Source organism: Theropithecus gelada, chromosome X (genome assembly GCF_003255815.1).
Source record: "Theropithecus gelada isolate Dixy chromosome X, Tgel_1.0, whole genome shotgun sequence".
In the NCBI taxonomy this organism is placed as follows: domain Eukaryota; kingdom Metazoa; phylum Chordata; class Mammalia; order Primates; family Cercopithecidae; genus Theropithecus; species Theropithecus gelada.
Window position 1 is genome coordinate 129,717,915 of NC_037689.1, and position 72,089 is coordinate 129,790,003.

The 72,089-nt window shown below is 39.0% G+C and overlaps 1 protein-coding gene across 3 annotated transcripts; it reads right to left on the reverse strand.

Annotated features, from left to right (window-relative positions):
- Positions 1 to 10,004: 10,004 nt before the first annotated feature.
- RAP2C (RAP2C, member of RAS oncogene family) lies at positions 10,005 to 26,364 on the reverse strand. Of its 3 annotated transcripts, XR_003117650.1 has the most exons (6): positions 26,301 to 26,364; positions 25,146 to 25,255; positions 24,849 to 24,945; positions 23,939 to 24,748; positions 21,059 to 21,371; positions 10,005 to 12,541 (listed from the first exon to the last, which is right to left on the reverse strand). XR_003117650.1 is itself a non-coding variant. In XM_025373487.1 (4 exons), the coding sequence occupies exons 2-3, from the start codon at positions 24,209 to 24,211 to the stop codon at positions 21,093 to 21,095; spliced, it is 552 nt and encodes a 183-aa protein (XP_025229272.1). In that variant the 5' UTR covers positions 24,212 to 24,748; positions 25,146 to 25,986; the 3' UTR covers positions 10,005 to 12,541; positions 21,059 to 21,092. The 3 variants fall into 3 exon arrangements, 2 of the variants coding, with proteins under 2 accessions (XP_025229272.1, XP_025229271.1); XM_025373487.1 differs by lacking the exons at positions 24,849 to 24,945; positions 26,301 to 26,364 and having other exon boundaries at positions 25,146 to 25,986; XM_025373486.1 differs by lacking the exons at positions 25,146 to 25,255; positions 26,301 to 26,364 and having other exon boundaries at positions 24,849 to 25,038.
- Positions 26,365 to 72,089: the final 45,725 nt, after the last annotated feature.

Sequence of the window (72,089 nt, forward strand, 5' to 3'; positions counted from 1 at the left end):
AACATTTAAAAGATTCCAGATACATATCACTAAAGTGTCCTCTATTTAAGGTTAAGCTAATTTACACTCAATGTACAGTCTTAGCATTAGTGTATTAGTACTCTTTTTACCCCATGTCTGTTAATAATGAGGATTATCTTTTTATAAATATCTTTATTAATTTCACTTATAACAATATGTATGTTTTAGTTTCAAATAGTATGGCTGTCTAGGAATTTGGACATATTTCTGCAGGCAGAAAATAGCTAAAACTGCTGGATAAAGTATATGCATATTATGCTATGTACAGTGTATATATACATACATAGATAGTGTATATATGATATGTGTGGAGAAAGAGAGAGAGAATCTTGTTAAAAGTGTCAAAAAGCTAATGAGATGGAAATTACCAGGCACGGATCTAAATGAAGGCAGCAACCCAAAGAAATAAGCCAAGACCTGAAATTTTTCCCTAAGGACATTTGCCAAAACAGCCTAATTTGAGCTTTGCTCTTTTGTGTCTATGTGATTTATCCAGAGATGGGGACAGAACATAAAGCTCAGGGCTCTACCAAGATGGGGAAACTAATTAGGAGTCCCTACCACCATAAATCTAGTGTCCTAAAGGGTTATGTTCTTAGTGTAAAGGTGAACCAGAAATAAATACATATCCTCAGGAAAATGTAAGGAAAGTTTCTTTGTTGCCTATCACAGCTAGTTGGTGGGAAAAGGCGAATAACCATTCCTGGTAAATTATAACCACAATTTAGTTCTTGTGTGGGTTTACTGCCCCAAATTTACATTACAAGTGAGAACATGTGGTATTTGGTTTTCTGTTCCTGCATTAATTCATTTAGGGTAATGGCCTCCAACTGTATTCATGTTGTTGCAAAGGACTTGATTTCCTTTTTTACGGCTGCATAGTATTTCATGTATGTACCACATCTATGAAAATATCTTTGAATCTTGAGGATAAAATACAATTTTCAAACAGAGACTTTGCCACCAGCAGACATACAATATAATAAATGATAAAGGATGTATACTACAGGCAGAAAATGATTTTTGATAGAACATCTGAATACCAAGAAAGGTTGATAAGCAAAGAAAATGACAAATATGCAGGGATAAGGAAACATTAACTATATAAAACAATAGTATCTTGTGGAGTTTTTTAAAAATAAGAGAAGTTAAGTACACAATAATGAAATAATATTTCGCTGTTGTATTATTTGCATATTTTTGTTACCAGCAAGCTTGAACAATTTTTGTATGTAGCCATATATATCTTTTCTATGAAATATTTTCTTTGTCTAATTTTCTCTTGAGTTTTAAAGTTTTTCTTCTCAATTTGTATGAGTTTTAAAAGATAGATTAAAGCTATCAATCCCTCATTTATCATATTTGTTACAATATTCTTCCAAGTTTTAAAAATCTAGTACAATCTAAAAATCTTTTGTTATGTCATCCATTGCTTTTAAACTAAAAAGGTTTTCATTATTAGCAGATCTGATGAACAGTCTTTTTGTTTTTTTTTTCTATTGTTTCTGTTCAGTTCTTCACATTCCCTTTTTTAGATCCTTCTGGATTCTATACTGATACATATTGTGAGATGAAGCTCTAAAGAAGCCATGTTTGCTTATTTTTGCTTGCAAGCATAATTTCACAAATACCCTGACTCTGTGATAATGTGCATCTCTCTGGAAAGATGCTTTGAAGACAAAACAGGATAGAGCACATGGTCCCCCACTTCTCTTGCCTGAGACCTATATTCCTTAAAAGATGAATGACCCTAGTCCTTGCCTTTTCAGCACAGAAGATAACATCTGACTGGGTTAGTGATTATGCCTCTGTATTGACAACCATGTGTATTCTTTATTTATTTATTTTTTTCAGACGGTGTTTAGCTCTGTCACCCAGGCTGCAGTGCAGTGGTGTGATCTCGGCTCACTGCAACCTCTGCCTCCTGGGTCCAAACCATTCTTCTGCCTCAGCCTCCCAAGTAGCTGGGACTACCGGTGCACACCACCACACCCGGCTAATTATCTGTATTTTTAGTAGAGATGGGGTTTCACCATGTTGGCCAGGCTGGTCTTGAACTCCTGACATCAAATGATCCACCTGCCTTGGCCTCCCAAAGTGCTGGGATTACAGGCATGAGCCACCGTGCCCGGCCCCAGATGTACTCTTATACCCAAACAGTCATATGATTGGAATGTAACTTCTGAGCAAGTTTAACCCCTACAACCTGTATATAAGCAATAGGCTGAAATACAGTATTTAGGCCTTGGTCTATAGTCCTCCAGAAGACTAAATAAGACTAACTTCATTAATAGGCTTGACTTTTTTCTTTAGTCAACAACAGTTATCTAATTATGCAAGCACTATTTGTAGTATAATTTCATACTTCCCCACATATGTTAATACCTTCTTATAATGTATTACATTATATGAACAAGAAATCTTTGGGGGGATGATCCTTCTGTTTCACTGATTTATCTGTTCATTCTTACAGTTGTGTCAACCTGTTTTAATTACTATAGCTTTGTAGTATATTTTCACGAATGCTAAGGCTAAGGCTTTGTGCTTCCCATTACTCTTAGTTTTCCAAATAATTTGAAAATCAAGATGAACAGTAAATTGGTTTTCAGAAGTATGTTGATTGATTTGATCTTGAGGCCATCTAATTAAATGTTAATAGATCATCAAGGAGATAAAATACAAGGTAATTAATATGCCTTCACAGAGTGTGACAGAACCAGAATAAAACATTATATCTAATTTACCTGTCTTAGGATACCCAGAAGAACATGAGACTTGGGGCAGACAAAAATGGCCTTTCCTTCCTTATGCTAACTTTTAGGATCATAATAAACTCTAAAAGAAACAAATGTGCTATTGTGAAGCTAGTACAGTGTACATGATCCTGATCTTAGGTGGAGGAAGGCCCTGAGGTAGCTAAGTGCAGAACTACCCATGTGGAGAGGTGCTGTTTCTTGAGTCAAAGAAGGTCTTTTAGGTGTAGCCTTGTCTTCTTTATGGTATATTTCTATAATGTCCATCATGCGGTTTCCTAACGAGACACATTTAGAGAACAAGGCACAATAGGATGAAATCCTATGCTAGACAGTGTAGATGCATACTATAGGATGACTATCCTCTACAAGGTGGGTGATCTCTACACTCAATTTTATAACACTGCTATATATTATTTTCTAACAGCAAATAAATAAATATATCAGAGTCAGAATTATTTGCCAAAGGCAATGCATATATTAGTTTCTAAAGCCTCCATGGAAACCTTAATAGGAGGCTGAAGCCCTTAAGTTTGTTTACATCAATGAAAGATACTTAAGCACATCCAAATAAAATATGGAAAAATACTCACTCACTCAGTAACAGACTAAGAAGCATCTTGATTTGTTGAAAGGAAGGGAAAGGGAAAGCGGGACTGGAATTTACCCATAAATGTGCAAGGTTTGCAGTAATAAGAGATCCTGATATTAGCTTCACTTGACTTTGGCTACAGCCCCACTTGAGGCTGATGGAAGAAAAAAAATCTTTATCATCCTATTCCAAACCCCATCTTCAGGCACAGAGCCAGAGGCAGAGAGGACTAGAAATTTGGCGTGGCTGACTTTTCCACACTGGGTGTGGATTTGGTGTTGATGTAAATTGGGAGGCTGACATCCACCCTTCTTAAATAGAAACGGTGTTTGGGTCTGCTTTAAGAGTGCCACTCCATGAATGGGCAGAAGACAGAGGCTTGTCCTTGAGATAATTAGGGAAAGTACCCACCGCACCTCCCCACCTGTCACATGCAGTTCGCCATGCTCCAAGCTGAAATTACACACCCCTTTCACCCATTAACTTCCTTTTGCAGTACGAAAGGTCTACCGATAGTATTATCATCTACCCAGCTGAGTTCAGTTCAAAAATCTTTATTGATCATCTATTTTGTGCTGGATACTGAGATAACTAGTAAATTACACATTAACCTTTCTCTTTTAGAGCTTACAATCTAGAAAAGGAGACAGACAAGCAATTTCAGTGTATGAGTAGAATAGGAGATAGGCAAAGAAGAGGAAGGAAGTTTCATATGGAGGAAAGACACTAAGCAAAATCTTGAGAGTGTATGCAAGAAGCTATGAACTCATGTGATAGTCAAAGGGAAAGTGTGAGGATAGAAGCAGTGGAAAACAGAGACGAACAAGTAGTCAGGGGCCAGGTCATTCTAAGAAGTCTGGACCAAGCCTGATAGTGATAATGAGACACTGGGGAGCTTTTGACTGGGGAGAGTCAGGATTATATTGACATTTGTAAAAGATCACTGTGGCTGTTTCATAAAGAAAATACTAGACTGGATCAAGAGTTAAAGCAAAAATACTTATTTAGAATCTAGATTATTTAGGCCTGTCCAGTTACCCAAGCTAGAAATTGCTTACTTTATACTTCCCCCTTTTCATCATAGCCAATAATCACATCAAGTTCTCCCAGTTCTACTGCCAAAATTCATTTAATCACTCAGTGTTTATTGAACTCTTCTATGCATCCAATGCCATGATAGGTGAAAAATAATTCATTTTTCTCCTGAGAGGCTGATTGCCTTGTGGGAGTGGAAAACATGTAAACAGGTAATTTTGAAATAATATAATAAGTATTTACTGGGTGCTCTCCAAGCTGGAAGTGTAGAGAAAGATGGTGGGGGGGTGAGAGATAGAGATAGAGAGAGAGAGAGAGAGAGAGAGAGATTCTCTGTGAGGAGAATGAGAGAGAAAAATAAGGGATCCATGGAGATGAAGTATGAGTTATAAAGATGAGTAAGAATTCCCTAAGGGGAGGAAGTTGGGAAGAGGGTATTGCATGTGATGGGAATAGCTCATGCAGAGGCATGGAAACATGATTGAGTAGGGCTTGGTTTAGGAACCAGCAAGAAGTTTGGAGTCGCTGAAACTGGAGCTTAGGTTATGAGAGTTAGCATAAAAGGTGAGGTTGGAGAGATAGGCCAAGTTGGAATGTGAAAGCCCTCATGTGATGAGGTGAATCCTGGAGAGTCATGAGAGATTTTTAAGCTTAAGAATGTGATTGATCAGATTTCAGACTTGACTCCATATCTTAGGCCACTATAATTTATTACCATCTCTTCATTCTCCCTAATTGTGCCCTATGAAAGCTCTTGCTCTTTCTTATTTATATGATTGCAGTGGTCTCCTTACAGATCTCCCTGCCCCAGGTAAACCCCTCCAAACTATCCTTCACTTTTGTGTCTTTCTAAAACCCCAATCTGCTCCTACCACTCTGCTGCAGCAGGCCAGTGACTCCCCATCGTTGCCAGGAGAAATCCTCAAAGGCTCAATATGGCATGCAAGACCCTCACGTTCCAGCCTGTGCTGCTTTGTACCCTCATCTCCCATCTCTCTTTCTCACTCTTATTCTAGTCAGTCCCTCTTGACATCCCTGCTAACTCCAGGTCTTCCAAACCTGCCAGGCACACTCAGGACTCCACGCCTTTCCTGAGTCTCCGCTCTCAAAATCTATCTGGAGATGTTCTTACTGCAAATTGCTCCTTAATCTTCAAGAATCAGCCCACAAGGCAAGTTCCTCTGACCTTGCCTTGACTCCTACAGGAAAAATAAATCCCTTTCCTTCTCTGAGCTCCCTGGCATATGGCACATGCTGATATTAGCGCATACATCACATTGTCTCATAATTGTTGCTTAAAAGTTTGTGTCTTAGGCAAGAATATAAGTTCTACCAGAGGATGAGGCCATATCACATTCCTCCTATAAACTCAGCTCATAGCACCGTGCCTGGCACATACTTAGAAGCTTGGCAAATGTTAAAGACATTGATCTTCTTGTCCCATTTTTGTCTGGAATCTAGAATCTTCCTCACTAAGCAACTACTTCCTGTCCAAGGGAAGTCACTCTTTTTTGGGCTAGGTTTCCATCGCTAGGTCACTGCAATTATTCTCTTTAATCTGTCGGACAGCAAAAGGCCTGTAGCTGAGACATTTTTTGAGTTAGAGAGCACGGGCCTCATTCTCCATACCATAGCTTCCAGAGGGACTCAAGCACCCAACACAGTCTCAGCTTGCAACCAGGCAACATGATAAAGCCTGTGTTTGTCTTTTAAATGTCCACCCCTTCCATTCACCTCTGTATATTTTGGGGCCCAAGCAAAGGACCAAGAACATTCTCAGAGCTATCGTGGGGCATGGCATAACGTCTATACTTCAGCTGAGATTTTTCTAAGGATAGCCACACATATGTCCCAAAGAGGGATTACAAAAAAACAGGGGAAACTATGTCTGCTAGTATCCGGGCTTCCTATGGCTCCCTCTTAAATGGAGGAACAACAAACCCCCAAACTGGGGTTAGTTGAAAGGTCAGAATCCTCAGAAATCCTTCTATTTCTCAATTGTGGATTTAACATCCACCCACTTTCAAACTCCAAGTAAAGTTCAGCAAGGGCTCTAAGCCACCCCCCACACCATTCCCTCAACTTTTAACGCTTACAGCAGCTGGTAGGAACTTCAAACTACTAAGCCCAGGGCACTCCCTGGAGCTTACAGCATGAGTAAGAATGTATCTACTGCCTCAGGAGCCAATTCCTGGAGGGCTTTCTGGGGCACCCAGGAGTCTCTGGTTACTTGGCAGACTGCACAGGCTACTCATATTGAAGCACACATGTAGGGCTAACATTTTGGGGGGTAACCTTAGGTCGGTTTAAGGGCAGCCTGAAAATGTCTCTAATTATTGCTGTCAAAAGAGTTGAAGACTGACTTTGGGAGGCCAAGGCAGGCGGATCACCTGTGGTCAGGAGTTCGAGACCAGCCTGGCCAACAGTGAGACCTTGTTCCTACTAAAAATACAAAAATTAGCCGAGTGTGGTGGCAGGTGACTGTAATCCCAGCTACTTGGGAGGCTGAGGCAGGGGAATCGCTTGAACCCGTGAGGCGGAGGGTCCAGTGAGCCGAGATCACGCCACTGAACTCCAGCCTGAGCGACAGAGCAAGACTCTGTCAAAAAAAAAAAAAAAAAAAAGTTGGAAACTGAGTCTTGGGGCCTGTGGGAAGCAGAGTAAGAAAATTTTACTTCCAATAGCTTTAGTGCTCATAAAACTATCCATGATTCATATAGAAAAAATGGAAGGGACAGGGTAGGAGTTTAGTTACATGAGCGTACACATTAGTTTGTGGGTACAATGAGGGAATGGGACAGAGACAAAGGAAAAGCAGAGGAATTGACTGCAGGGAAATAGGTGGGGGATCACCCGAAATTTTGGAAGGTTTGAAGAACAGGTATTATTGCCTCACTAAGGGGACATACTTAAGATGTTTTAGGAATCCACTATAAACATTTCTCTGATTTGCCTAAGAATGAAGTAGAAACAGGTCTGGGTAAAAGCTTCAGGATCTACTGGAGAGGAAACCCAGGCATGGATAGCAAATACCCTTTCTTTGATTGTATTCTTGTCCCTATAGTCTTAGGGAATTTAGTTTTAGACTCAAGGCCCTCTAGTCCATATTCACAGTGTGACTGTATGGACCATCTCTCTATAGTATACATTTTCCCTGGAAGTGAGTTTAGAAACAACTATTATAAACAAAAACAGGAAGCAAAACAAACAAGCAAATAACAATTTAGCACTGCAGAGGATGGGGGAGAGAAAATGCACTTCCCACACTACCTAAATGTTATAAATTTAAAAAGACCAACAGAAAATGGCAAGGTTAGGATTTTCTAAACAGCAAACACCAACTGCTTTACTCATTCTGTTACTATAACTTCATTAAATATTTATTGAACACTATAAAGTACCACAGATAAGCACTAAGGATGAAGAGGTGACTTAAGCAAAGTCCTTACCTTCAAGGAATTCACAGTCTATGGGAGAACACTCATAAATTATAACACCATACCAGGACCATTGAGCTTGGGAGTGGGATGACCTCACCCATTGAGACCAATGCTTTTAAGCACAGGGATATGGCTCTGTGCTGACAAAAGATGAGTTGAAGATCAGCTGCACTTCTGGTTCTCCATTCAAACTGTAAGTTTAGGTAGAAAAGGGGTGCAGCTGAGCTTTGCGATTAATTCAGAATACAGCTGCTAAATCTAACTACAGTCCTTTTGGCACTGCTTACCAGGTTGGATTCTGCCTGGTGGTCAAAGGCTGCCAAATCCTAGATTTAAGACATTGCCTTTCCAAAGAAAAATAGCTATAACGAAAATAGCTTATGACTTACATAAATTTTAGTAATATAACACACACATTACCTTTAAAAAGGATGCTAGTATTTTGTTACATATGGACCATCACACTGACTTAAAATAGTTATTTCCTGCTGTCTTTTATCTTGTTTCCATAAGCTTTATAATTTTAATAGTACCCATCTGACTCTACCTAATGATACATTTTTTTGAAAACTTCTCCAAAAGAAACTTTCTCAACATTTTAATCATTTGACCTTACCTTTATGAACTTAAGGCACAACTTTCCTGAGCCTTGGTTTCATCAACTATAAAATGGGAACAATAAACTCCAAAACACCAGCTAGCGGTAAAGTTCAAATGAGATTAACATGTGTACAAGCTGAAGTTTAACTGAAAAATGGTCTCTACTTTAAATCTAAATGAGAAATCTTATAGCCTTGAAGCTTGACCGCAAGATGCTATAACCTGGAAAAGTGTTAAGACTAGGTGAATCTTTTCCCAGGATAAGAATGGCACGAAGAGGACAATGGGGAGGAGATAAAGGTAGTCGGCTCTGACAGAGTCCCTTACTGATATTCAATGCTGATTTGGCTCATCAGGCTAGTTTTCCTTAGCTCTTACCTTCCTCCATCCTCTCACCCTGTTACTCACTTGGTTAAACACGTTGACCTTGCTGGATGAAGGGATACCACTCCTTTAGTGGAAAAAAGGTGGAAGGCCCTGAAATCCTGAGTGCCTTCATTTTAGAAAAAAATTATGTATTGACTGCAAGGACAGCATCTAAGGCAGCACATACGGAATGTCTGGAGCCCAACTGAAAGCCAATAATTGATGATGATAAACAATAAGATATTTTCTATATGATACAGGTACATAAAACTACCCATTCATTTACAAATATTTTAAAAATGAGTCCACGTACATTCGGATAGACAGAACTGCCCAACTTCAAAGAAAAGATTGATAATGATTTTTAAAAATTAAGGTTACAAAATCTATTTAACAATTTAAAAAATATTGAATTGGACAGCGAATTAAAGTGATTGTCAAAATGTTTCACTGGATAAAACAAAATAATTGTGTTAGATTTCCTTAACATTTTCAAATTTAATTATATTGCTTAATATTGTCTGAAATCTGGGCTGGATATGGTGGCTCGCCCCTGTAATCCAAGCACTTTGGGAGGCCAAGGCAGGAGGATTGTTTAAGCCCAGGAGTTTGAGGCCAGCCTGGGCAACATAGTGAGATGCCCCCATCTCTACAAAAAAATGGAAAAATTAGCTGGGCATGGTGGCAAGCATCTGTAGTCCCAGTTTCTCAAGAGGCTGGGGCAGGTGGATCACTTGATCCTAGAAGTTCGAGGTTGAAGTGAGCTATGATTGTGCCACTGCACTCCAGCCTGAGTGACAGAGCAAGACTGCCTCCAAAAAAATGTATTGTCTGAAATATTTTATACATGGACAATTCCCAGTGAACAAATTTGTTGTTTGGCCACTTTCTGCATGTAGTTCAGGTTATATACATCATTCATTTTTAGCCATTGTCTATAATTTCTGACTTATTTACAAATTATCCAAATTGATTACATATTATATTTTAGGGCATATCATTCTCAGTTTTCCCCAAAAATATGCCAGAATGGTAATTAAGGAAACAGGCAAATGAATGTTTAACTTTGTTTAAACATGTACTGCAATACACATGATCATTTTGATAAAAAGCAATGACTTTCAGTTTTGAGAAAGATTTATAAGTTAGCAAATCCAGAACATGAAGCAATACACCAAAAAATTAAAGAAACCAACCTCAGTAATACAGATGTCTATTTTATTAAAAAAGTTACAAACAGGTGGACTGCAGGGTCGTCTTACAAAATGACAAGAATGAAATCTATTGGAAAAATTTTACTGTTACAAATCTTTATAGGTAATTGTTCAATGTTTGTACTTGTTATTTGAGATTTTACCTTTCACTGATAAAGTTACAGTACATTAGATCCATGATAATAGGTTACATTATTTTATTTGCAGAGCCCTACTGCAGTGATTTGAACAACTCCTAAACAGATGCCGTAGTAAAGACAAGACGTATATTGCATTTAATATTAATTTATTATCCTAATAAGCAACATGCAATCTATTGAGGAAGCTAAAATAACTTTTGGTCCCTTTTCTTAAAATGTGCTGGAGAAACCACCTTTAAAATCACTTTCCCCTGATTCCTGTGATTCTAAGTGAATTCAAGTCAAATTTGCTGCTGAGGTCAATGACAATGAACACTGTAATTGAGAAAGAGAGAGAGAGAGAAACAAGAACACAATCTATAGGAAAGAAACACTACAAAAAAATCAAAATCTCTAGAAAATTTAAATCATGATGAATTATTTGATTCCTTTAGAATTTCACAAAGCCACAAAGCTAATAACAATGATCCATGATCACTTAACCTACTTTTAAATGAGTGTTTGGTTTTAAGTTTGGTATTAAAGTGCAAACTTAAATTAAGTATTCATCTCAAGCAGTTCATAAATAAGGAACAATGTTTCAATTGCCTCTATCTTTACAATCTCACCATAAAATTCAAAATTTAAGAATAAGAGTTCACTTTGAGGGAATTTGCTCAGGAATCAAATGCAACACGATTTAAAAAAAGGAAATCAAAGTTTAATCAATTTCTACTCAATAATTAATGGTCATGCTGACCAATAAATCACATGAATGTAGATACCACTTTATTTGAACATCACACACAATATAAATTTAAAATTGCCACACCCTTTCATAAACCATCACTGCATATATTAGAGCTTTCCTTGACAAAGTTATTGAGCTATCATTATAGATCAAAAGTATAGTTTTGGTTTTGTTTTGTTTTATTTTATTTAGAAGCATGTTCAAATGACTAAAGCTGGGCTCCTAAAATCGAGAACTTTGGTGCAGTAGATGAGCTGCAGTTACTAACTTCTGCAAATGAAAAGCACACAACTAAAACCAAATAAAAACCCAACAATAAAATACTGTCAAACTTATACAATTTAAAAATCATTGCTAGAAAAAGCCCTCATTGTCACGATGTTAAAACTGAACCAAAATATTACTCTTCATAAGTTTCCTTTCTGATTCTATACCTGCGTTACTGTTAAAATGTTCAAGTATTCAGACAAAATGTGCTGATTAGGTAAACAACATGGAAGGCAATGGCTATTAGAAAGCACATTTGCAAAAATAAAAAATAGCCCAGAGACTTGGCGCTATTCTCCCTCCTGTTACACAGATTTTGTCTCTACTACGAACATGCTTCTTGAGAAATAACTAAAAAGCAATTGTGATAGTGCAAGAAAACTTTAACAAATATTGCTTTAAACTATTATTCAGAAAGACAACTATTAAGAACTAGAAAGTGTATATGATTTTATTTGAATTCAATTTTACATGTGCAGAAGTCTACTAGATGTCAATTACAAGCCTGATAGGCAAAGATGAGCTATCTCTGTTTAGGTATACAATTAATTTACCATGGATACAATATCCCTTTTCAAAGGCATTGCTAAATAGGTCATAACTAAATTTAGAACTTCACAGAAAGGAAAATGTTACTGCCGCAATTCAATGCTGTAAATGAGATTAACACATGTGAAAACCTAATGGAATTGAATGCTTAACTCTTCAACTAAATGCTCTACAGTCAATTTCAAATATCAATTGTAACTTTCAGAACATGTTAATTACAAAAAAAAAAGAAACAAACAAAACAAAACACACACATCACAAACTGCACTTGAAGAAAAGGGATATTCCATCCATACAGGTAAAATGTGATCTTTAGTTTCTTTTTACAACACTGCCACACGTAAACAAAGTCTCAAAGTATTAACCAATAATTTTAAAGGAGAAAGATTTTACAAATAGGATGAAGCACTGGTACGAGGTAATATACAGAAGTAACCATTTGTTTAAGGCTCAATTTTTTCTCCATTATAACTTTCTTTTAAAAGGCATTGAGTAGGTAATACTGAGTTTGAGTATTTAATAAATACAAGTCGAGAAACTGATTAAAGAAATCAATTAAAATATTAAAAATTAACCCTTGCATATTAGCCATCAATAAGAACTTAGAAAGCTATAAAAGGACTGATTGATAAAGAATAGATTTTAAACGTATGGTAAACGTGCTAAGCATTCCTGTTTAAGGTCGATGGATCTTGAAGGCCAAAGACCTTACACACTTAAATAGATGTATGGCAACATGCTGTAATAGAGACAGGTTTACCAAGGCTCAGTTCTGCAACCCAGGTTGTAAAGTTCTCCAAAGCAGCATCTGTGCAAATTTCCTCTGAGTTTTATCTGCAATTAAGATAAACATGTCATAAAAATGTAGAAATATATAGTTTAAAAAGAGAACACTGACAACAGATCTATATACACAGAGAAGTGGTAACAACAACAAAAAAAAAACACAGAAGTGATGCACTGGCTATAATGTACTTTGTGTGTGCATGTGTGTAGCTATCCTAGCTTATTTTTATAATATTATTATGCCTTGTACTTGTATTATACTTATGCAATATTAAAAATGTCCTTACTGGTTTAAATGATCTTACAGTATAAAAGTTGTTGCAAATGCTGCTTCTACTTTGAACTTGATCGCTTCACATTTTAACTGGAAATGGTATTGTTATCAAATGCATGTTAATTATGAGTTAATTGGCAGTATGTTAGACTTTTCCCAAATCTAGTTTTTTTAGAGATTAAAATGAGAAAATGTCATTCAGGCCGGGCACAGTGGTTCATGTCTGTAATTCCAGTACTCTGGGAGGCCAAGGTGGGAGGACTGCAGAAAGAAAAGAAAAGAAAGAGAAAAAAGGAAGGAAGGAAGGAAGGAAGGAAAGAAGGAAGGAAGGAAGGAAGGAAGGAAGGAAGGAAGGAAGGAAGGAAGGAAGGAAGGAAGGAAGGAAGGAAGGAAGGAAGGAAGGAAGGAAGGAAGGAAAGAAGGGAGGGAGGGAGGGAGGAAGGGAATACAATTCAATCGAGGTCTAGATATTGAGCACCTACTAGGTGCCTAGGTTAGGTCAGATGCTAGGTGATAGCAGCAGTTCACATCTTCCACTGGGTCTTCCGTTTTTGGGGGACATCCTCCCAACCACAGGATCTTCTTTTATGACTGGAATTCCTCATTCCCTGCTCTTACAGCTCACAGATTTCTGCCCTTCCAGCTAATACTAGGGGAAAAAAAAAATCTATCGTTCAGACAGACAGAGCGTCCTTCAATTGTGCTGAATCACCAAATAGCTTCTAGGGGAGTAGAGTTATGTTTGTTTTCGAACGCATGAGATAAAAAATGTTATCATAAAGCCAGAAACAAAAGTAGAACAGCAACTATGAAAGAATGCCAAGGGAAACCAGTTTATAATCATTTAAGGGCTCTACCAATGTTTATAAATGCATAATTTTAATTTCATTTGACAGCTACACTTGTATTAGTGTTCAAAGTGCCTGACATAGTGCTTTATTAGCAGCTATATCATAAAAATGATTATTATTAAAGGACATCACTCTGCTCATTATTGAAATTCTGCTACTACCTAAACACATTAGGAAAAAACAGAACAAAAATCTTCCTCTTTAGAAACTATTATAGAAACATTTTTCCAATTAAAAGACATTTTGCATTAAATTGTTAATTAGGACACCAGTTATTTAAGCTTGGGCATGTCCGGTTTCCTCATCATTGAAAAACGGATAAAAATACTTTCTTCACAGGGTTGCTGTAAATTTGTTTTCCTTTTCCAACTATGTTATAAATTTCTAGAAGACCAGGATTGTACTTTTGATATCTAGACTAAGGACCTTTATATTTTTTAGCCTAGCTGGAATTTCTATACCTACTTGAACACAACAGTATTTCATTACATATGCAGTATTCATAATGAATAAAAAGTATTCATTATGAATACTTTTTTGTAATTTAGACAAGACTTCCTTCAATTAGTTTGAATTAATGAATTTGCTATAAATTTTCATTTCCCTTTTTAAATCAAACAATTATAAAGATGTTGGGATTTTCAAAAATGATTATTTCTCTTAAATATTGAAGACCTGTTCAAGCATTCTCTAAAATCAAATTGAGAAAGTAGTTATTTCTAGCCAAAATATTAATAATCAAATCATTTTACTAACCATAATCTATATTGAATAAAACGTGATATATTAATCACCTCCCACCCTCTAAAAACCTGGGTAACATTTGGTCTATCCACATACACAGGATGACAATACTCCTGTGAAATCAAGAAATATAGATAAATCCTGAGTTAGGCTCAATAATATTAATATTAGGCATACCTTTAAGCAAACAAAGTATTAATACTAGCTACTTTTCAAGAGAGTAATAAATTATAATTATCTGCAGTAAAAAATCCTGAAGTAAAATGCTTGCATTAAACAAAAACAACAGTCTCTTTCAGATTAGAATTTCAAGTGCAAATGTTCTTGCTTCACAGTGACAGCAAAATTTTCAATATACTAACACTCTCACGTATGTAAAAATAAATCGCTGAAGCTTTAAAGGCAGCTGGTCAAATCAGTACTTTTTAACTTGCAGGATATCACATCCAAGCACGTTGCAAAGGTATAACTTGCGGCTTTCAAGACAGAACCCAAGTTATCCTCGACCTCGCTCTCAAGTTTCCAGCAAGACACGCAACAAATCTTAACTCTGGAAGCTTCTATTCAAACTCTTACTTGTTTGGTTCTACTTTTTTAGCTTTTTACTAATGCAATATTATAGGAAAGTACAAAACAAAACAAAAAACACACACTAATCCAAATCTTTTGCTCAGGAAATTATGAAATAAATAGGGTCTGTCAAGTGGGGTAAATTGGTATATGAGAGTACCAAACATAGAACAAAAAGGAATAAAGATCATTATTTATGTCAGCCTGAAGAAAAAAAGGGGATTTTTGATTCAAAACTAGCACATCATTTCACATGGCAGCAGAATGCCTGGTATGTTAACAAAGGCTCCTGAAAGGCTTAGCAGTTTATGAACGTCTTTTTAGCTTAACTGGACTTAACTTATCTAAATACAATGGTATTTACTAGCACTGTCTCTCTCTCTCTCTCTCACACACACAAATATTAGCGTGTAATCATAATCACTTTTAATTTTTTTCTAGTTTTAGGCATATGATATTCTTGGGATTTAACCAAAATACTTTTTTTGAAAACGAATTTCCTTTCATGTTTAATTATCATTTTATATACAAGTTAAAAGATGTATTAGCAAAACATCAGGCTGGAATTATAATTTTCATAAATCATTATTTTAATAATAATGTTAATCATCAAAAGTGCTATTTTAATAAATCATTAAATTATTTTAATAATAATTTTAATCTCAGAGACAGGATCTTGCTCTGTCATCCAGGTTGGAGTGCAGTAGTGCAATCATAGCTTACTGAAACCTGGAATTCCTGGGCTCAAGAGATCCTCCTACCCCAGCCTCTTGAACAGCTAGGACTACAGGCACACACCACCACACCCAGCTAATTTTTTTATTTTATTTTTTGTAGAGTCGGGGGTCTCATTGCATAGCCCAGGCTGGTCTTGAACTCCTGGCCTCAAGTGATTCTTCCACCTTGGCCTCCCAAAGTGCTGGGATGAGAGGTATGAGCCACTGCATCTGGCCTTAGGCTGGAATTCCTCTGATACAGGTTATGTTTTTGTTAAATATCTTTTGTTTTGTTTCTCTATCCTAATGTGCATAGTACTCATGAAGCTTACTGGAGTTGGAGTGGGAGGACTAGGTCTTTAAACGTGTTCACTGTCACCCATTAAACACAGAGAGCAAAGGCGGAACCTATGGCATAGAATCCTTGAATGGAGATGGAATCACACATGAAGGAAAGCAAGCTCACAAAATGTTTATGGTGAACCCAGGGTAGAAGGGATGGGATTAGCTATTTTTATGTACTAGATCTAAAATCTCTGAATGTTTAAATTAATATGATGAGTTCAATTCTGAGATCTCAAATATTATAACCAAGTGCAGTGATAATAAACAGCAGTGTGAGCCCAATGATCCAATTCCAGTTGCTAGCTTTGAATTAGACCAGGTAAGTTAGTACACCCCTCAATTCTAAATTGCTTTTTCTGAAGTTGATATTCCTAAGATTGGCTAATCAAAAGAACTTGGGAGTATGTTTTTGATTGGATACGTTTTTCTAACAGCTGACAGGACTTAAGTTTTTCTTACTGATACTATCTTCTGAATTGTAGAATTCTGCTGAGAAGTAATCCCACGGGGACAATCTTTTCTGTAGTATGGCTAGAACACTTCCTTGGTGGCAATTCTCCAACTCCATGATGCAATTTTTGTTACTTCTACCGATGGTTCATTCTAAGCCAGAGAGGTAATGGAGTAAAACTCAATGGCTCATATGCATTTTATTCTGCAATAAAAGCCTAATCTTGAGGTTAAAAGGAAGCAAGTAAAGAGGGAACAGATATACAAAGAGTCATTCTAATCACCACACACCTCCAGATCTACAGCAGGTCTAACTAGGCACCTGTCCACTCTCAAGTCTCAAACCATGAACCAACCCTACGAATTCAGTGAAGGTCTGGGAGAATTAGGGGTAGCAGAAAGGGCAAGGTGGCTTTGTTTTTCCCTTTTACCCAAGGTTCGCTGAGGGCCTTTATGGTACATACCACCCCCAAAGCATGCTTCTTCCTCCATTCAACTCCTCTGCTCCACTTTGACTCACCATGTGAACTGGATGACAGATGAGCATTTTAAATAAGCCATTTTCCCCATTCAAAGTGATATGCAAATAGAGCAGTGGGAAAAAAAGAAGTATCTAACAAAACTATAACTTCTACAACAGAATTCCACCCCAGTGTTTTACAGATATTATTAATATTTACCTTGTATAGGAAATTATAAGTACATGATGTGATTTGAGGATTTTTCTCCTCACATTTGCTAAAGCCCCAGCATACCATAAAAAATTAAAAACTAAAATTAAAAGCTAAAAAAATTAAAAACCATTCTGATTCTACTTTTTTTATTTTAAAAAAACATGAAAATGTTAATCAATTCCACTGTATTTAGGAATAGTAAGTCTAACTAGACTAAAATGATGTTCAAATATGGTTTAGCGTTTCAGTAGCCTTTGTTAGCATCTCAGGCATTCTGCTGCCATGTAAAATGATGTGCTAGTCTTGAACCGAGAACCCCCTTTTTCTTCAGGCTGAAATACATAATGAACTGGGGCTAACATAAATAGTGATCTTTGTCCTTTCAGTTTGCTTCCCTGTGTTTGGTACTCTTATGCACCATTTACTCTAGTTGGGAGGACCTGTTCCATAGTATACTGAGAAAAATGGTATAAAATCTTACAGGAGACCTTCAAGCCACAGTGAATAACACCCTTTGCCCCCATTTTCTTTCTTTATCACTTTCATCAATACTGGACTGACATAAAGGAATCCTTGAAAAATCATCTTTAAAACATTCTATTTGCCAAAAGGATATATCAAGCTGTCACATTTAAGAGACATCTTTACTGCACTTCCCCCCTTCCTATTAGGGAATCAACAGAATATTTTAGGATATGATTATGCTCCTTCTTGGCATTCTTTCTGTTTGAAAGTCAACACTGACACCCCCCACCCCCACCACCAATCCCCTCAAGTCCTACCCATCTTCAAAGCCTGATTCAAATGCTATTGCTCCCAATATCGCTAACTCAGTGGCTCTTAACTAAGGGCAATTTTTGTCCCAAGGGGGCATCTGGCAATTTCTGGAGATATTCTTGTCATAATGGGGGATTAGGAAGATGCTATTCTCATCTAGTGGGTAAAAGCTAGGGATGCTGCTAAACATCTGACAATGCACGGGACAGCTCCAAACAGCAAAGATCCCAGAATGTTAAGAAACTCTGTTCTAATTGGTTGTGATCTCCCGTTTCCCTGAACTCCCACAGGACAGTGATTTACTTCTTTTATAGTATTACGAGATTATTAACAAAACATTGATCTTTCTCCACAAAAAGATACCAAAACAGTGAACTGCCAATAATTTATACTAGCACAGAAGAGCTATGACATAGTGAATGAAACCAGAACAGGGAGACAATGCTGACCTGAGTTTCCATTATACTGCTGCCATACAGCAAAAGAAGTCCCTTCAAAGCACTTGATCGTACGCTCCTCAGATCAGTAAAGAAATCAGGATGATGGCAGTGTATAAGGAATCTGGTTATGCTTCCAAACTTACACTAAAATTACTAATGGGAGGGTAAAAGGTGAGGAAACAATCCTGGGAGCCATGCAGATAAACAGGTGTTAGGGAAGAGACTGGTGACCCAAATTGAAAGGTGTTAAGACATAAATGTGAGGAATTATCAGAAGTAATTCTTAGAGCATTAATAAATTTTCCCTCTCAGTTAAAAAACAACCAATTAACAACAGTAACAGTGTTTCTGATTTACATCCTATTATTTCTAACTTGGACAAGGTACTCTTCTAAATATTAGGGACAAACATTTCTCAAATCACCTTTACCTGTCAAAATTTGATATTCAATTTAGATCTGGGTCTAACAGATTTCAAAGCTCCATGACTCAAGCTATAGTATTCAAAATCCACCATCTATTTTCTTTTCTTTTCAGGTAAATGGTGAACAAGGACAACCACAAATTTTACTAGCCTCAGATTAGAGATTCCCATACATGGGAATCAGTTCAATTTTATTTGATGTCAGAAAAAAAAAAACAACAACCTTGCATATAGTGCACTTTGTTCTAAAAGATCTTGGTCAGGGAGTTCCCCTTAGTATTTTTAGAAATTCAGCTTATTGGATATTTTATTTAAAGGCTAACATTTCATTTATATATTCTGCTTACAAAAACAAGCAAAAACCTACACACTATAAAAAACCCACTACTATAAAAATGAATAATTATAGGTATTAATAATAATTTCCATTTTAGTATGTTAATTAACCAAAATATATAGTTGGCTTGAGATACTAAAAAAAAATCTATGTACTCATTCCTGTAGGTAACCAAATAGGTTAAATATAATTCAGATCACAAAAAGTTACCAAATGAAATAAACTCAGAAATGATTCAGAAGAAAAGAGGTTCAAAAATAGTTTTAGAAATTATTCACCTGCCAATTTGGCTGAGACAGCTGGCTCTTGACATGTGTGAGACCAATTTTATTCAGTTAACCTCCTATAGCTGTCTACACTAATGATGGAAGGAAAACTGAGAACATTTCGTGGGAGTTGATTAATTTTTAAAAAGATGATAAAACTAACACAAAATGTGTATGGACACTTACATCATCTGCCCAGTAAGTGTCAGATAGAAAAATAGAGCAAAACAGTAAAGATGCAATCACCACACAGAACTTGTTCAAATGTGAAGCTGGCTTACAATTTAAGGAGAGCGATTACAGCAGCAAGAATATGGGACTTGATCCATAAGCCTCTCTCCTCCTCAAAAGACTATAATGCAAGTGCGATGCTATCAACCAAACATCAGCTGGACTATGGTCTGAAAAGTGACTTTATAAAATAATAGATGTAGCTAGACATAAGAAAATAAATGAGTTTTCACCATATTCTGGTATGCGAAAGGCTGATGAGTAAAAGCATTTTAAATAAAGCATTGTTGTCATCCTTCATTTTTAAAGATGACATTATCTGACAGGAGACCTTGTCTGAAAAGATAAATTAGGGACCGTTAGTCTTTTCTCCAGGGAGCATACACAAAGCCAGACCCTTGATTAGGAATCATTGCTCCAATCTGAAATGCCTGTTGCCATTTGCAACACTGCCTCCTAGACTCGAGGTCAGCCTTGGCTCAGGAAGATCAATTTCATTCCTGATACTGCCAGACTAGTCTGGCATTTGCTGCGGTTTCTCAGTCATTCACAATATTGGCTGTTCTATCTTATCATCTAAGTGTTACTGTCTAAGTGAGACTATTTGCTCAATTACAATCTAGACTAAAAGATCATGACATGAATAATCTTGTTTTAAATGCTTCGTAGGTTTTACATAACCTTACTTTTAAAAAAAGTATGAGTTTAAAAAAAAACTCATTCATTTAAAAAACTTGTAAGTTATTTAACTCAGTGAAAGGCCTGAAGGTTTGTTACTGTTCCTATTAATCTCATAATTTATTAAACTGAATAAATTTTTTTTAATGCATGAAACCGTTCCTTCTAACACATCACAGATAATTCAACCAGATTATCATTTGGACTGTATATTTATAATGAAGTCAGGGTACACTGTGGCACTACAATTTGTTATTATCAGAGGTCACGTAAGTCCCTCAAGTGTTAGGTACAAATGAATTTGATTAAATAATTGTACTGTTAATCAAGCACTTGGTGATTAGTAAACTAGTGATTTTAATTGCAGCAATTTGCTTGCTCAGGACATAAAAACATAAAAGTATAGAAAATACCACAAAACTTCTGAAATTATTACTGAGTGCTCTCCTGTGCATTTTGGATGCTAAATCAGAAGAACAGGGAAAAAGTGTGTTATGGTTTAACTCAACCCAAAGAAATGTTACCAATAAAGCAGAGAAGGAAGAACAATAACTCACTTAAAATCTTGGTGATGGGAATATAAGCAATTTTTTACCTACGCTTTGCTTATCTGCATTTAAAAAAATTTTCTTCATTGAATGTTGACTATTTTGTGTGATGGAAAATGTTATTTTAAAAATAAAGAAATTTAAGACAGTGCCATGTGTATTAACACCAACCAGCTTTTTGTTATACTTGATCAAAAAACAAAACACTACCTGATTCACACAGTTCCATCAAAAACTAACCTGCTCGGTATGGCCATGATTGAGGTTATCTTTTTTACTGGACGACGCAAGTTGTACAACACTGATCTTGCTTCTCGGGCAGGGATGAATAGTTCATTTGCCTGACGATCTCAGCAAAAAGTTCATCCACCATTGATTTACTTTTTGCCGATGTCTCCATGAAAGGACAGCCCCATTCTTGAGCCAGAGCTCTGCCTTCTGAAGACATAACCTCTCTTTCTGGTTCCAGATCCACTTTATTTCCTACTAGGATTAGTGGGACTTTTTCATATCTCTTCACTCTGACAATTTGATCTCTCATTGGCTTGATATCCTATTCAAGCAATCACAAAGAGAAAGAAAAACATTATGGTGTTTGTACAACCATAACAGAAATATTACAGTATTACAAAAAGTCATACCTCAGTGAGTATACAAAGCTGAATCCAAAATGAAATCACACCTAAACAGAGAAAACGTCACCATTTTGTCCACAGGAGTAAGAACTAGATAATTTTCACAGACCCTACCTGCTGGGTTTGTCAGGAATATAAAACATGGGTTGCACACTAACCTTGACTCATATAATCACTTTTACCCACCCCCAGTCTATACTGATTTAAAAAGCAAGTTTCCAAATGATTAATCCATTCGTACATAAGGATGTTTGGCCATCTCCCTAAACCTGCCTGCTTGTCATCACTCCTTGTAACACCTGTTATCCTAGCACAGGATTGCAGCATCTATGCATTCCTAGCCATGTAGCAAGAGGGCTTGAGTGAAAGTGTTTTAAGTGGGAACAAAAACCACTCTGTAATGCCTAGAAGAAAAGCGTTACAACCAGATGGATACACTTAAATGTTTTATTTTAAACTGAATGGTATGCATTTATTCCAGTAAAATCAAACACCTTAAAATACACTTAAATTCACTAGAAACTACTGTAACAGTTAGTAACTCCTGGGAAGGACAGTGCAAGGGGAGTCTGGGTGGGAAGAAGACAGTTTTGGGTTTTGTTTTTTTTTTTTTTCTTTCTTTCTTTCTTTTGCCTGTGTTTGTTTTTACTGCTTGATTGTTCTCCCATGCGTATTACTTTTTCCAAGTAGTGACAACGAATTACAAAACATAAGAGCGTTAGCAATCCTCCAGTAGCATCAATTTTGGGAGGTGGGAGTAAGTATTGATTTAAGACAATATTATAGATTTAATTATAAAAATCACCATTTTTTGTAATATTTCATAATTTTAAAAGTTTGCCTTAAATAGAAAATGTATGTTTAATTGGAAGTCACAGTAAGCACAGAATATTCACATGTGGGTCTACGGGAAAGCAAGGGACTGTGAAAATCTATAAAAATATAGTTATTTGATATTTACATCCATTTGGTTTGATCATGTATCAACTCAGTCTTCTAGGTTACGCTTATTTCCCGTTGTCTTTATGGAAACATAAATTCAGCTGAAAATCCAAACTTATGGCATTTGGGCTCAAAGGAGTTTACATCTCCACTGAAATAATGGCACAGTTTTTCACTCCCAATTCATGTCTACAACAGAAATGGATATAACAGAAATCTTATGAAACACCCTTCAAAAGACTCTCAGCCTCCAGAGAGTAAGCTGATAGAATAACAAATCTCCTGAGGATCCTTTAGGGAAAAAAATGCCTGTCAGACAGCACCTTCAGTACTTTGGTACTTTCTGGGGGAAAATGCTTTTATGATACTATTGTTTGGGAATTTACACCCACATAAAGTGAATTTAGTTTGGTCTCAATAGCTTTGATTTATTTCCCCAGAATTTATCATCTTAAAAAAAAAATCTCTGAAGTTGTTCTATCAGGTTACTGGGAAAGTTCACTATAGTACTTTAATTTAAAATACTAAAGAAAGTGGAATTAGCACATTGTATTGGATAAAGCACTTAAGGTCTCTTAAGTAAGCTACATTAAGCGCATACCTTTAAATGCAGAAAAAATATATCCATTTCCTAAATCAATGGAGGTCAATATAATGGGTCAATATGAGGTTATTTATTTTCAAGGAATAAATAGAAACATACATCGCATCTCCTAAAATAACGTTAAACCTTCAGTCTGTTTCCCAGTGAAGGACAAGACAGATTTTCTAAGAGATTGGACCACATCCAGTTTGGCCACCCAGCCGGAGTAAGAAATCTGCACTTGTTCAGTGTTCCCAGACCCACGTATTTTCTGTAAATACAGGCAGTTACCAGAAACAATTTGGATCAACTACAGAAAAGGAGTCATCCCTGATTTTTGTTGGTTATTAATTCTAGGTACTAGTCTTTTCTATTAGTAACTTTCCTTCCTACTACACGCCCCAAGTAATTAAGTAAAATGCCTAGAAGGCAGGTCTTGAGTTCTTCATTTTGCAACACTAAGATTTATGAATCTAGTTGAGAAACTTGAGAGAGAAGGGGAGGGCGGCGGGAGGGGGTGTTGCGGGGTGGGAGGGGAAGGTGTGGGTGGGACAGACAGGACTTATCTGTGCAACAGATAATCGGCTCCAAATAATTTTTTCCAAGTGCTCTATTTACCCGAGATTATTCGTTAGATGTTTTGTTGAGTGAGTTAATCAATACTTGTTGAATTGAGCAAGCAACTTCAGAAGGTTATATTCCAGGCGAAATATACACAGACATTTTTTTCACTCTTCTTTCACTTAAAAATAGCTTTAAAATATTTGTTGACGCTTGTTACTTGACTACGCTCTATAGAAACAACCCGATAGTCTTCCATGCCTGGAGTAACCTCAAAAATGCGTCATGCCTAACTTTCAAAAGCAAAACACGTCATTAATGCACGTTTCAAGCAACCCAGAAGTCGATGTCGGATTACCACACCCCCTTCTAACAAATTACGAGACTTGGTTTGGTTACCTGAAAAGACTGTTGATTAACCAGGCTATAAACCAGGATGAAACCCTGGCCGTTTTTGATGTAGAGATCTCTCATGGAGGCAAACTGCTCAGTTCCTGCGGTGTCCAGAATTTCCAGCACGGAGGGGGAAGAGTCCACTTCGATCTCTTTGCGGTAGAAATCTTCAATGGTGGGGTCATATTTCTCAATGAAAGTCCCAGTGACAAACTGCACAGTAAGGGCAGATTTGCCAACCCCTCCGCTCCCTAACACCACTACCTTGTATTCCCTCATGAGTCTCACCTTCACCAACTCCTACCAGAGGGGGGGAAAGATCACCCCGCTAGCTGTGGCGCGGCTAGACTAGGCGGAAGGTGGGCGGAAATCTGCGAACTGGGGAGGAGAGTGCAGAGGAGCAGAGGGCCCAACCGGGGAAGAAGAGGAAGTTACAGGAGGGGGAGGGGAAAGAGCGTAGAGTCAGGGAGGGTGGGGAAGGGATGGTAATGCCCTTCCTATAGGAACTGCGGCCCGAGCAGGGGGCGTGGGGAGGAGGGCGAGTCTGGGAAAAGCCCGGCTAGGGTGGCGAGGAGGCGCGTGCCCCCGGGAAGGAAAGGGTGGGGGCCGCGACGAGGGGACCCCGCGGCGAGGCGGACGTCAGAGTAGCCCGCAGCCCGGGGCTGCCCGCAACCCTCCCCCGCCCTTCACACAAAGGGGCCCGGGGACCCCGCTTCCAGCTCGCGCAGCCCAGCCGGCCCAGGCCTGCGGGCTCCGTTCCAGTTACTGCTGCCCGGGCGGGTTTCTGGGCCCCGGCTCCCGCGGGGGTCGTCCGGCCTGTGAAGGGGAGAAGGATGCACATTACCCGGCTGACCCCCGCCCCGAACCTGCGGCGCCGGCCGCCGGCTCCCACCCGGATCAGGCTACCGCCGCTTACCCCGCCGTCCGCACCCGCCCGGCCGCCGGGGAGGCTCTGTCAGGCCAAGGCCATGGCCACCCGCTGGCTCCTCTGTCTCTCCGCTGCCCCAGCGCTGCTGCTCGCGGCGGGGAAAGGGGCGGGGGCCGTCCGGCGGCGGCTGCAGGGACTCCAGGCGAACCCACCTCTTTTTTTTCTCACCCCCCCCCCCCCCCCCCCCCCCCAGCACACACCCGGAAGGGTTTCCCTGACACACTGGCTGAGGTGCCCCAGTTCCCCGAGACTGGACGGGATCACTTCCGGTGGGGAAAGTCCCACCTCTTCGGGGCGAGCCGGGTGGCTCTGGGGCCGCGCCCTGCTGAGCCAGCGCGCCGGCCAGGGACGGTTTCGGGTCGGGACTCCGGCCTCGGGAACAGGCCTCTGGGAACCTGCGGCGTCGGTCCTTACTCGCCCGCGGCTGCCGCGGATGCCGCGGACCATCCCACCCCCAAACCCGTAGAAGCGCCTCCGCCCCGCAGCCTCCAGCCGCCCGGCTCTAGGACTTGAGCCGCTCCCTGGCCGGTGCGGGACTGCGGGCTAATAATCTAGCGACCGGGAGAACGCCAAACATCCCTGGACTAGAAGTTACAGGGGTAATCAAACAGCCCAGAAAGTTTATTCTCCTTGCTGGTATTCCTTCCACTTGCTATTTTGCTGAGAGATGCATGCAAACTACCCTTAGACTTCGGACGCAGTGCGTTTTACTTAGCCGTGCCTGACAAACACACACAGTACTTTTACCGTGTGGTAGACCCGCCTTGACTTTAACAGCGAATACTAAAGTCACTTAAAAAAAAATCACAAGACTCGAAAACAGCAGCATTAGAAGTAGACTTTATGGTACTCTGCTCAGCTATGTTCTCATTTGATTCCAACCACTACACGGCAGAAAAGGTAACCAATATTCAGGAAAGATTTGATTGGAAACGGTTTAGACCTAAAGAGTAATTTATTTTAATCGTTGATTATCTGTATGTATAACAATTTGCTTGGCTGGCTCTTACATGCTGAAGTTTTGTTTTAAAGGCCATCCTTTGTAGTCTTTGAAATTCAAAAGCAAGTAGTAACTCTGGTGTTAGATTCTAAGTTTCTATTTTTAGATAAAATTGTTACTTCCGACTATATTTCCCTTTGCTAGCTTTCTATTTGTAAACTTTGTGTCGAAGCCACAGATCCCCAGGGCCAGGAGTCTAGGCTGTATTTTAGGTATGTCACTTTCTTTTCAGTTCAAGCATGTACCCAGAAACCTGCGAGACTCGGTGGCCAGCCTAGCAAAAATGACTCCAAATTCCCTTACTTGCAAGCCCTAAATGGTCAAACTCTATAAAAAGAGATTTATTACTCAGCCTAAATTGTTAAACATTAGAACACAGACGAATCACAGTAGTGTGAGGTCCCACTGTCCCTCCCTGAGTATTCCCCAATGTCACTTACAGTCTTCAAAGGAGAGTTTAGTTCAGTTTCTCCTTGACCTCAGGCCGGTGCTATCTCTCCAGCGAAGTTCCCAGCTCTGGCTCCAGCTGGCCTGGGCCCTGTCTCATATCAGAGGCACTGCCCTCTGCTGGAAGAAGTTTGGTCTGTGAGTTATGAGTTTCCCCACAGGTCACTGCTCCTTTCACACGTGCTGTTGCCTGATTTGGAGCTCTGCTGCTCATCTCCCTGTCTAGCTGTCTCCAGACTGTCTGGTGGGATTCACAGCCCTCCACCAGCGTGCTTGTAACTGAGTCTGGAAATTCCTTTTCTGATCCAGCCAGTGTTGAGCAATCGTGGCAAGTCTTTGCTCTATTACTAAACTGTCAAAACAAGGAGTTCTTTTTCAGGTCATCCCACCTGTTGGCAATCCTAATATCTCTGAATGTGTTGGTCATGCTTAGGAGAGAGCTCTTTGTTTCTCCACGCAGTGAAACATACTCCTCCCCTCAGTACAGCGTCCTGTGGGGTCACTCTCGTCAACTACAGTGGACAAATATCACACTCAGTCTAAAGATCCTTCTAAACTTTCTTAGGAAGGGTATTTATTACAGCATTGATTAGGAAATCAAACAATTGGGAGAAGCTTAAATGTCCTTCAGCAGGTGATTTTTAAAAGTTTATAGCTCTCTATATCTATTATCTATCATCTATCTATCTATCTACCAACCTACCTACCTGCAGGATATTATGCAGCTACTTTAAAAGAGAAAAGTAGATTTGTAAGTGCTTGTATAAAAAGATGGCCAAGGTATACTGTAGGGCTGAAAAAGCAAGATACTGAACAAATGTCTAGTTGCTACTGTTTATGTAAAACGCGGGTGTGTAATAATTACATAGCCATTCAAATCTGAAACAAAGTAATTATGGGTGAGGGCTATTATGAAATAGCTTTTATTTCTCCATATTATTTTAATTTATAAACAATAATCAGGGGAAAAAGGAAGTAAATATAACTTTATAATATTTTTAAAGGAGGAACAAAAGAAAGTTGTTGATCTAAAAATCCTGACTGTCTAGAGGTCAGTGGACAGGTCTGCCCAATTTAAACAAATTCCCTACCCCTGCCTGCCCTACCCAAACATCTCTATACTTAGAAAAGTATTTTCACATACATTATCTCATTAGACTCCAGTTGTTTTCAGTGTACTCTCATTAAGCAATGAGGGTATAAAGAGCAACTAGAAGAGTGTGGCCTGGCAGTTGAGACCTAGGGCTCTGAAATGAGACAGAAGTACATTAAAATTGCCCCTCCCCCACATTCTAGCTCTGTGTCTCCAAGCGAGTGATTTCACTTGTCTGAGCCTCTAACTCCTCACCTGTAAAAAGGAGATAAGAAGTTAATGTGAAAATGGGGCTTAGCATAGTCCCTTGCACATTATAAAGCCTCAATAAATGCTATTTGGTTTTTATTTAAAAGATTTAATGAAGTGTTAATTTTTTAAAAATAGCAAACATGGGGGGAACAAAATTTTAAAAGCTCAAATATCTGCAAGTGGCACGAAAATAATAATTCAGTTACTCTTCACAAAGGTATTTATTGTTAGAAGCTTCTTATGTTTTTGTTGGAGGGAACATTATTCATATGTCAGTATATCAATCTACCTTCTATATATATATTTAAAAATTACTGCACTACAAAAGTAATCACACTATACACACTATTCTGTAACTTGCTTTTTAAAATTTAATTTATTTTTTTTTAAGACAGTGTCTCCCTCTGTTACCCAAGCTGGAGGGCAGTAGCATGATCATAGCTCACTGCAGCCTCGACCTCCTGTACTCAAGTGATCCTCCCACCTCAGCCTTCTGAGTAGCTAGGACTACAGGTGCATGCCACCACACACAGCTAATTTAATTTAATGTATTTATTTTTTAAAATAGAGATGGAGTCTTACTATGTTGCCCATGGTGGTCTCCAACTCCTGAGCTCAAGGGATCCTCCCAACTTGGCCTCCCAAAGTGCTGGGATTACAGGCATGAGCCACCATGCCTGGCCGTCTTAATTTTTATTGCATGACAGTATCGTAAGTTAATTAGCCAGCTCCCCTTTGAAGGACGCTGATTGCTTCTGGGTTTTTGCACTAAACGCCTTGGACATATATCATTGTCAGTTAATGTTTAGGGTGAATTTCTAGTAATTCAATAATTGAAACAAAAGGCACTTGCACTTAAAATTCTTCTGGTAAGTATTGCCAAATTGTCCTTCAGAAAGGTCACACCAATTCACATTCCCACCAATGCAGTATGACCATATCACTTTATAACCTCACAGTAGGTATTACTAATTTTAGCATTTTATAGTGATTGTTACTTGCTTTAGGGTATTTTCAGGACTAACAAATGCAGGGAAGTGTTTTAGAAGGAATTTGGGCTTCAGAGCCAGACAGTCCTAACACTGCCCTTTTGCAAGCTACACCTCCATTCCTTCATTGGTAAAGTTGGGCATAATAGCAGTATCTAACTCATAAAGAATAAATGAGAAATCAATTCAAAGCATTTAGCCTTCCAAATACTAATTGCTCAATAAATAGAAACTGCTCAAGTAATAATTTTCCACTCCAAAGGCTTGAATATGGGAAGAGGGGAATGGAGGACTTCTCTAGAGATCATGCCCTCGAGATTCATAACTTTTGCTTTAATTCTGCATCAACCTCCTCTCCAAAGTATTGCTCAGGCATTATTTTAAAGAACACAACCCATTTTTACCATAGTGTGAAGAAACCACAGTGTGTGCACTATATGCAGATAATACAAGTAATAGGACCATAATCTCATTTTTTGAAATTAGTTTAGCACAAGTTTAAAGTGCTGGATGTTTGCTACAGGTGCCAGTTGCTTACTTATCCCTTTCTTGTTTTCAAGTTGTTACCTCCTTAAGTTGCAATCCTTGGAGCCACCAACTTCCTGGGATATTTTACCCTAACTTTTCACTCTCCAAATGAGCCCTCTTGCCTTCTAGGTCCTGGGAAAAAACCCATGGCTATCCATCTATTTTCTATACATGGCTATCTATTTTCCATCCAGACTCTTGCCTTCTCTTTTGCTAGAAGTTGCTCTTGAATTACCAGAAAGCTTGAGCCAGTAGTGTCCTCAATCTTTGCCTACAGAAATCTTATTTCAATGCTTTAGGGGCCCCATTGATATCAGCTAAATTGTCCTGGATTCTTTCTAGCTCCTACCCTCTAAGATTCCAATCTTCTCTTTCAAATCCTGCCTCCAGCTACACCAATCATTAGTTAATCATTAGTTCTGTATGTCAGGCTCCCCCAGTACACAAAACCAATTTTATACCTTTATTATTATCTTTTTCTCATAAAAATAATGTTATTTGCAAAAAAAATTATAAAATAAAAGTATAATCCCACTACTTGGAGAAAATTGCTATTAACATTTTAGTGTCTTTCACAGTTTTTTTTTTTTTTTTCTGGAGAGAGTTAAAGAACTTTTTTTTTTTTTTTTGTAAACTAACAATCGGTTCAGATAAATTTGTGAATGGCTTCTTTCACTTACGGAAACATCATGTCTGCATAAAGCACTAACAAATACTCGTATATCCCTTATCCCCTACATGAGTAAGCCTTTCTTCCTATAGCTTTAGCTTTCCTACAGCCTCAATGAGAATTTAATCACATTCAATTTTGCTCACCTGGAATCCTTCATCCAACCAATGAGATTTCACTAGAGGTGCTGCTGACCACAGAGGACACTACCCCAACCTGGCCAGGCAGACACTCCTACAAAGACACAAATTTCCTTTTCCATGTGTGACTGCTGACAAAGTTAGTTTCTCAGAACTGAGAGGCGTACTAAATAGGGATGTGTTTAAAATAGATCTGAATTCCTTAACGATTTTTCCCTCTCCATTTCATCCTTGATTTGAAAGATAGTAGTTAGAAAATTATTTTGTAATCTATCAAGTACCAAATAAATTTAAAGAATTAGTGCTAATAATAACTATACCCCTATACTCCTAATATATGTACATCAGAATCACCTGGAGGTGATGTGAAACCACAGACAGCCAGGTCTCAACCCCAGAATTTTTTATTCAGTAGGTCTGGGTCAGGATCTATAATTTGCATATCTAAGTTCCCAGATGACACTGTTGTTGCTGGCCCAGGGACCACACTTTAAGCACCACTGTTCTATAAAGCAGTAGGACATTATTTGGGGCTTTCTTGCTTGATATTCATTAATGTATCCACTCATTCATTTATCACACATTTATTGAATTCCTACTCTGTGCCAAGCACTTTACCAGCATTTTTGAGGAATATAGGCAATACAATCAACACTTACAGTGTAGCGTGGCACATCCTGTGATACAGATATCAGCCAGGGTTTTATGGGAGACTTAGGAAGGGTATCAGGGAAGATTTCCTGGAGAAGGTGATTAGGCAGTAGGCAAGGAGGCCAGAGGAATCGGTAGGGGCTCGAACCATAGGGGAAAGCCTTGAGTAATAAGCTAAGGGGTTTGACTTTTCCCCTGGAGGCTGTAGGAGGCCATGGAATGTGTTTTTACAAAGATCTGAACTGCAATACACAAAATCAGGGGCCAGCGACATCCATGCCAGGTTCAACCATTGGCTGTGCTGCATATGTAGCCTGAGGCAGGTTACTTCTTACCTTCTCTGAGCTTCCCTTTCATCATGTGTGAAGGCAGAATATTAATAGATCTACCTTATTCAGGTATTGTAAAGATTAAGTAAGAAAAATGCCTAAGTATCCAGCATATGGTAAGTGTTTAACAAATGGTGATTATGATCAGGTTTAAGCCACAGAAAGAAATGACATGTAAGACATGCTTCTCAGATTATTAAAATCCATTTGAAATTGCCAAGCTAGTCTCAATATCAAGGCCATATCTGATGTGAAGATTAAGTAAGAAAAAGTGCATAAGTACCCAGCATATGGTAGGTGTTTAACAAATGGTGATTATGATCAGGTTTAAACCATAGAAAGAAATGACATGTAAGACAGGCTTCTCAGATTATTAAAATCCATTTGAAATTGCCAAGCTAGTCTCAATATCAAGGCCATATTTGATGTGGTGGCAAGTCGGATGATTTAATCATGCAATGATAGTAATTTATCTTGTCTTTTGTTTTGTTTTGTTTTGTTTTGTTTTGTTTTGTTTTGTTTTGGAGACAGTTGCTCTGTCGCCCAGGCTGGAGTGCAGTGGTGCAATCTCAGCTCACTGCAACCTCTGCCTCCTGGGTTCAAGCGATTCTCCTGCCTCAGCTTCCCCAGTAGCTGGGGCTACAGGTGCACGCCAGAATCCCTGGGTAATTTTTTTGTTCTTGTTGTATTTTTTAGTAGAGATGGGGTTTCACCATATTGCCCAGACTGGCCTCCAACTCCTGTGCTCAGGCAATCTACTTGCCTCAGCCTCCCAAAGTGCTAGGTGTACAGGTGTGAGCCACCACGCCCAGCCTGATAATAATTTCTTGATTAGAGATTATTTGCCAGGCACTGTGCAAAGTGATTTACACACATCATTTCATTTAATCCTAGCAATAACCTTGAGTTAGGTATCATTATTATTATTTCCAATTTTACAAATGAAGGAATTAAGGCTCAGAGAAGATTAGCTTCTCTGATCTAAGATTATGTACAAGACTGTGTACAAGATTAGCTTGTACATAGTGGAACAGTTGGGTAGTGGTAGAGTTTGAATTCAAACCTAAGTTAGTCTGAGCCTATCTTATATTAGCCACTTTGTTCCACAGAAAGCAGTTTTGTTTCTTTGACGGACAGGGCAGTGAATGGGCAGTGAGGCAAAGTTAAAGAATCTAGACTTTATTACCCTGTTTCTCTGCTCTTGAGTAAGACTGACTGTTCATACTGATTTCAAGTGCCCTCTGGAAACATGCCTCTATGACCTCCCAGGGGCCACTTGACCTTGGATCTGTGGCATCTTGTACTGAAGCTGAGGTGGTCATAGTTACTTTCCAAGGTGCTCTGGAACATTTACAACAGGAGCCCCCTTCTTTTGACAGCATTAGACTCCAAAAGAGGAGGCATTGGGGTAAGCCTAGTTATTTTTAATGCTGCTATTACTGCTATTGTTTATTGAGCACTTGCCATGTGTCAGAAATTCTGTAGAATACTTCAATCCTTACAGCAACCCTATAAGGCAAGCACATTATCATCATCATCTCTAGTTTAGCGATGATGAGGAAACTGAGGCTCACACAACTAAGTTCACACAGCCAGTAGATGCAGATTCAAGCAGAAAACTGGTTCATTCATTTTTACAAACCTTACCTTTTCATTTCTTCCTTTGCCTCTGTAGCTATAACACCATCAAACACAGATGTAATCCTCCTGAATTCTTTTTCTGCCCACAAGTTTTAGTTACCACAAATAGTTTAAGCCCTATTTGTAATGATGTATATACAAATCGTGTTTCTCCTCAAAATTATTTCATACCATAAGAAGTCACTCTTCCCTCCCTTTATTTACAAATTCATTCCTCTTTAGAAATGAGCACTTATAATAATTACATGAAAGGCTAAATGTTTGCTGTTTAGTGTAAACCCATAATGTGAAATTGAGAATGGTTGAAAAGCATGGTTATGAAAACATCGTGGACTCCAGACTCATCCCATACGATTTCCAAGGGGAATTTATTCTAAGTGCTTTAAAACTGACAAAGAGTTAAATTCTGAACTACTTGGGCCTCTATGCACTCTTAGCAACTCCCCCAGCAGGGAACCAAAAATGAGAATACGAAGAAATTGCCTCAACATTGAATTCTTAGACATTTAGAAGGCCTGGAGTCTGAATACTTTAAAAGGCTGTTATTTAAATGTGGGAAATGATGTGAAAAGTATAATGTAAAGATAAGATAAATATTATTTGCTAAAATAAATCATCTTTTTTGTCAAATTCATGGCAATTTAAAAATCCTGTTAATTCTATTTATTTTTTTCTTATTTGGAGCAGGTAGCTGAATATGCAGAGTTCTGGCACTAGGTGTCAGCAAAAGATTAAATTAAAAACACCCACTGTGGGTTTTTTTTCTTTTCTTTTTTCTTTCTACACATATATATTTGAGACGGGGTCTAACTCTGTCACCCAGGCTTTAGTGCGGTAGCATGATCATAGCTCACTGCAGCCTCGAACTCCCTGGGCTCAGGTGATCCTCCCAACTCAGCCTCTGGAGTAGCTGGGACTACAGCCATGTGCCACCATGCCCAGCTAATTTTGTGTATTTTTTTGTAGAAATGAGGTATTGCTATGTTGCCTGGGCTGGTCTCAAACTCAAGTAATTCTCCTGCCTTGGCCTCAAGCAATTGAGAATTGCCTGGCTCAAGCAATTCTCCTGCCTTGGCCTCCCAAAGTGCTGGGATGAGCTACCGTGCCTGGCCTAATCTTCCATATATTTCAAACTTTATAAAAATAAAAATAAAATACATAGTCTGGATTTTAAAAAGAAGAGAAAACACACTTCCTTCTTGCCATGACAGTGTCAGCATGAGAGAGGCTGGGTTGCTGCTGCTCAAGTAGGCACCTTACAGAGATACTCGTGGCTCAAGGAATTCACTGTAAGGCTAAGTTTGACCTTTAGTATTGAATGGCTGGGGACTTAATTTTGTGTCAGCTAGAAAGCTGGGGAATGAGAAGTTTGGAGGGTTGGATGAAGTGGTGAGGTACACTCCTGTAAACAAGATCCTGAAAGTCTAAATATTAAATTATTTTACACAGAAATGTAGTGTTCAAACCAACCACAGTGCTTGTGCAGACAAATTCAGTGGATGCTTTTCCCACATGGACAAGATTAACAAAATTAGCTTAGAGGCTAGCTTTGAGAACCCAGGCTGATCCCAAGGGTTTCTCAAACTTACTATGTTAATATTTAGCATATCATAGGGGTTTTTTTTTTTTCCTTTTAATATCCAGAGCTTTCCCCGCTTCTTGTGTTTCGTCTCACAGTAAATGGTGCTACCATCCAGCAGTCGTTGAAAGTAGAACTTAGGGTAGGGTATTGTGTTAGGTCATTCTTGTGTTGCTAGAAAGAAATACCTAAGGTTGCGTAATTTATAAAGAAGATGTTTAACTGGGTCAAGGTTCCGCAGGCTGTACAGGACACATGGCACGTGCATCTGCTGGCTTCTAGGGAGGCCTTGGGGAGCTTTTACTCATGGTGGAAGGTCAAGCAGGAGCAGGTAGGTGACATGGGGAAGGCAGGAGCAACAGGCCGGAGGTGCCATACACTCTTACACAACCAGATCTTGCAACAACTGACTCACTATAGCAAGGACAGCACCAACCCATGAAAGATCTGCCCCCATGATCCAATCACCTTCCACCAGGCCCCACCTCCAACACTGGGGATTACATTTCCACATGAGATTTTGTGGGGACACAGATCCAAACCATATCAAGTATCACTCTCAACTCTTCTTTTATCCTCATTTCCTATAACCAAACAACCATTAAGTCCTGCCAAGTCTACCTCCTTAGTCTTTCTTATATCTGTCCTATCCTATGTCTGCTCTAGTGTGTAGAGGGACTGGAGAAACATTTGTATGACAACTCTTTCCTGAATGTGGTAATAGCCTCCTAAATTGTTTGTATGTCTCTGGTATTTTCTGCATACTTTTACCAGTGTTATGAAACAAGTCTGTTTGAAACAAGTCTAACTACATATTTCTGCTCATTTCAACAACTCTCTATCAGAAAAAGCCCAAGTTTATATGCGTGAAATATAAGGTCTTCTATATTCTTATCCCTACCTATCTTCCAAGCACATCTCCCACCTTCACATCCTTTATGTTCTAGTACAAATAAAATCATCATGGTTTCAGTGAATTTGCACCCTGTCTTATGGCTTTATATCATCCTAGAGTCCTCTTTTCCCCTTATGCCATGCAATCCAACACATCTGGAGATACTGAAGTTCTTACCTTCATAATATGTCCAAAATGTGACATTTCTTACCACACCCACTGCTTACAATCTGGTCCAACCACCATTTTCACTTTTCTGAATGATTATTGTATTCTTCTGGTTGCTCTTGCTGTTTGTGAACTTAGCCCCTTCAATCTATTCTCAACGCAGTAGCCAAACTGATCCCGTTATAGCCACAAAATCCTACAGTAATTTCCCATCTCACTCAGAGCAAAGTCAAAGTCCTTACAATAATCTGAAAAGCCTTACATAATCTGGCTCTTCATAAATGATAGATATATTTTTACACTAGCCTTTGTACTTGCTGTGCCATCTAGAACGTTCTTCCCCCAGATTCACTGTTTCCTTCCTTTCTTCAGCTGTTTTACTCAAGAGCTCCTACTTTGTATAACATTGCACCCCCACCTCATGCAATACCTTCAAGTCTTATTTATTTTTTTCTCATTAGCACTTAAACACTTTTCTAATGTACTATGTTCTTTAGGGATTTTAATATGTTTCCTCTATTACAGTGTAAGCTCCACAAGGATAGGTACTTTTGTAAATTTTGTTCACTGCATATCCCATGGTCTAGAAAAGTGCCTGCAACATAGTAGGTGTTAGTGATGACGTTATTAAACTGTTTACACTGTTCTGCACATATTTTATTTGCATGTGCCTTATATGTATTGCCTCTGCCCAGAGGGCTTTCCCCTATCTTCATTTCCCACGCCCCCCCCCCCCCCCCCATGGATTGGCAACATTCTTTTTTTTTTAAAAAAATCAACTTTATTGAAATATAATTTACACACCACATAATTCATCCCTTTAAGGGGTACAATTCAGTGATAGTATTATATTCACAGAGTTACGCAACCATCACCACATTTTTTTTCTTCAAATTCTATTTTAAGTTCAGGGGTACATGTGTAGCATGGGCAGGTTTATTACATAGGTAAACATGTGCCACGGTGGTTTGCTGCATAGATCATCCCATCACCTAGGTATTAAGCCCTGCATCCATTAGCTATTCTTCCTGATGCTCTCCCTACCCCCACCCTCCCCTCTGACAGGCCCCAGTGTGTGCATCGACACAATTTTAGAACATTTTTATCACCTCAAAAAGAAGCCAGGTACTCTAGCTATTGTCTCTCTATCCCCCATTCCTGCAGCCCTAACCAACCACTAATCTACTTTCTGTCTCTCTAGATTTGCCTGTTCTGGACATTTAATATAAATGGAATCATATAATATGTGGTGTTTTGTGACTAGCTTGTTTCACTTAGCGTAATGGTTCTAAGCTTCATCCATGTGAGATCTTGTATCAGTACTTCATTCCTTTTTATAGCTATATTATATTATATTATATTATATTATAATATATTAATATACCACATTTTGTTTGTCCATTTTTCAGTTGATGTACAATTGGGTTGTTTCCACCTTTTAACTATTATGAATAAGACTCCTATAAACACTTGTGTACAATTTTAAAATGTGGACAAATTTAAAATGTGTTTTCATTTCTCTCTCTCTCTCGTTTTTTTTCTTTTGAGATGGAGTCTCACTCTGCTGCCCAGGCTGGAGTGCAGTGGCATGATCTCAGCTCACTTCAACCTCTGCCTCCTGGGTTCAAGCAATTCTCCTGCCTCAGCCTCCAGGGTAGCTGGGATTACAGGCACGCACAGATCATCTCATCCCCTAGGTCTTAAGCCCAGCATCCATTAGCTATTCTTCCTGATGTTCCCCTTCCCCGCACCCACACCTGGCTAATTTTTGTATTTTTATTAGAGACAGGGTTTCACCATGTTGGCCAAGCTGGTCACAAACTCCTGACCTCAAGTAATCTGCCTGCCTTGGCCTCCCAAAGTGCTGGGATTACAGTCCACCATGCTCGGCCTAATTTCTTTTGAGTTGAGAATTGCTGGGTCATATGACAACTCTAGGTTTAACCCATTTGAAAAACTGCCAGACCATTTTCCAAAGTAGCTGCACCATTTCACATTCCCACCAGTAGTGTATGAGGGTTGAAATTTCTCCTCATCCTCTCCAATATTTGTCATTATTTCACTCTTTGATTCTAATCATCCTCATGGGTGTGACATGGTAACACATTGTAGTTTTGATTTGCATTTCCCCACTGACTAATGATGTTGAGCACCTTTTCATGTGCTTATTGGTTTATTTGTATATCTTTTTTGGAGAAATGTCTAGATCCTTTGCCTATTTTCAAATTGGGTTCTTTTTCTTTTTATCGTTGAGTTGTAAGAGTTCTTTATATATCCTAGATATAAGTCTGTATTAATCTGTTCTCACACTGCTATAAAGAACTACCTGAGACTGGGCAATTTATGAAGAAAAGAGGTTTAATTGGCTCACAGTTCCACAGGCTTAACAGGAAGCATGACTGGGAGGCCTCAGGAAACTTACAATAATGGCGGAAGGTGAAGGGGAAATAAGCACCTTCGTCACATGGTGGCAGGAGAGAGAGAGAGAGCAAAAAGGGAAGTGCCGCATGCTTTTAAACCACCACATGTCATGAGAACTGACTCACTATCAGGAGAACAGCAAGGGAGAAATCCTCCCCATGACCCAGTCACCTCCCACCAAGTCCCTCCTCTGATTCAACATGAGATTTGTGTAAGGACACAAATCCAAACCATATTCAAGTTCTTTATTAGACATATACGATTTGCATATATGATCTCTCATTCTCTAGGTGTCTTTGGGTTGATAGTATCTTTTGGAGCACAACATTTTTTAAGTTTGATGAAGTATAATTTATCTATTTTTTTCTTTGGTTGCTTGTGTTTTTGGTGTTGTATCTAAGGATACTTTGCCAATTTTGAGGTCATGAATATTTACCTTATATTTTCTTCTAAGGGTTATATAAGTTTAGCTCTTACATTTACATCTTTGATTAATTTTGAGTTAATTTTTGTATATGGGGTAAGGGTACAATTTAACTCTTTCACATGTGGCTAACTAGTTGTTCCAGCAGTTTTTAAAAACAACTATTCTTCCCTGTTGAATGGTCTTGGCAAAAATCAATTGACCATAGGTGTATGGGTTTATTTCTGTACTCTTAATTCTATTCTATTGTTCTATGTTTATCCTTATGGCAGTAAAACATTGTTTTGATTACTACTGCTTTTTAGTACATTTTGAAATCAGAGGTGTGAATCTTCCAGGTTTTTTCCTCTTTTTCATGATTATTCTGGCTATTCTGGGTCATTTGCAATTTCGTGTGAATATTAGAATCAGCTAGTCAATTTCTAAAAGGAATCCACCTGAGATTGTGTTAGGAATTGCATTGAATCTATAGATCAATTCAAAGGGTATTGCCACCTTAACAATATTAAGTCTTCTCATCCACAACCATGGGATTTTTTCAATTTATTTAGATATTCTAAAATTTATGGAACAATATTTGTTAGTTTGCAGAGTGTAAGATTTGCACCTCTTTTGTTAAATTTCTTCCTAAATATTTTATACTTTTTCAATGCTACTATAAGTGGAATTGTTTCTTAATTTCATTTTGAATTGTTCATTGCAAGTGTATAGAAATAAAATTGAATTTTGTATATTGATTTTGTACCCTAAAAACTTGCCGAATTTACTTATTAGTTCTAATAGTTCTTTTCAGATTCCTTAGCATTGTCTACATATAAGATCATGTCATCTGTGAATAGAGATCATTTTATGTCTTCCTTTCCAATCAGGATGTCTTTTATTTCATCTTCTTGCCTAATTGCCCTGCCTAAAACTTCCAGTACAATGTCGAATAAAAATTGTGAGAACAGATCGATATCTTTGTCTGGTTTTCCATCTCCTGGAAAGCATGCAGTCTTTCACCACTAAGTACGCTGTTAGCTGTGGGTTTCTTGTAGATACCCTTAATCAATTTGAGGATGTTCTTTCTAATTCTAGTCTGTAGAGTGTTTTTTAAAATCATGAAATAGTGTTAGGATATTTGTCAAATGATTTTTCTGTGTCTACTGAGATGATCATGTAATTTTCTTGTTTCACTGATGTAATGTATTATACTAATTGATTTTTAAATGTTGAACCAAACTTGCATTCCTGTGATAAATCTCACTTGGTCATGAAACATAATTCTTTTTTGGATTTTGCTGGATTCAGTTTGCTAGTGTTTGTGGTGAGTTTTGGTATCCATATTCATAAGAATATTGGTCTGCAGTGTTTTTTTTGTAATTGTGATGTTTTTGTCTGTTTTTTCTCTCAGGATACTATTGGTCCCATAGAATCAGTTGGGAGATGTTCCTTCCTCCTTTTTAATTTGGAAGAGAATGTGATGAATTGTTATTAATTCATCATCATATATTTGGTAGAATTCACTAGTGAGGCTATCTGTGCCTAGGTTTTTCTTTGTGGGTAGTTTTGCCTTTTTTTGTTTGTTTGTTTAACTATCTCTTAATTGTTATAGGTCTTATTTGTTATCTCTTACTTGTTATAGGTCTCTTCACATTGCCTAACTTTTCTTGAGTAAATTTTGGTAGTTTTTGTCTTTCTAGAAATTTTTTCCTTTAATCCAGGTTATTTATTTTATTGGTAGACAATTGTTCATAGTACACCTTTATAATCCTTATTCCTGCAAGGTCTGTAGTAATGTTCCCTTTTATGCCTGGCTAATATATATTCCTCCTTTGAGATCCAACTCACACATCACCTATTTCACAAAGCTTTCTTTCACACTCCTCCTACCCCTATCCCCACCCCAATAATCTTTCTGAAGTAATATTCTAATACCCCTCTTCATTCCCTCATCATATCATTTTACAGACTGTATTATTTCCTCTTTATTATGTCTGTTTTCCTCCTAGACTGTGAGAAACTTGAGGAAAGTAACTTTGGTCTTAATGACACAAGATGCTTAATGAATGTTTTTGGAAATTAACTAAAATTAGTGACTGTTATGAAGCTCCCTTAGCCTGATGCATCTATATCTACTATTGAACTACATTTGCTATTCCTATTTTCTCATCAGTGTCCTCTCTTATTCTTATTTCTGATCTCTCTCTTTGCCCTTCTCCATGACGACCTTTCTCTCTCATCCACAAGTTGCCAAGAACTTCCTTAAAAAGCTAAATCTCAGTTATCCATATTCCACCCTTCTAAATTATTCATGGTTCATTGTAAAATCTCTGGCTGAAAAAAAAACATAAAGAGCCCCAAACTCATGAAAAGATACTCAGTCTCACTCCATAATAAGAAAGGTGTAAATTAAAGCCACACTGAGATACTGTTTTTCACCTATCAGATTGGCAAACGACAAAATGTTTAATAATACACTTTGTTGGCAAGTGTGTGGGAAAACTAACACTCAGAAATTGCTAGTGGGACTGTAAACTGTTAACTTCTATGGAGGGAAATTTGACAATTTCTATCACCATTAGGAATCTACATATTCTTTGATCCAGCAATCCTAGTTCTAGAAATTTATCCTACAGATATACATACATGCATTTTAAATGACCTCAAAGCATTTATTATAGCACTGTCTAAAACATCAAAATATTGAAAACAATCTAATTGTTCTTCAGTATTGGACTGGTAAATCATGGCCATGTAGTGGAAAATTATGCAGCCATAAAAGAATGAGGAACTCTTTAATGATTGGCAATAATCTTTAAGATGTATCATTGAATTTTTTTAAAAAGCGAAGTGCAGAACTTGTGTAGAGTATGCTGCCATTTGAACAAAAGTGGAGAAAAGGTATGCACCCATATTAACTTATATGTGCATGAGATATTTTCAGAATGATAAATCAGCTAAAATCTTTGGTTGCCTCTAAGGAGACGTAGTGGACGTCTGAGAGACTTTACTGTCTCTTTAGTTCTGCAATTTGAATTTTGACAATATCAATATATGCTTGTCTATCTTGAGTTTTGAGTCTGTGTGATTAGGGAATTCAAAGTCATGATGTATTAGTTTGTAACCAAATGAGACTAAAACATGATCCTCATGGCCTGTCTGCTGCAAAAGATATGGCCTATTTCACTAATAGTCCAATGGTTCTCAATGTGTGTTCTCCAGACCTGTAGCATTGGCATCACCTGGGAAACGTGTTAGACATATAGTCTCAGGTCTCACTGCAGACCTACTAAATCAGAAACTCAGGGGTTGGGCCTAGCAATCTGTGTTTATCATAAGCCCTCCAAGTGATTCTTATGCAAGATCAAGTTTGAGAAGCACTTCAAAGTCAAATCACCTGATGAGGCACATGTACTTAATGAACACCTGTTATGCAGATCATCTCCCTTTCCCTCTTTCACTGGGTCAGGCCACTGAGTCCTGTTGACTCTTCCTCTGAAATGTCTCCTGCATGCATTTGCCACTGCCTCTTCTCATTCTCAGCCTCACCATCTTAGTTCAGGTCCTCATCACCTCACATTACAAGAGCATCCTAATTCCCCACTCTACTTCTAACACTGTCCTTTCTAGTTCAACCCAAGATTCCTAGAATACTGTTCTAAAAAACTAGTTTGTCCACATCAATCAGTGCCCTACTCAAAAAAAGTGATAAATGCTTCATCTGCCTCCAAGATGAGGCACATCTTTTTCAATTGAGATTCAAGGATTTTCTTAATTTAGCTTCAAACTGACTTTAAAACATTTTTTCTTTTATGAATCCTCAACTATATATCCAAATTAATCCTTAAATTATACCATGAGAACTTTTGCCTGTATATCTTTCCCTTCTCAACTCCTTTCACCCCACACTCACCACCCTTCCCAGCTAACTCCTACTTATCCCTTAGATTTTAGCTTAGATGGGTTCTTCTCTTTCAGGAAGCCTTCCTGGGTGCTTCAGAATAGGTGAGGTACCTCTGGACTCCCATAGCACCCTGTACCTCCACACTATATTTTAAATATCTGTTTATCCTTCTCCTCCACTAGTATGTAAACTCTCTGATGGCAGGAACCTTGTTCATTAACTCAACAAATCTTTACTGAACACTACTATGTATCAGGCCCTGTATCCCTGGCACCTAGGAGGTATTCAATAAATATTTTCAATGGATTTAAAGAAGGTTTATTCTCTTTTTATGTTTTCCCCTCCAGTCACATATTTCTCTGTTAACCATGATTTCAACGGATAAATTTTTGGACACTTAAGATCACATCCAAGGGCAAGTAAGTGGTATAAAAAATATAAGAGCTATGGAGTTAGTAGCAAAGAGGAAGGGAAGGAAAGAAACTTGTAACCATCAAGCAACTACAGTGGACCAGGCACATTACAAGAAATAAGTGATTGATTTCCTCCCTCTCCATATTTTATGTGAATTTGCAAGCTAAAATGAAGTATGTACAAATAAAATAAATTTTGCTTGAAAAGTAAGTTATTTCTGGATACATATTTGTGTATCAGAAAATATGAGTGTTTCATATTAAGATAAGGAAGGAAAGAGTGTGAATTAGGTTCAACTATACATAATTTACAGATAGATTATAAATCTTTTTCCCTGTCTTGCCATATGCTCCTCCTAATCCTCATTAGTTAAAGACATCAAATGAGAATGCATGTAATTTCGAAAAAGATAGTAGAGAATAAAAAAGAGGATTTCAATGAGTTTTCAGACAACCTGGAAAGTTCAGCCTCCTTTCAGTGTGATCAGGAAAGACTGAACTATGAACAGGATTCCAGGTTCATCTAAAGTTAAGGTCGAAATTTCTAAAAGTGGGGCTGTGGATCTCTTAGAGGCTTGCAAATCCCTACACTGAATTGTCTGTACACAATAAATAGATCTGGTATATATGTGCAATGTTTTAAATTTATATTGTTGTTATTGTGAAGAATAAAATATAAATTCACATATGTTTTTAAAAATTTTAGTTTTTTCTTTTTGCAAAAGCAATACATGCTAATTGTCAAAAACTATGGACTGGCAAGAGGAAGAACATAAAGTTCACCTAAAATTCTACCACCCAGAAGTAACCATAGTTGTATATTTTTTGATAGAAATAACTTAGATTTACAGAAAAATTGTGAAGATAGTATAGAGTTCCCATATAATGTACACCTAGTTTCCCCTGTTATTAACATCTTATGTTAGCATGGTACATTTGTTATAATTAATGAATCAATATTGATTCATTATTATTAACTTAAGTCCATACTGTGTTTGAATTTCCTTTGTTTTTACCTAATGCCTTTTCTCTGTTCAAAGATCCCATCCAGGATACCACATTACATTTAGTCGTCATATCTCCTTAGCCTCTTCTTGGCTGTGACACTTTCTTTGACTTTCCTTGTTTTTGATGACGTTGACAGTATTGGTTAGATATTTGTAGAATGTTTCTCAGTTGGATTTGTCTGATGTTTTTTCATAATTTGACAGAAGTTATGGAGTTTGAAGAGAAAGACTATAGAAGTAAAGTCCAATTCTCATCAGTAAAATGCCATTCCCATCACACCATATCAAGGGTATTACATTATATGTGTGTGTGTACATTACATATATGTGTGTATGTGTACATTGTAATTATATGTGTATGTATATGTAATTACATATAATTACATTGTAATTATATGTGTATGTATATGTAATTACATATAATTACATTGTAATTATATGTGTATGTATATATAATTACATATAATTACAATGTACATACTGTTTTGTACTCCACTTTCACTTAAATACCTGGCATGAAACCCTTTCATGTCATTAACAGCAACATGTTAATATCTACAAGTTCATTTTAAAATGTTAATGATTTCAGAGGAGGTTTATGTCTCCATGTCTTTCCTCAAATGATGGATTCTCTGGGTCTACTTCCTATCATGTGGAAGACAGTGTCATTTGTTTACATTATAGAAGGGGGTCTGATTGAAGAGTTTGCTTCCTAGACTCTGACACTTCTCTTTGAGGCTGTAGGTTGTGTTGGGTTTTGTGAGCTATTTTGAATATTTTGAATTCCTTTTAGGATCAGTGATAAGTGAGGAGGTAAGAGAGATAAATATAGAGGATACGCTATGTAGAGAATTCAGAAAAACAAGAGACTTTTGGATTTATATCTAAAGGGAGATAATCCAGTTCAGAGTCACTACCTGAGATACTATTGGAATTGACAGTCTCCAAAGGCTATGTTTTGCTAAACCACAACATATTTCCAAGAATTAGGACACAAGGGATGGGAAAGATTTGTGGCATTAGATATTTGCGTCATTTAGAAATGTCAACTAGAACTCATGGTATTTTTTATGAATTGAAAAGTGACCCCAAATAACTATCCAATTTGTACTTTGTGGTAGCATTTTATTAAATATTAAAATTTGGTTCTTCTGGGTGGACTTTTACCTAAGATAATAATTACAATATATTATCATTTAAACCAACACAGTGGTTGAACACAATGTCATATTTTGAGTGTTACTGCTATTTGGACAATGTTTACTTACTACTCCCTATGGGTTAGAGGTAAACTACATTATTTGTTTGGGCTTATCTCTGCTTATGTTGATCCAAAAGATGTCATTAATTTCTGCTAACATTATTGTTTGAATGAAGTCAAATTAAGGGTATGTTATGATGACTAATAGGGTGAATGTATTTATTCATTTATTTATTAAGTATTTGAGACTGACTCCTGGGGATTACAATAGGAGATTCTGCTGGCTTTTGCCTACACATCAAGAAAAGTATGTATGCAGTATCATGCCAGGAAATCAGTGGCAGGGGCTTGTACTGGGAACATTATACCAAGTGTAATGTATTTGCAGCAGTAAACTAGAGGCCAGGGGAGTTACAAAAACAAGACTGCCAACTCACACCGAATGTCTATGCAAATAAGCAATTGAGAAACCTTAGTTTATTTATTCAAATGTGGTATGCTGACAACAGCAGTAGACTGAGAAGTATGAAGGTCTGAGTTTGGAAGACTTCTCCTATAACACCAACTCCCTGTGTAATCAAGACTCATCACCTCCTCTTTCTGAGTTTTCTACTCCCAAGGCTCTTTCTAGATCTAGCAGCCTATGAATCCTATGATTCCACTAGGTGTGAAGCACTAGGTGCTTTGTGAGAGCCAAAATTATAGTTCTTAAAGTTCTTTTTTTGGAGGCTGTATATTTTTAATAGAAATATTAAAAATTTCTCTGTTGTTGTGTCACACTCTGTCACTGTGTCACCCAGGCTGGAGTGCAGTAGCACAATCATGGCTCACTGCAGCATCAATCTCCTGGGCTCAAGCAATCCTCCTGCCTCAGCCTCCTGAGTAGCTGGGACTATAGGTGCACACCAGCAGACCTGGCTAATTTTTGTATTTTTTGTAGTGACAGGGTTTTGCCATGTTGCCCAGGCTGGTCTTGAGCTCCTGGGCTCAAGCGATCTTCCCACCTTTGCTTCCCAAAGTGTTGAGATTACAGGTGTGAGCCGCTGTGCCTAGGCTCAAATTCTCTCTCTCTCTTTTTTTTTTTTTTTTTTTTGAGACAGAGTCTCACTCTGTTGCCCAAGCTGGAGTGCAGTGGTGAGTTCTTGGCTCACTGTAACCTCTGCCTCCTGGGTTCAAGCGATTCTCCTGCCTCAGCCTCCTGAGTAGCTGGGATTACAGGTGTGTACCACCACGCTCAGCTAACTTTTGTATTTTTCGTAGAGATGGGTTTTCACCACGTTAGCCAGGCTGGTCTCGAACTCCTGACCTCAAATGACCCACCTGGCTTGGCCTCCCAAAGTGCTGGGATTACAGGCCTGAGCCACCGTGCCTGGCCCTGGCTTCAAGTTCTTAAAAACCAAAGTAAGGAGTTGAATATTCCATAGATATTCCACAAATATTTGCTCACAGGATTCAAGAAGGCCCCAAGTACTGAGGCAGAGACAGAGCACTTAAGTGGACAGTTACACAATTCTAACAATGAAGCAAGGCTACAATGTTTGTCTTCGCTTCAATTCCATTTGTTTTGCTCCAAAGACCTATCTATACACAGCTAAAAATTAGTGATAACATTGTCTCTTATCTGTTTTGTGCTGCTATAACAAAATGCCACAGACTGGGTAATTTATAACAAACAGAAATGTATTTCTCACACTTCTGGAGGCTGGGAAGTTCAAGATCAGGTGCTAACATCTCGTGTCTGGTGAGGGCCTATCATGCTTCCTCACATAGCAGAAGAGCAAAGAAAGAGCAAACCCACTCCACAAACCCTTTTTATAGCAGCACTAAACACCTCTCATTAGGCTGCACCTCCCAGCAATGTTGCATTAGGGATTAAGTTTCAACATGCATTTTGGAGGGAACAAAAACATTCAAACCATAGCACATTGGTTTAAAACCAATATACCAGAACTTAAGCACAGTGTATCATCTCTTTGAAGTAATTGAACAATTATTGAAAGACACTTGGAAACTGCCTACATAACCTGTGGCGCATGTTCAAATTTACTTGATTGGGATAAATTTTGGTCATTGGAGAATAGAAAAGGTGTGTGGGAATAGTCAAACATCACTTAGAGCCAAATGAAGTGAATATGATGAGTGATAGACTGGGTGCAGTGGCTCACACCTGTAATCCCAGCACTTTGGGAAGCTGAAGCAGGTGGATTGCTTTAGGCCAGGAGTTTGCGACCAGCCTGGCCAAAATGGCAAAACCCCATCTCTACTAAAAATACGAAAATTAGCCAGGCGTGGTGGTACGCACCTGTAGTCCCAGCTAATCGGGAGGCTGAGGCAGGAGAATCATTTGAACCTGGGAGGTTGAGGTTGCAGTGAGCCGAGACTGTGCCACTGCACTCCAGCCTGGGTGACAGAGTGATAGACCTGGTCCATAATAAAAAAAAAGAAGAGTGATAGACCTGGTCCATAAATTTTGAGTTAAAAATGAGGTATGATAATTAAGAAATGAGATTGGTTTTCTTGAGGGCCTCGTAATTGGCTCTGAAGGCAAGTCTTTTTTTTTTTTTTTTTTTTTGACGGAATTTCGCTCTTGTTGCCCAGACTGGAGTGCAATGGCATGATCTTGGCTCACCACAACCTCCGCTTCCTTGGTTCAAGTGATTCTCTTACCTTAGCCTCCTGAGTATCTGGGATTACAGGCATGCGCCACCATGCCAGGCTAATTTTGTATTTTTAGTAGAAACTGGGTTTCTCCATGTTGGTCTTGAACTCCCAACCTCAGGGGATCCGTCTGCCTCGGCCTCCCCAAGTGCTGGGATTATAGGCGTGAGCCACCGAGCCCGGCCAGCAATTCTTATTCCTACAGATGTTTTGAGCATTACAGAAATAAGTAGACTTCCTCCCGAGGGAGGACACTTTGAAAGGCAGCAGTCCTTATCTGACAAACTTATGATTTCAGAGTTGATTTAATTAGAAATAATAGCTATGTTGTTAACGGTTACCTATTGTACTTCACTGATCCTCATTGTTAGATTTTTGGTAGAAGTAATATCTTTTACTTCCGAAGGAACAAAAAAATTTAAAGTAACATTTACTGAATCTCTCCACCATTCAGCTATTCATTATATGCTATATGCTAAGCTAGATTAACTCCCACAGCAACTCTGTATGAGGTAGATATTCATTTTCCCCATTTGGCAAATGAAATGGCAAAACTGAGGTTCAGAAAAGTTAAGTGGCATCTTGGTAAAAATAAGAATCTTCCTTCAAGTTTGCCAAAAATCTTTTAAAAACCCACCTCCATAATATATTTCAGAAGTTCTTACACAGTAATTAGCAATGTAGCATTAGTACAATTGACTTTTCCTTTTTTTGGTATTTTAATACCATTTTAATTGACTAGAGTACACCATTGCTTCCATACCTCCCCACCAGAGACTAATGTAACAGAAATAAATTTTCATTGATTTAATAAATAGATGAACAATAACACTGTCACATTTGTCAGTTATCTACAAAGGGTTTCCCCTCTTTTGTTATGTGGTTGGTTTGTTTTATTGAGCTTCAAGTGTGTTTGACCTATATTGTATATTCTTCTTAGCTACCGAAAAAAATTATTTTAAGTAGTCTCTAGGTTTCTGACTTTTTTTTACAACCAAGAAAATAGGAACTATCTAACCCTAGGTAATTTATGTAATCATTCTGAACCGGTGTTCTTGTCTTTCACATGGGGATAGAAATGTCTACCTTACTGCCCTTCAGATAATTGGTAGATGGTCTGAATGCAATACTGTATTTGAATGAACATTGAAGAAGTAAAATTTGTGGTACAAAAATGCACAGTATCATTTTTTTCACATTGATTATGTGATTGACTAACCACTAAGTCAATGTCTATGTATTCTGATGTAATTTGATCTACATTCTGGGATGGCTCCAGAGAAAGATTACTTTCTCCTGGTAGCTATAGAAAACAGAAAGAAGTCATACATTACAAAAGTCCAGGCTCTGAAAAATTTCCTTTTGACAATCAAGCACAGCAGCTGTTACTACTCACCGTCTAAGACATTCAATGAGGTGGTTCATATCAATGGAGTGAACGGGGACATTTCACCAAAAAGGCACCCTTGCACAGAGAAGCTCATCAGTCTAAACAAAGATAACAAGGAGAAGGAGTAAAATATCTCAGTGCAAGGAGCAGGAGGCCCCCCAGGGCTTTCAACCCTGATTCTTGCCCACAGTTTGAAGGTGAGTCAGGCTCTGTCACATTACGATAATCAGTTTCTTTGACTAAAACAAGATGAGGGACAGAGAGAATGATACTTGCTTTACTTACTCCATTGGGGTACTGTGAAGAGCTTTGCCAGTTGTAGAGACCTACACACAAGTAAAGAATTAACTCAACAAATGTTTATTGAGTACCTACTGTGTATAATGCACAAAAGGAAACATTCATCTGCCTTCAAGAAACTATTAGCCTGCTAGAGAAAGAATAAAATATATAAAAATGAGAAATGTGAGGTAGAAAATCCTAAGTGCCAAAATAGAGGTAACATTTCTGAAAATATTGCAGTTACTACATTTCTGAAAATAAATTAAGTAGGTGGTTATTGGAATTGATCAATACAATGACTACAACTATAAAAATGATCTTTTTAAGGCACACAGCTTTAGCATCACATTTGCTTTATTCCCAGTACTTAATTAAATCATTTTCACCTGACAAACATTTATTGAGCAACTACTATGAGCTGGTCCTTGTCCTAGGAGCTGGAGATAAAGTTAAAAATGCATTTCCTTGCTCTCGATGAACTTATAGTTTAGTAAGGAGAAACAAACATGCACAACAATGATAAAAATTTACAGGTGCAGTGGGGGATAACATAAGGGAAGCAGTGGTTAGTTTTAGCTGATGGTGGAGGTTGAGCAAGGATCTGGGAAACTTCTTGGAGAAGGTTGTGTTCAGTCTTGAAGGAGAGGGAGGACTGCCTGAAGCAGGCAAGAGGCAAGGAGCCACGGATATCTCTGGCAGAGCGAAGGGCATGAACACAAATGCAAAACTGCAAAGAGCCTGGGAGTGAGGGCAACTGTAAGTGGTTTCCGGTGGCACTATTGAAGTAGGCTGAGGGAAGAGAAGAGCCACGGAAAATATGAGACACCTTTTGATTTATTTACAACTTTGCCCAGATTCAGGCCTGTAACCATTCTTCAATCTGAATTCCTTTTGTTTTATATAATAGCTTCAAGTCTGAATGATGTGCTTTGGTTCTGTGTCCCAACCCAAATCTCATCTCGAATTGTTATCCCCACGTGTTGAGGGAGGAAAGTGATTGGATTATGGGGGCAGTTCCCCCTGCTGTTCTCGTGCTAGTAAGTGAGTTCTCACGAGGTCTGATGGTTTTATAAATGGTAGTTTTCCCGTACTCACTCACACTGTCTCTGCCAACATGTAAGATGTGCTTGCTTCCCTTTCTGCTATGATTGTAAGTTTCCTGAGGCCTCCCAAGCCATGCAGAACTGTGAGTCAATTAAACCTCTTTCCTTTATAAATTACCCAGTCTTGGGTATTTCTTTACAGCAGTGTGAGAACAGACTAATACACTCACTTACACACAGTTGAAAACACCTGCATTTGCCAAAAAAAAGTTTTCTTTCCAAAATGTATTACAAGTATTTTCCATGTGAACATGGTGTTGAATGGCACAACTGGACTTGGGGTAGTGCATTACTCTCTACTGCATATTCATCCAAGCTGGTTAAAGGCTTTCTGTGTGAACTTCTTTTCTTCTAGGAAAAAAAAGGAGTCTGAAAATTTTTAATTAACCATTCAGGTTTCTAGAGCTCTGAAACAGTTGTTAGCTCACTAAATATTAGTATTATTCTAAAACATTTTTCAACTAAAGTCTGCATTTTCTGTGTTTCCATTCCTTTTTTCCCCTCACTCTGTGGCTTCACCTGCTATATTGCTTTCAAGTTTGGTGAGAATGGATCCTTTCCCTTTTACTGTGGGCCAGTTATTATTGTGTGTTAGAGCTCACTGGAATAAATGCTTGGTGCCCCTAAGAAGTCATGTTCATGCTCTTTTGTGATATACTCCCCACTCAAAATTGGAGTGCCTGCCTGTATCTGCTGTTGACTACAGGCTATCTTGCATGAGCATCATTCCTGCCTTTTGAACAGGAGCTAGTCTAGCGCAATAGCCATTTGCCATAGGGGAATTCCATTACCTCTCCTTACCAGGAGGATGGATTCTGTCTGGTGTTTACACTGAAGATGGGGGAAATTTAATTAAATTCTTTCAAGTGCTAGATTTACTTACACTATCAATTTACTGCTAAAACCACCATTCTCATTTTGGAGAATGAGAATAGGACCATATGTCTTAAACTTATCAACTGTCAACACTTCCAGTAATAGTTTTCTGCTTAGAATCAAAGAAAGATTTGGGTTTTTGAGTTCCCAAAGCCCTCTAGTTAGAACCTTATGGACCTCATGATTTGGAACTGAATTTACTATACATTTTTGCCCATTGGAATGAGTTTTGCAATAAATCTAGTATCTTATTTGGAAAATGTCTCGGGGTGAAGTTTGGCAGCTTCTTCAAAGAGTAGTTTGTTCCTCCCATCATTGCCTGGTAAAGACTGCAGAAATTAGATTAAACAACACCACTGCCAATAAATCATCCAGATGTTTGGCCAAATAACAAAAAACTGGACTATGGGGAAAGCTAGTGAAAGCTAGGATAAGTACACACAATAATTGGCATAAAAATAAATCAGTATAAAGAGAAACATGGTAAAAATTTCAGATGCCAGAGATAAAGCATTCTTAATCCTGTCCAAAAATTGATATTATGGGAAAACTACCCTTGAGTTTCACTTTAGATCACTATTTGAAGATGGAAAAGGAATACATATGGATTTTGTTTGTAATTTGTTTACAAAATGTTTGACACTTGGATAAAAGCTGAAAAAAATCTATCAAAAATCTAATCGACATGAAACCTGTTCTCAAGTAGCTTATAACATAGTTGAAAAGATAAGACTTCCACACTTGGCATCTTTAAAGTCAAAGAAAGCTTTCAATGATGAGTGAAATGCATATAACTTAGTGTAAACCTGCATGATACAGACACACATCAAAAGCTATGGAAATTCAGGGAAAGAAAGGATTAATGAGGAGCTCGAGTCTTGGGAAAAGCTTCATGAGGGATGTATGATTTGTGTTGACTTGGAGGCTAGGCACTAGTCTCAGTTTGGGTGCACAGAAGGGAGAGAGAATGAGATATTCTGATTGAAAAGGGGGAAGAAAAAGAGCAAAGGCATGAGAGATAGAATAAAATTGGTGGGCAGAAGGCAAAGAAGAGGCCAGGCTACCTAGGGTAGAGTATGTGAGAAGGCTAGCATGGCCGGGTAGACTCAGACTTGGCAATGCAGGCTTTAGAAGTTAGTTTGAGTTCCAAAGGCAAAGAAGAGCCATCAGGATCCATTGAGCAGCATAGTGACACAATGAATGCAGTGTTGTGGGAAAATTAGACCAGTATTTATGGGATTACATATGGCCATCCAGATGGCAAACACACCAGTTGCAAAGATTCTTACTTGCTGGTGCAATGAATGTGAAGGGAAAGAGGCTGAAGGCTGGCATGAAATCAGGCTATGATGGAGGCTCAGATCAACCAGAATAGATTCAGATGGAGGGTACAGATAGTTTCTACTGGCATATGAGAGGGGTGAGATGAAATATTCTGATGTAGAGTACCCAAAAGAAACTAAGTGGAAAAAAGAAACCAAGGAGAATGAGAGAGCTGGAATAGTTAAGGTCCATTATTATCTGGCTCCTGCCTCTGACTCCAGCTTAATTTTCACGTGTCTTCCATTCATATGGAACTGACTATGGTTCCTTGAAATCAATGTTTTCTCATCTTTCAAGGCTTTTCCCCAGAACACCCTTTCTCTAATTTTTTTTCCTGAATGTATTTGTTGTAAGCAGAATGGCCTCCAAAGATATCCAGGCTCTAATCTCTGGAATCTGTGGTTATGCTGCATCACACAGCAAAAGGGACTTTGCAGATATAATTAAGGTTACAGTCTTCAAGATAAGGGAGATTATCCTGGATTTTCCATTTGGGCCCAATTTAATCACATGAAGCCTTAAAGGCAGAGAGCTTTCTCCAGTTGGAGTCAGAGAGATGTGACAGGAGAAATCAGAGAGATTTGAAGTGTGAGAGAAACTCAAATTTGTTTCTGAAATTGAGAGGCACATGAAAATCATGAGAAGGAATAAAAGTAGCCTCTAGGAGCAAAGACTGGCCTCTGGCTGACAGCAAGGGAATGAGGGACTTCAGTACTAAAACTTAAGGAACTAGATCTGGTGAACAACCTAAAATGAGCTTGGAAGTAGATTCTTCCCAGAACTCCAGAAAGGAACGCAGCTGCTGGACACCTTGGTTTTGACTTGTGAGACTCATAGCATAGGAACCATCCAAACCATAGTGTAGCCAGACTTTTAACCTACAGAATTGTGAGATAATAAATGGATGTTATTTTAAGGCACAAAATTTGTGGAAATTGTTATGGCAGCCATTGAAAATGAATGCATCATCCTTTAACACTCAACTCCAATGGCATGCTTCTGGGAAGGCTTTCTTAATCATGGCAGCCGATAATTATTGTTCACTAGGGCTTAGGAGCAGTGTGGTGGCCATAGCCACTGGAGATGCAAATAAATACTAAAGGAGACTGAAAGGTTAGGAGGAAATATCAATAATAAACAAGCTGATTCATCCTAGAGGACTTTGGAGAAGGTCCAAAATTGCAGGCATTAAGTTCTGCCCACCAGTTACAAAGCCCCACTAATGGAATACAACTTCCAATGCACTGTCTAGTTCGCTCTTAAGCAGGAATGGATAGCCAAAAATCACCAGTTATTTGAAGGAAAACTCCAATTTGAAAAAGAGAGACCGAAACAAAGATGAAAAAAGAAAACAAATCTAAACAATGTTAGGTGTGGCCGGCAAATGTATGAAGAAAAGCTCATCATCACTAATCATTACCTAATGCAAATCAGAACCCCAATGAGATAGTATCTTATATCAGTCAGAATGGCTATTATTCAAAAGTCAAAAAACAACAGATGCTGGCAAAGTTTCAGAGAATAGGGAACACTTACACACTGGTAGTATGAATGTAAATTAGTTCAGCCACTGTGGAAAGTAGCATGGAGATTTCTCAAAGCAGTGTGGAGATTTCTGTTTAAAACAACTGTCATTCAACCCAGAAATCCCATTACTGTGTGTATAGCCAAAAGAAAATAAATTATTCTACCAAAAAGACACATGCACATGTATGTTCATTGCAATACTACTCACCATAGCAAAGACGTGGAATCATCCTAGGTGTCCATCAACAGTGGATTGGATAAAGAAAATGTGCCACATAAATAATAGACACATAGACCAATGGAACAGGATGGAGAGCCCAGAAAAAATGCCACACACCTACAACAATCTGATCTTTGACAAAGCTGACGAAAACAAGCAATGGGGAAAGAACTCCCTTTTCAATAAATGGTGCTAGGATAACTGACTAGCTATATGCAGATAATTGAAACTGGACCCCCTTCCTTACACCATATACAAAAATCAACTTGAAATGGATTAAAGACTTAAATGTAAAACCTAAAAATATAAATATCCTGGAAGACAGTCTAGAAAGTACCATTCTGGACATAGGAACTGGCAAAGATTTCATGACGAAGATGCCAAGAGCAATTGCAATAAAAGCGAAGATTGACAAATGGAATCTAATTAAACAGCTTTAGCACAGCAAAAGAAACCATCAACGGAATAAACAGACAACCTACAGAATAGGAGAAAATATTTGCAAACTATCCATCTGACAAAGGTATAATATCCAGAATCTGAAAGGAACTTAAACAAATTTATAAGCAAAAAACAAACGACCCCACTAAAAAGTAGGCAAAGGACATGAACAGACACTTTTCAAAAGAAGACATACATATGGCCAACAAGCATATGAAAAAATGCTCAATATCACTAATCATTAGAGAAATGCAAATCAAAACCACAGTAAGATACCATCTCACGTCAGTCAAATAGTTATTATTAAAAAACAAAAAATAACATGCTGGTGAGTTGCAGAGAAAAGGAAACACTTATACACTCTTGGCAGGAGTGTAAATTAATTCAGCCATTGTGGAAAGCAGTGTGGTCATTACTCAAAGAGCTAAAAACAGAACTGCCACCCAACCCAGCAATCCCTTTATTAGCCATATACCCAAAGGAATATAAATCTCTCTACCATAAAGACACATGCACATGTATGCTCATTGCAGTACTATTCACAATGACGTGGAATCAACTTAAATGCCAATCCATGATAGATTGGATAAAGAAAATGTGGTACATATACACCATGGAATACTACAGAGCCATAAAAAGGAATGAGATCATGCCTTTGCAGCAACATAGATGGAGCTGGAGACCATTATCCTTAGCAAACTAATGTAAGAACAGAAAACCAAATACTATATGTTCTCACTTGTAAAGGGGAGCCAAATAATGAGAACACATGGACACAAAGAGGGGAAAAAAAGACACTGCAGCCTACTTGAGGATGGAGGGCGGGAGGAGGGAGAGGATCAGAAAAAATACCTGTTGATTATGTGGCTTAGAACCTGGGTGATGAAATAATCTGTACACCAAACTCCTGTAACACAAGTTTACCTATATAACAAACCTGCACATGTACCCCTCAACCTAAAATAAAAGTTAAAAGAAAAAAAGAAGAAAATATGGTACATATACACCATGGAATACTACGCAGCCATAAAAAGAATGAAATCATGTCTTTTGCAGCAACATGGATGCAGATGGAGGCCATTATCCTAAGCGAATTAACACAGGAATAGAAAACTGAATACCATGTGTTCTCACATTCAAGTGGGAACTAAACAATGAATACACATGGAAACAAAGATGGGAACAATAGACACTGGGGACTGTTTGGAGGGGGAGAGGAGAAGGGGAGTATGAGATGCAAAGCCACCTATTAGGTACTATGCTCTGTACCTGGGTGATGAGATCATTTGTACACCAAGCCTCGGTAACATGCAATTTACCCATTTAACAAATAGGCAAATGTACCCTCCAGAACCTAAAGCAAAAGGAGAAGAAAGCCTGTAATCCCAGCACTTTGGGAGGCTGAGGCAGGAGGATCACCTGAGCCCAGGAGTTTGAGACCAGCCTGGACAACATAGGCCCCATCTCTACAAAAAATTAAAACTTAGCCAGGCATGGTGGCGCATGCCTGTGGTCCCAGGAGGCTGTGGTGGGAGGATCGCCTGAACCCAGCCAGTCAAGACTGCAGTGATACATGATAGTGCCACTGCCCTCCAACTTGGACAACAGAGTGAGACCTCATCTCTAAAAATAAAAGGGAAAAAGTTCTGAGAAAGTGATTATTTTCACCCATGAATTTTATCCTCAGCTAAGCTATCAATCAAATCAGAAGGTAGAATAAAAACATTTTCAGATATGCAAAGTCTCAAAAAAGGGCCCCAAGAGGGACATTTCTAGGGGAAAACCCCCTAAACCCAAACAAACTAAACAATAGCCAAACTGAGAGAATCTGAAAGCTTTGCTTCTGTGACCATGTGAACATTGTACTGAGGCATTTGATAAGACTGTTGGCAAGTATAGGAAGATTTGGTCACAGGTTCAAATAAACTATGCAAAGGAAAAAATGAATCGGGTGAATTATTTACTTTTATTTTATTTTACTTTTAGAAACAGAGTCTCACTCTATCACTCAGGCTGGAGTGTAGTGGTGCGATTATAGCTCACTGTAACATTGTGTTCCTGGGCTCTAGTGATCCTTCCACCTCAGCTTCCCTAGTAGCTGGGACTACAGGCATGCGCCACCACACTGGCTAATTAAAAATAAAATTTGTGTGTGTAGAGACAGGGTCCCACTATGCTGCCCAGGCTGGTCTCGAACTCCTGGTCTCAAGTGATCCTTCTGCTTCTGCCTTCCAAAGTGCTGGGATTATGGGTGTGAGCCACTGTGCCCAGCCAGTCATTATCTTTTTTAAAAGCAGAAATGGTACAAAAAATGTTACCACAGTATACTTTTTGGTTCAGTAGTGAACAATATTACCATAGTCATAATGATGCAAACTTTAAATTGTGATATATAACTCTATTGGTAGAGCAGAGGAGGAGAGGGGATTTGTAAGCAAATTGACTCCTCATTTACCAGTATAAGATGGCAATAGATTAATTATAATGGATCAAAAGACAGCAATGCCTGCGTGTTATTTAAGAATATGAAAGTAAATGTCAGAAGAAACAGTTAAAAAATTGAAAGTAAGATGGGGCAAGTGTGAGGGCAAACGGAGAATAAGGAGACAGGAGTCTTGCTTTTTGTTATAGCATAAACCTTTTATACTAGGGTAATATAACATTGTAATTCAGTATATATTATTTAGTCAAAAATAATGATCAGTTTGAAAAAGTGTCAATGGTGGTTAAACATAAGGTAGAGGTTATTTTCACCCCCATTTTCTCAACTGTCTGCTCCCATACATCCTGTGGTTTCCTCCTGGCCATAATTGGAGAGAAAAGAGCCTGAAAAGCTCTTTCACACTGAGATCATAGTCTCCTACACTCCAGCATGGGTGACAGAGTGAGACTATGTTTCTAAAAGTAAAAAATATTTATGAAATAAAATAAAATAAAAGTAAATGATTTACCAAATTCATTTTTTCTTTTGCATAGTTTATTTGAACCCGTGACCCTAGGCACTTAAGGGTCTATCCCTTCAGGAAGAGGGTACTGGAGGGTAGAATCTACATTTTTAAAAAAGGAGTTTGGAGCAGGTCAATGCTAAGCAAGAAATAATTTCTAAATATGGATATATAGGCATTTGTACATTTTCTGACCAAAATGGGGTTTGGTTGCAATGGGTGGGCAGGTGACATACTTTCTTTTTCTTTTTCTTTTCTTTTCTTTTTTTTTTTTTTATGGGACGGAGTCTGGCTCTGTCACCCAGGCTGGAGTGCAGTGGCGCGATCTTGGCTCACTGCAAGTTCCGCCTCCCAGGTTGACGCCATTCTCCTGCCTCAACCTCCCAAGTAGCTGGGACTACAGGCGCCCGCCACCACGCCGGCTAATTTTTTTTTTTCTGTATTTTTAGTAGAGACGGGATTTCACCGTGTTAGCCAGGATGATCTCGATCTCCTGACCTCATGATCCGCTCGCCTTGGCCTCCCAAAGTGCTGGGATTACAGGCATGAGCCAGGCGCCCGGCCACAGGTGACATACTTTCTAGCAGGGAAGTTTTCACTTTGTTCTCAAATACAGCCACGTAATAAAACCAAGCGTTTGTATTGCATTTATGAAGTACTTTCATCTAGGTCGTCTTATCTGAGTCCCATAAGGCCAAGGTCATCCAGCTAATGCATGAACAAAGATGGAGCAGCACTAGGATCCCAGACTGGCTGCCAGGGATCCCAGCCTCTGTATTACTTCATTGAAGTGCCCTGGCTGCCCTTAGAGGAATCACTTGGCCAGCAAACTAGTGCTGCACATGCCCCAGCTCCTCCCAGCATCCCTTCACCAACCTGCCCTGCTCACTGCCTCTTTCCTTTCTAAGCCCTAAACAAAGGTAAGCAAAGGAAAGGCAGGAACATCAGAAAAAGGAAGGCAAACAGATGAGGTTAGGTGGAGAAACAGAGAAGGTCCCCAGGTCCCTTTCTGCTTGGTGACTGCAATTGCAAACATGACACCTATGTACACACTCAACGTTCATCTCATCAGATTCACAGACCTGAACCCTTTTCACTGCTAACACTCAAGGCAGAAGAAGATAGGCATTAAGGATCATGTGTACTGACAGAAACACATGAGGAAAGGCATAATCATTGCCCCTTGATAGCAAACCACCCAAAGTGCAAATGTAGTAGTCTTCTCAGAGTGTACCAGCCTTCCCAGCAAGAAACTAAAAATTCCATGCAGGGTCTGCCCCATCAGGGATTCTCTGATTGCCTTCAACCACACACCTGGCAAGTTGGACGTCATCCTGAACAATGTCCCAATCAGCATCTCAAGAAAACCTGCCAGTCCTAGCCTGGAGCCTGGTAAGTTTCCCAACTGTGGGAATATTGGGAGAAACTGAGCTTGAGAGGTGAAAAGAGATGAGTGATGAGGACTTTGCTCCAAAGTTATTTAAGGGGTGGCCGCTGGGAATGCCCAGAGACCCACTGTTTTGGTCAGCCTTGGGAATCTGAGTGGGTTAATCTTTGCCCCACTAGTGGTTGCGTTTTCACAAACAAGCCTCCCTGTCAAGCTAGGACAGACACTGATGGTGCCTGAAACCTGAATAGCAGGGATGCCTCTGCTAGCTCTCAATTTCTATATGTTTGAGGGTAGCCATAGGCTGTCATTGCTTTGAGTTCTGGGTAAAGATTTGCTCTCTCATGCCTCTGTTAAAATGCAAGGCTTCTGAGATTCTTCTTAATGCTTCAATGTATTTGTTTCCATTGATCCCTTTGTTTTCTCAAGATGGAGGGAGGGAGTAATCTGCGATCCATGGTCTCCTCCATTGGTCACAAAGTGGAACATGGGAAAGGATAAGCTATTGCATTTCTCTAATGACCAGTGGTAATGAGTTTTGTTTTTTTTTTCATATGTTTGTTGGTTGCATAAATGTCTTCTTTTGAGAAGTGTCTGTTCATATCCTTTGCCCACTTTTTGGCGGGGTTGTTTGTTTTTTTCTTGTAAATTTGTTTGAGTTCTTTGTAGGTTCTGGATATTAGCCCTTTGTCAGATGAGTAGATTGCAAAAATTTTCTACCATTCTGTAGGTTGCCTGTTCATTCTGATGGTAGTTTCTTTTGCTATGCAGAAGCTCTTTAGTTTAATTAGATCCCATTTGTCAATTTTGGCTTTTGTTGACATTGCTTTTGGTGTTTTAGACATGAAGTCCTTGCCCATGCCTATGTCCTGAATGGTATTGCCTAGGTTTTCTTCTAGGGTTTTTATGGTTTTAGGTCTATCATTTAAGTCTCTAAAAAATAAAAATAAGTTTTTAAAAAAAATACGGGGAATTCAAAGACCTTGGAGGAGTTCATAGTCTAATGGAGGAGAAAACATACAAAGGATAATTAAAATGCAGTGTGATTATCGTTGGATAAGGTGATAAATCAGAGTTGTTGAGATTCTGTAAGTGCATGGAGGAGGAGCACCTCATCCTATCAGAAGAAGACATCATAGAAGGTTTTTCAGAGTAGCTGGTGTCCAAATCAAGTCCTAAAAGTGATGGGACAAGAACAATGAACAATTCAGATAGGGTGTAACTGTAAATAAACTAACTCTGCAGTTAGGAGGATAGACAAAAATCCTCTGTGCTAAGGGCTGGCAGAAAGGTAAACTCAGGGATCTTTGGGGACACAGAAAAGGAATTACTATTGGAGACAGGGAAAGGGAATGGGGTGGCCAGGATCACCTTTACAATGATGATTACGCCTGAGTTTGGTCTTCATGAGCACTGACCAAGGTGGCTTGATAGAGGGCTGAAGACAGACTATGGGCCCGAGTATACAGAAAACTATCCTTTGTGTTACGAATGAAGGACAACATATTGTGTATTAGGGTACAGACTAAACTTCTGTTAATAGATATTCAAACAGGATAGAAATTTCTCTTTGTCTCATGCAACAAATAGAGGGAGAACAATAGGCTGCTTTGCTCCAAACGATCTTCCAGAGATCTTTTACTACCTTTTGTAGTGCCATCATTGCCTAGAATATTGTCCTAGTTTGCACAGTGAAAAATAGTTCATCACCACTGTGTTAGTGTTTTAGCCTCTAGGGGGAAAGGGGGAAAAAAAGTGCAGGACAAAACATTTCCTTTTAAGGAAGCACCTCAGAGATTGCAGGCATCACTTTCATATACAAACGCAGTGACATGACCACACATAGCTGCAAGGGAGGTTGGGAAAAGTAGTCTCTATTCTAGCCAGGCTCCTTGCTAAGTCTTAGGGATTCATATTACTAAAAGAAATAAATAGAAGGAATGGACAGTGGGTGGTGGGGGAAAGTAACAGTATCTAACACATGCTAATTTGTTTCCTCATACAGGGAAAGGCAGTTTTAGAGAGGAAATAGTTAAATGATAGACTGCAGAGGGTCTTAGCCATGGACAGTTAGAGTTGCGGTGTCTCAAGGTTGCTGGTTTGGGTAATGGATAAGCTAAGAGCATGTCCAAGCATTCTGGATTGGCAACTCCCCCAAAAGTTAGCAGGCCAGGACAAAAGGATACAATCCTTGATAGGAGTGTCCCAGATAGAGTTACTGCTATCTTTAAGCTGTGTCGCTCAGGCCTCTTTACTCAATTCCGCTTTGCCTGACTTGAAGATGTCAGGCTAGTCTCTCTGCCTGTTTTTTAGGAAGAACATCTTCACCAGATAGAGAAGTCTGACAGGGCTATGTAAATATTTCTGAACTTGTCCAGATCATTGCTTTCATTCTCTGAGATTGGCATGCCAAGTCCTCAGCATCAGTACAAAGGCATTGCTGTACACTCACAACTAGATAGAAGCAGAGGCTTGAACAGGATCAGTCCACTGAGATGAGGTATAAAGCAGGGGGAGGCATAGCTTCAAGCAAGTGATCAGCAATTCTTGGCTTGTAGGTGGCCATCTTCAACTAGTGCTTTCACACGGTCTTCCCTGTGTATCTGCCTGTATCTCAATTTTCTTTTAATAAGGACACCATCGTATTGGATTTGGGCCCATCCTAATGACATTATTTTAAAAACAAATTAGCACCTATCCCAAGATGGAAGTATAGCTTGGTGCCATGGAATAGAGGAGTCCCATAAGCTGGCCACATTCTGTCCACAGGGAAAAGAGTCTAAGCTACTGAGTGGGGCTCAGAGATAGGGCTTCAAGCCCCCAAACACTGGAAGAGGTCTGAACCCTCCTGGATTACAAGGAGCAAGGAGTCACGGTGGGGACCAGAGCAGGTGCAGAGGATTATGAGCTATGATATTCAGGTAAGGAAGAAGGGAAGGTGACTCAAGGAGCAGTAATGCCAGGGCTTAAGCTTTATCTCAGAATGCAGGAAAGAAAGAGGGTATGCTTCTATCTCAGAAGACAACTCTTCCCAAACCATGTTACTTCCATTGCCCTCTACTCTGTGCTCAAATTAAAAAATTGAGTATCATCCTAGACTTGTTCCTCATCATCTTAACATATCCTAATTATAAGTACCAAATACTATCTATTCTATCTACTAATGTTCTCTTGAAGCAATTCAGTTACCGTCAGCCCTTCTACCATTACTTTGTCCAATTTTCCAAAGCCCTACTCTCCTGGATTACTGCAACAGCTTTCTCACTGGCCTTCCTAACTCCACTCTTGCTGCCCTCCAACCCATCTGTCATGTGCTAAATTGTGCCACCTTCCCCAAAATTCATGTGTTGGAGTCCTAACTCATGATAGCTCAGAATGTGACTATATTTAAAGATAGGGTCTTTAGAGCAGTAACTAAGTTAAAATAATGTCATTAGGATGGGCCCAAATCCAATATGATGGTGTCCTTATAAGAGAAAATTTAGATACAGGCAGATACATAGGGAAGACCGTGTAAAAGCACTAGTTGAAGATGGCCACCTACAAGCCAAGAAGGGAGGCCTCAGAGGAAAAGAGTACCAATACCTTGGTCTCAAACTTCCAGGCTCCATAATTGTGAGAAAATAAATTTCTGTTATTTAAACCATTCACTTGATTTTGGGGTAATTTGTTATGGAAGCTCAGGAAAATTAACACATAATCCTTTACACTGCCTACAAAATGACTCATTAATTACAAACTTGGTCATGTCACTCCTCTGGTTAAAACCCAGACAAATGGGACAAATGGGATTCCATCCAACTAAAAAGCTCCTGCACAGCAAAGGAAAGAGAGTCAAACGACAACCCACACAATGGGAGAAAATATTTGCAAACTATACACCTGATAAGAGGTTAATATCCAAAATAAATAAGGAGCTCAAACAACTCAAGAGCAAGAAAACAAATAACCCATTTAAAAAATGGGCAAAAGACCTGAACAAACATTTCTCAAAAGAAGACATACAAATGGCTAATAGGCATATGAAAAAATATGTCAACATTGCTAACCATCAAGGAAATGCTAATCAAAACCACAAATAAAATATTACCTCATACCTGTTAGAATGGCTATTATTGAAAAGATAAAGAATAAGTGTTGGAGAGGATGTAGAGAAAAGAGAATGGTTGTGCACTGCTGGTGGAGATGTCAATGGGTACACCCATTATGTAAAACAGTATAGAAGTTCCTCAAAAAATTAAAAGTAGAACTACAATGTGATCCAGCAATCCCACTACTGAGTATATATCCAAAGGAAATAAAATCAGTATGTTGAAGAGATACCTGCACTCCCATGTTCATTGCAACAGTATTCATAATGGTCATGATATAGAATGAACCTAAGTGCTGGCCAAAGAATGAATGGATAAAGAAAATGTGGTGTACACACACACACACACACAATGGAATACTATTCAGTCTTTAAAGCAGGAAATCCTGTCATTTGCAATAACATAGATGAGTCTGGAAGTTATTGTGTTAAGTAGAATTAGCTAGGAACAGAAAAACAAACTACATGATCTTACTTACATGGGAAATTGAAAAACGTCAAACTCATAGAAGCAGAGAGTAGAATGATGGTTGTCGGGGGCTGGGGATTAGAGATGTGGTCAAACAATACAAAGTGTCGGTTATGCAGACTGAATAAATTCTGTAGATCTAATCATGTCATGGTGAGTACAGTTAATAATACTGTATTGTATATTTGAATATGCTAAGGGAGTATATTGTAAATGTTCTTACCACCAAAAAAAAGACATACATGCTGTGGCTCATGTCTGTAATCCCAGCACTTTGGGAGGCTGAGGCGGAGGATCACTGAAGCCCAGGAGTTCGAGACCAACCTAGGCAACATGGCGAAACCTCGTCTCCATAAACAATAAAAAATGAGGCGGGAGGACTGCTTGAGCCCAGGAGGTCGAGGCTGCGGTGAGCCATAATAGCACCACTGCACTCCAGCCTGGGTGACAGAGCAAGCAAGACCCTGCCTCAAAAACAACAACAACAACAAAAAAGACATACAATAAAATAATTAACTCTATGAGGTGATGAATATGTTAATTAGCTTGAGTGTGGTAATCATTTCACAAGATATAGAAATATCAAAAATAACCCAATCAACCTGGTACAGTGGCTCTTGCCTGTAATCCCAGCACTTTAGGAGGCTGAGATGGGAGGATCACTTGAGGCCAGTAGTCTGAGACCAACCTGGTCAACATAGTGAGACCCCATCCCTTAAAAAAAAAAAAAAAAAAAAAACTCAATAAAGCTGAAAAAAGAAACTTAAAGCTATAAGAAAGCTCCAAGTAAAGCTCCCTCAATGGGCTTCTGCTTTCAGTCCTACTACGAATAACTAGAAAATGGTTCTTTAAAATGTTTTTAAGTCTCTGTAAAGGCATAGAAAGCTGCTGAAGCAATCAGCATTGGAGGGGCCAAGATTTCAAAGAAGGTTGAACCACTGAGAGGAGAGCTACATTTTCCACATGGGCTTTGGCAAATTTGGGATGTATAGTTAGAGACTGAGAATCTGGGCTTTGGCCAGACAGAGGGCCACTGCTGGGGAATACAGGTAAAACAGAACTTTTGATGGTTATTGAGGGCTGGGTTGAGGGGCCAAGACCCCAGTGAAAGGGAAAGGAAAAAATAAGAATATGACACATGTCGAGTGTTTTTCTGAAGACATTTGATTAATTTTGAAACTGTACATGGGATGAGACTAAGAAGCTAAGCAGGAAGCCTCAAGAAACAGTAGCATTTTGGGCAGTCTCACTATGCTGAGTAATGTAAGGATTTGATTTCAAGATCTGCCAGGAATAAGAGCCCCATTGAACACACAAGATTATCAGATGATAGCTCTGAAAAGTGATGCCTTAGGAGCAGGGGCCAGGGGCTTTACCAACACTGAACCTGACCTTCTTGATTCAGCTTAGTCACTGATTTGGTAAAGGTGATCTGTCCCTACTTGATCTGCCTAACAGAGAAAAGAGTAAATTCTCTCTGAGGGAAGATAGCATCATCTGGAGCCTTTTAAATTATTTATACACAATTGGATGGCATTCGTTTAAAACTTTCTAGGAATTATAAGAGATGAGGTCATATGACTGAAAACCTAGAAGGAAGAAAATAGACAATAGGAAAAAAACCCATGGGTGATCCAAATATATAAGTTAGCAGACAATGCATTTCTAACAACTATATATTCAGATAATAGAAGAAAGATGGTGAAAAGAAATATAAAAAAGGAAATTTAATTCAATAATTGGAATCTATAAGTAATCAAATAGAAATTCTAAAGTTAGAACAAAAAACTAAAATCTCAATAGATGTGTTTAATGGATGATTGTACACAACAGAATAGAGGATTAATAAACTAGAAGACACATTAAAGTATTTAAACTGAAGCACATAGAGAATTAACTAATAGAAAATTAAGAGTATAATAGACAGGTGAGATATAAATAAAAGGTTTAACACAGTTTTAATTGGAGTTCCAGAATAAAAGGGGAGGAAGGAAAAATGAGCAGTGACAATATATGAAGACACTGAGAATTTTCCAAATCTGATGAAAGGCATCAACTCACAGAATCAAGAAGGTCTGTCAACCCCAAGAAGGATAAGTGCAAAGAAAATACACCTAGGCCCATCATAAATAAGACTTTTGTAAACAAAGAAAAGGAGAAACACCCGGGAGAAAAGAAACATTGTAGTTGGCTGAATAATGGCCAATCAATAATATCAGATCCTAATCCTGGAACATGTGAGTGTTACCTTATAAGGTAAAAGAGTTTTTGCAGATATGATTATGTTAAGGATCTGAAAAATGGAGAAGTTGTCCGAATTATCTAGGTGGGTCCCAAATCCAATCATAAGCGTCCTTATAAAAGGGAGGCAGAAGATTTCTCATACAAACAACAACAACAACAACAACAACAACAACACACACACACACACACACGAAAAGGTGATGTGATGACAGAAGCAGTAAGTGGAGTGATGCGGCTGCAAGCAAAAGAACTCCAAGGCATTCTGGCAGTCAGCAGAAGACGGAAGAGACAAAGAACAGATTCTCCTTTAAAGCTTCCAGAGGGAGCATAAACTTGCCAATATCATTTATACAGACTTCTGGCATACAAAACTGTGAGAGAATACATTTCTGTTGTTTTAGGCCCCCAAGTTGTGGTAATTTGCTACAGCAACCACAGGAAACTAATACAGTAATGATAAGAATGACATTTGATTTAACAGCAATTATGGAAGATAATAGAATCTTCACAACCATCCTATGAAATGAATCCTCTACCATTTCCACATTAAGATTAGAAAACTGAGGCTCAGAGAGTCAAGTGACTTGTCCAACGATCACATGGCAGAGACGGGATTCAAGGCCAGGCCTGTCTTATTCAAAATACTACCTTTTTTAAAAAACATACTCACCATCGTATATAGCTTTTCATACTCCTTGGCATAGTATATAATCCTTCTGGGTTTGGTTCCTTCCTACCTCTTCTGTCTTATCTCTCACCACATCTTCTTTCAGACTCTATAACCTATCTTTGCTGAACTCCCTGGGATTCCCTGTGTCTTCGCTCTCTGCCTGGAATTTTCTTTCCATACCCTATTTCCACACACCATCACTTGGCTAACTCCGACTTGTTCTTGTAATTCAGCTTAAATGAGAACTTTCTCTCAGAATGCCTTCCTTTATGCTTCAAGATTTAGTTAGATGTCTCTCTGCCCTCCCACAATCTCCTATTTTCATCTTTATCACAATGCCAATCTTCCTTATTAGACTGGAAGCTCCTTGAGGCCAGGAGTCATGCCCAGAATAATACTTGGTACAGAGTGGGCACTCAATAATTGCTGAATGAGTGATACATGGTTTTCAGGATTGTGGTGGTAGAAAGCACTGAGTTTTAAGCCACATTTGTCTGATAATTAGAATAAGGGTAAATTTGTAGTTGGAGGGATATTTGGAACAGCATGAGGTATGTCTGGGATAGGTGGTGATTTTACCTTATTACTTTCCCCTGTGTCACAAGCCTCCGTGGAGCTTGCCCCGTTTCTTCAGGTGGTTAGTTAGAACATGCTCCCATCCTGGTCCTGTTATATGTGCACAGAGAATTTAAATTTAATTTTTTAAAAATCCTAAGTCATGAAGAGCTCTTGGGTTGAATTATCACTTGGTGCCCAATGCCACGCAGACTCATTACTCTCCCTTCCAGTTGTACATACATGACTGCAAACTCCAAATATTGTGACCATAATTTTCCCACTAAATTTGGACAGTTGGTTGGGGTCAGCTTCCAAAGGTCATATAAGTGTCAGAGATGCAAAGACATAAGAAGTTATTATAAAATACAGGATCAGGAAAAGGTTAAATAAACCTTTACCCATACTCCAAACCTGAATTTCTTCAGCCAAAACTACAGTAGGAAAGATAATGTGGTTCCTTGATGAAGTGCCCCAGGCAGTAGAATGTTAGAGCAAGTAGAATATCAGGTTGCTCTTCCTGATACCTAGTCTCCACAGATGGCCCTCAATAAGCCACTCTTGCTGCTCTTCGCAACCTAGTGTTGTCTCTCTCTGCACTGACTCTAGGGTGGCCTGTGACTGTCAATAACCAATATAATTCAACAGAAATGAAGTTGTGAGAGTTCTAATCCTATTATTTAAGAGGACTGACAGTTTTCCCTCCCTGTCTTTTATAACAGGGGTCCCCAACCCCCAGGCCATGGACTCAGGGTGAGCCGTGGGCAGGCAAGTATTGCCACCTGAGCTTTGCCTTCTGTCAGATCAGTGGGCAGCATTAGATTCTCATACAAGCTCGAACCCTATTGTGACCTGCACATGTGAGGGATCTAGTAGGTTGTGTGCTTCTTTTTTTTTTTTTTTTTTTTGAGATGGAGTCTTGCTCTGTCACCCAGGCTAGAGTGCAGTGGCACAATGTCAACTCATTGAAACCTCTGCCTCCCGGGTTCAAGTGATTCTTCTGTCTCACCTTCCTGAGGAGCTGGGACTATAGGCATGTGCCACCACACACGACTAATTTTTGTATTTTTAGTAGAGATGGGGTTTCACCATATTGGCCAGGCTGGTCTTGAACTCCTGACCTCATGATCTGTCCGCTCAGCCTCCCAAAGTGCTGGGATTACAGGCGTGAGCCACCATGCCCGGCTGGTTGTGTGCTCTTTATGAGAATCTAACTAATGCCTGTTGATCTCAGGTGAAACAATTTCATCCCAAAACCACCCACCCCATGCCATGGAAAAAATGTCTTTCACGAAATGGGTCCCTGGTGCCAAAAAGGTTGGGGACCACTGTTCCTTTCTTGGCACCAGGGACCCCGGTTTTGTGGAAGACACTTTGACAATTTTTCAGTGAACCGGGTGGAGTGGGGGTAGGGATGGTTTCAGGATAAAACTGTTCCACCTCAGATCATCAGGTAGTAGATTCTCATAAGCAGCGCACAGCCTAGATCCCTCACATGTGCCGTTCACAATAGTTCACAATAGGACTGGCACTATGAGAATCTAATGCTGCTACTGATCTAACAGGAAGCGGAGCTCAGACTTTAATGCTCACTGGCCTGCTGCTCATGTCCTGCTGTGCGGCCTGGTTTCTAAGAGACCATGGACTGATATGGGTCAGCAGCTCGGGGGTTGGGGACCCCTGTTTTAGAACACTTGCTTTGGGAAGCCCTGAAAGAAGTCTGGCTCCCCTGCTGGAGAGACCATGTGGAGAGGAGAGGTCCTGAGACTATGTGTAAATAAAGAGAGGGCCAGTCATCTCAGATACCCAGTTGAGCCTCTGGATGACTCCAACTGCCATCTAACTACACTGCCTGAGTGAGAACAGCAGAAGAAATTTCTGACTGAGCCCAGTCAATCCACAGAATAGTGACAGAAAACAGATTTATGTTTAGCCATTAAATTTTGGAGTAGTTTACTAGGTAACAATAGATCATAGAAACACTCTTTTTCATAACTGCCTCATACTCTACACTATGACATAGGGTAACAGAAATAGAAATCTGATTTCCAAACTTTCCTGAACCCACAGGCCAGCTTTACTTATCAGAAAACTGTTCATCTCTCCATGGAAAAGACTTACCTCCTGAATCATCCACACTTCTGTGTGAGGCAAGCCTCAGTACATCTTCCTAAAAGATAGTATTCCAAGTCTCTTGAGTTGTGCATGAAAAGCTTCAGTCCCAGACCTTGACATTTCTGGTATCAAAAAGCAGGTTTTAAAAAGTCTTTGGATGACTCATAGTCAATCATCCAAATAGGTGGCCTCCTCCCTCTACATGCCTCCCTGTGCAGAGGCAGATAACTGCTCAATGGTATTGCCTTTCTAGGGAACCATATCCACCCACCACCACCATAAACACTTGGAAGTCCTGGTTTCACTCAAAAATTCTCACATATGAATACATGATGTCATCCTGAGGTTTGCATCAGATTGAGTTCAGATTGCATATTTTTCCACAAGCATCATTCTGCTGCAAAGTTAGAAGATGTATTGTTGCTGGCTTTATTTACTTATTTTTGCTTCCTTGACAAGAGTTCTGCTTCAACAGGTTCTGTGAAAACATTAATTTATGGCTATAATAATTTCAAAGAATATTTTGGAGATAGCTGATAGGCATATTATCCAAGAAGACCACTTATATATAGTGACCTTCCTTGCATTGTTTTATTTAGAATGCACATCTTTATTTTTATAAATACAGCCAATTCAATTATCTAGGTTACCGAAAGGGCAAAGTGGTGCAAATAATCTAAAACGTTGGGGGAAAGGTCATTTGTATTTGTTTTGCGAATGCATTATAGTTTATTTTTCCAGCAGCAGCAGGTGTTCCTAATCGTGGTTTTGTTTAGGCTAATACTGGAATTAGCTTACACACTCTGAGTGTGTGTGTGTATGTATATATATATAGAATATGATATATAAAAAACATATTGGGTAACTGAGCAGGGAGAGCCGACCCAATACTCAAGCTGTTTGATGTACAATTTGCCTGCAAAGTCTTGATTTTTTTTTTTTTTTTGTAACTTACCTGTCAGATTTCACACATTAAATGAGAACTGTTCCTCACCTTGATGGGCTGCATACCAACTCTAAAGATGCCATAATTTTTCGGACATTCTCAAAATTTCTATTTGTGATTTACCTCCTTTTCCTCAGTCATGGGAGAATCTGGGCTTCTGTATCAGCCCATTTATTGCAACACCTGTCCCTGAAGGACTTTGGGAGCTGGGAGGAATGCACTGGGATCAGAATAAGACTGCAGGGCTTCAGCCACCATCTGTATCTTTGACTCCCAGATTCGTATCCCTGGCCCGGACCTCCCTCCTGAACTCAAGTGGTGTATACATCTTCCTATTTATCTCCCCAGGAATGTTCCACAGGACCTTCAACTGAACTCCTCTTCCTTACTCCTTTCAGAATCTCCATCTCCTCCTATGTTCATTACATCAGTGACTGGTACCATTATCCATCCAGTCCTCAAACTATGAATTCAGGAATCATTCTTGCCTTCTCCATCTCCATTCTTCCTCACATTCTCCAGTTCTTGCTGATTTTACCCCCTTATTTTCGCTTGTGTCTGCTTACCTGTTTCCATCCTCACTTCCATTCAGACCAAGCCCCTATCACCTCTTGTCTGTTCCACTAAAACTTTTTTTTTTTTTTCCTGTAGCCCAGGCTGGAGTGCAGTGGTATGATCTCAGCTCACTGCAACCTCTGCCTCCCAGGTTCAAGCAATTCTCATGCCTCAGCCTCCCAAGTAGCTAGGGCGCCCAGCTAATTTTTGTATTTTTAGTAGAGAGGGGGATTTCACCATGTTGGCCAGGCTGGTCTCGAACTCCCGACCTCAAGCTATCTGCCCACCTTGGCCTCCCAAATTGCTGGGATTACAGGCGTGAGGAACTGCACCTGGCCTCACTCAGACACTTCATAACTTGCTTTCTTGCATCAAATCTTGCTCCCTGCCCCCATCTGTCCTCCACAGAGCAAAGACACAGAAGGGTCGTTCTGATACCTATATCTCAAGTCACTCCTGTGCTTAAAATCCTGAATGTCTTCTCATTGCCCTTAAGGTAAAGTGCAAAACTGTTACCTAGCCTACAAAAGTCCTGCTCAAATATGACCCCTGACAACAGTTCATGTCTCTTTTCCCTTGGGTCTCCCCACTTTCCTCCCTTGCTTCTCCCCACCTCAACCATGCTCTACTTTTTTCTTTCTTAGGACATGCCAGGCTCTCTAGTCTCTGGGCCTTTGTGGGGAGCTTTCCCTCTGCAGTTTCCTTTCACTTTCCTCTTCATCTGGCTAAATCCTCCTCATTCTTCAGAGCTGGATAAAAGTGTCACCAGCTCAGAACAATTTTCTCTGACCACCCCTCAGAATTTTAGGTCTCTGTTTCATGCTCTCCTAGCACCCCGGACTTCTTTGTAGCACTCCTCAGACTGTAAGTACCACAAGGGGACAGGACATGAATGTATTAATTCCCAGCTCAAGTTGTTAGCACTGTGGTGGAAACGGAATAGGAGATCAATAAATATTTTCTAGGCCAGGCGCAGTGGCTCATGCCTGTAATCCCAGCATTTTGGGAGGCTGAGGTGGGTGAATCACCTGAGGTCAAGAGTTCAAGACTAGCCTGGCCAACAGAGTGAAACCCTATCTCTACTAAAAATACAAAATTTAGCCGGGCATGTTGGTGGGCCCCTGTAATCCCAGCTACTAGGGAGGCCGAGGCTGGAGAATCATTTGAGCCTGGGAGGGAGAGGTTGCAGTGAGCCAAGATCACACCACTGCACTCCAGCCTGGGCCACAGAGTCAGACTCTTTCTCAAAAATAAATAAATAAATATTTTCTAAATGGCCTACTAAACAATGACTTCCTAATTGGTCTGCCTTCCTTCAGGGTCTTCCCTCCCAACCTATTTTATCCACTCTCTGCAGAGTGATCTCTAGGCCTGGAATCTAAGGTACAGCCCCAATCAAATCACTTTGGAGCTTAAAGAAAAATCAGTTCTTGCCCTCACCTACTGAATGAAGTCTGAAGGCTTTTGTATGACATGACATTAAGGTGTTCTGTAATCTGGTCCTAAACTACCTGACCAACCTTATTTGTCCATCTTGTTTTCTGCTTAGAAGAAACTCCAGATTCTAGTCAAATAGAATTTCATGCTATTTCCTGCAGTACTTCACGTTTTCTAGCCTTTGTGCCTTTGCTTCTGGTGATCCATCCTCCTGGCAAGCCCTCACTGCATTTCTGCCTAAGTCCCATCTCTCCTTCATGAT

Excerpts from the sequence above, each read along its gene's own strand:
- RAP2C (XM_025373487.1), bottom strand. The coding sequence starts at position 24,211 with ATGAGGGAATACAAGGTAGTGGTGTTAGGGAGCGGAGGGGTTGGCAAA. Across the intron at positions 21,372-23,938 it reads TTAATCAACAGTCTTTTCAG|GATATCAAGCCAATGAGAGA; the intron begins GTAACCAAACCA and ends TTGCTTGAATAG.